Source organism: Leptinotarsa decemlineata, unplaced genomic scaffold (genome assembly GCF_025532065.1).
Source record: "Leptinotarsa decemlineata unplaced genomic scaffold, Ldec_3_MD MMD2_tig00026340_RagTag_RagTag, whole genome shotgun sequence".
Classification (NCBI taxonomy): Eukaryota; Metazoa; Arthropoda; class Insecta; order Coleoptera; family Chrysomelidae; genus Leptinotarsa; species Leptinotarsa decemlineata.
Window position 1 is genome coordinate 4,316,351 of NW_027412694.1, and position 57,320 is coordinate 4,373,670.

A 57,320-nucleotide genomic window follows, 5' to 3' on the forward strand; every position below is an offset into this window, starting at 1 on the left:
ATTAGGGTCTCGGGCACCTCGCGGCAGGCCCTGCACCTTGTGTCAGGAACCTCTATACCCATCACGCGACTGCGGTAGACCATCCTTACTTTCCGACTTCAGCCCACTCGACCTGAGGAAAGCGAAAGTCAGACGCTTTGATAAGTCAAGGTCTTCAATGTTATTGAAGAAGACCCCATGCATTGGCTTATCTTTGTGTTTCTGCAGAAGTGCGATTATATCTGTGGCTTTTATATTAGCTTTTCTTTGAACGAGTTCCAACTCGGTGACAGAGTTGTGATCACCTCGTTCAGTGTCGAAAACTAAACTGAGTTCATCAGCTGCTTGGGCAGCTGACCTAAAGAGAAATACTCCAATTCTTGATCTCTCAAGGTCGCGGACGGGCTATATCCAGTACCATTCTGTCATGTTGACATCCAAACTCAAAAAATTCACGGCCTTCCTGTTGTGGGGGGGAAGTACAACCGTAGAACGGACGATTTGGGATGCAAACTCCTATAAAGTTGTTATTATTATCATTATTATTTTTATTATTATGCGAGTCTCCTCTCCAGCCGTGCTAGCGTGTGGTAGAACTGTCACTTGCACCACTTCCTTAGCAGGCTGGGAAGCAACTATATAGCCCTGCCGTCGGAGATAGGATATGTAATCCTTCAGGTTTTGGGCGGAAAAGGTGGCATGCTCTGCTCCGGATGTGTTTCACACTATATTATTATTACTATTTATACATATATTTCAAGTTTATTATTCAAATATTGAAGGGTTGATAACATAAGTATACAAAAAAGTGTTGAATATGTAAACAAGTGTTGAGTATAAAAAAATATTGAGTAGGTATATATCGTTGGGGTTACAAAATAATAACTAATGTGGTGTAGGCAATTCCTACCTAAAAATCTGACTATATAGAGGAAAAATTTAATTTTTGTAGGAAAAAAAAATGAAATGATTATAATGTTTCCCATGATATTTAAAAAAAATGTCTGAAAATGAAAACACTCTATTGTGAGTCTCGTTTTTGTCCAGCAATATTTTTGGCGAATCTGAAATAGTGTAGTATTATTTTTTATTCTGACCTGCTCTATTCAGCATTAAGTTGAAGTATTTTGCTTGAATAACAAAATAGAAAAAAAGTTACAAATTATTTTAACATTTAACTTGAAGTGAAATATTAAAATGTTCATCAAAAATTACATCAACGTCCTACATCGTTCCCATAGAAGAAATGCTGAATCTATGAAAGTGTACACCGGGAGATAAGCAGCCTTGTGAAGATTCTCCTAAACCAGTCGGCATTCATATTCAAACTCTGTTACTGAGAAGACGTACTTTTGTCTACTATTAAAAATTCTATAAATTACGTTGATTAAAAAAAAAGACTGAGTGTTTGATAAGTTGTTTGGGGCAGTCGGTAGAATATCGGACTGATTCGTATTAACGATTGATCGTTTATTGAACAATTGATGCTTGATTGGGAAGGTATTTGACGCGGAGTGGCTCCTTGGATGTCAGGAAACCCAATCAATCAAAAAATCGTGGAGGACCACTATCAGCAACGAACCACCGAAATTTGGAACACTATTGTCCAGATTTGCGAGAAATACTATCTGGTGAAGATGAAAGTTGTGGATCCAGAAGTTGGCCTTGTAGGATGATGGTCAAAGCCGCAAGTCATTTAATGTAAGTACAACTTGATTTTTTGGGAAAAAAAGTTTTTGGCTATCTACTACTTCCGTTGATACAAAAAATGTGGGAATCTTCCAAAGAAAGAAGGGAAGTTTGTATTCCAAACTACTGAGTAGAGAATAGTGTCTTCTGTATAATTCAGTGTTCATATAAAAGTATTTGTTTCGAACGAATTTTTCTTTCGTGTAATTCAATGTTTATATGAAAGTAGCTGTTTCAGGAGGACTTTTTCTTCCAGTTTGGAAGTTCCACAATACTAATTATTGCGAAACTAAGCAATTTCAAAACTTCTAGTAGACGATTGAACTTAAATTCACCTATTATTCCATTCAATAACTCTAGACAAGGAGAGTTGCCGTATAATTTATTGCCTAATTACAACCTCGAATTGTTGATTGATTCTGTTTGTACAAAATCATTTTTTTATCCAGATGTAGCCTTTGAATTTTTTTCAAATAACGTTAGAGATGACCTTTTCATGGTATCTACTGTCTTTCAGGAAATAGCTCAGAAATATAGTGCAAGTGTACCGGCTTCTGAGTTATTGAGATCACCAAAACCTCAGAATTGAAAATTAATTTTGTTTAAATTTCATAATGTTTGTAACAGCTTGCTTGGGCTGGATAATATGAATAATTCAAATTTTTGGTAAGGGGCTGAAGTACCATCAAATGCAAACCGATTTGAACTCAATTACCGTTGCATCTTGATCAGAACAAGTTATTCAGGTAAAAACCTCAATTGCTAGGGTTGAAATAATCCCACATCAAAAAATCCACAATTGCGAAAGTCCAGAATTAGCATAAACAGCAACACGGCTTCTTTACGGTTACTTTGGATTTTTCCGAACCTTTTTCAGTCGAAAAATTCAACCAGAAACTTATAGAGGAAATACATTTTATTAATTTTGATAACTTCGAAAAACCCAATTGTGATTATACTAACTTTCGTACAGACCACATAGATGACAAAGGGAAAAATTACATTCACTAAAGAATTCTCCAATATCTTCTAATAGGAAAACATGCTTTTACCTTCACAAGTAAAATTAAACATCATATAAAAAACTAAAGATGAAATTCTTGTTCATTCTGAATCCTATAGATATTCACTCATACATAAACAAGAGGTAGAAAGTCAAATAAAGAAAATGTTAGATCAAAAAATCATAAGATCTAGTAATTCACCCTTGTCGTCTCCTGTTTGGGTTGTCCCAAAAGAGGCGGATGCGTTCGGAAAGCGAAAGTGGAAATTAGCGGTAAATTATTTAAAAAAAATGATGATAAAAACCCCCTTCCCTACATCACTGACCTCTTAGATAAACTAAGAAAGTATCAATATTGCATAACTTCACAAATGAGAATGGACACTAAGAGTATCTGAGGATGCATTTCGGCCAGTAAAATGCCTCAGCTACTTTCCAACGCGTAATGATAACATTCTTCTTGGTATTCAACACGAAAAATGTTTGGTATAATTCGATGATAATAATAGCATTCTAAACTTTTTTTTTAAGAACACAGAATGGTTACCATCTGTTATTCAAAGACTAAGAGAGTCTAACTTCAAAATGCAGTTAGATACATCCAAATTTTTACGAAAAGAAGTTGCCTACTCAGGCAACGGTCTTAAACCTAAACCCGATTAAATAATTGCTATAAAAAATTATCCATTGCCAAAAACTAACAAGCAGATCAAAGGTTTTTTTGGACTACTTGATTACTGTCGGAGATTTGATATTATCAACAACTTTTAACAAAATAACTAAAGAAAGGACCAAAAATCGTACTTTAGAGGCACTTTCTTTCATGTTTCGGGACATGTAAAAACCTTTTGATGGAGGAACCATTTCACAAAATCTTTCAACTTAACCCCTGATGTGAGAAATGCAGCATTAGGCGCCATGTTGTCGCAAGGACCTACGAGTATAAGTAATAATCTACCTGTAGCCTATGCTTCGCGAACACTGAATAACTCCGAACAGAATTATTAAATTTTGGACGAAAATTTGATATTTTATCAGACCATAAGCCATTACAATGGCTATTTTTTAAAAAAGAACAAAATTCAAAATTATTGCGATGGCGTATTGAACTTGACGAATATGACTATAACATGAATTTCACTAGTTCGGATTTCCATTGTTTACTATATAAATGACTCAAAATTCCTGAAACAACTAAAAAAGATGAATTGAAAATGAATAGCTAAAAATAACAATTATATTAACCAAAATAAACCTGAAATGAAATAATAGTGAAACAAAATACAAGTAAAAATAGAACAATTGAATAAATAAAAATAAAGAAATGAAAAAAGGAAATAAAAATAAAAAGTGGAGAGATTCCAAGTCACGTTAGTTCACGACGTTTCGATTGTTAGTATATACAATCGTCTTCGGGTGATGACTGGACTGATTCCTCCGAGAGATGACTATTTATAGGTCGTTCGAGTACTTTCACTTATCCCCGCTTTCCATTTTCCGCTTCACTGGTTCCGTGGGAGATGACCGTTTTGGCGGGAGTTGGCCATTTTTCGCTTGATGATGGGTTTCCGTATGTTGCGTATTTCTACGCTGGCTTGGCTGAATACGTTGTTGGACAACATGTATGCGGCTTTCTTGAATTTTCTCCTAAACCAATGTTCCTCTCTGTGCAAGATCTCAGCTTGGAACCACTCGATGTTGTGTTGATGGGTCCAAACATGGTCTGCTATTCCTGATTTGCTGGTTTCCCCTCGCTGTGTGTGTTTCTTGTGCTCGGCAATGCGAACATTCAATGGCCTCTTAGTTTCACCAATATAGGATTTTCCGCACTCACAGGGTATCTGGTAAATGTAATTCTTGGAATCGCAGTCCGCGTTTGGTGGCCTGGTTTTCGTGAGGCTGCTACGGATAGTGTTACCGGATCTGAAGCAGGTTCTGATGTTTTACTTGGAACCAATTCTTCTTATCCTCTCCGATAATCCTCTGATGTAGGGAAGTGCAAGCACTGGTTGTGACGGCTTCTCTTCCTTGCGAGACTCCTGCTGTCTTCTAGCCAAAGTCTTTTCTACCATCGCTTTGGAGTAGCCATTTCGTTGAAGATCATTTTTGATGATGTCTAGTTTCTTTCGAGACCGTCCTTCGTATTACAGAGCCCAAAAGCACGGTTCGGACGGAAGTCCGAACTAGTGAAATTCATCATGAAACATTGTCAATCACCTTCAAACAAATGACTATAACATAATCTACTAAAAGGGAAAACTCAACACTAATGCGGACGCTGTATCTTCTATCGAAATTCATACCAAAGAAACAAGATTTTTCTGGGACAAATTAAATGAAATACTTCTATCCAATCAGTTCTGGTAACTCCTGAATATCAACCCTCTCCCGATATTCAAACTATTGGGAAATCTTTACTGAATCTAGTATAGTAGTATAGTAAATGTTGATGATGATATCACTGATGATAACATTGACAAACAACATTTTGAAAATATCCCTAGCGTTTCCCAATTTATACACGAAAGTCGAAATATAAATGATCAGATCGAACAACAAAGGTTGGACATACACGTTCAACATGGCACGGAATCGCGAATTAAGATACATCCGGAACTTCCTGATCAATCAGAACCTCCTGACCAACCACAACCCTCTGATAGACTAGAACCTCCTGACCTGGCAAAATTTCCCGTACAACCAGAACGTCCCGCACACGACGGTAATACTATACATATGGATCAAGAACAAAATCCTGCTGTAGATATAGGTACCAATTTCTGAAGCAGCAGTTAATTATGACCAAAATCAAATAATTTTCAGGTCAACCATACATAGTCCTGCCAAACCAAAAATTACAATTTTATTTGAAAAAGGTAGAAAGTAAACTCAAAGAAATTATACAGAATTCTCAATGAATAAAAAGAGGTTTTATCAATGGCATAGGTTGAATATTCAAGTCTATCACTGGAAATCTCGACTCCACTAATGGAGAATGGTATGAAAGCCTGATTAAAGAATTTCAGGAAAACCAAAGTAAATTTGAGTGATGCTATCAAAAAATAGAACAATCAGAATTCTCAATGAATAAAAAGAGGTTTTATCAATGGCATAGGTTGAATATTCAAGTCTATCACTGGAAATCTCGACTCCACTAATGGAGAATGGTATGAAAGCCTGATTAAAGAATTTCAGGAAAACCAAAGTAAATTTGAGTGATGCTATCAAAAAATAGAACAATCTAACAGTTGATTTGATGAACAAACTTAGTGACATCTTTCAACAAATAGGTAAGTCATAGAGAAAAATTGTTGAAATAAAAAATTAGGCAGATTACCATCATAATAAATCAAATAACGTTCTGGGAGAATTCAACTTTCATTGAAGATATTCTGATTCAGATCATATACATTGCATTTCTTTAATGTCCCCCCCTCTTATTTTTTGAACGGGCCAACTCAAATAATAATTGACAAGTGATGTGTTTCTAACCTAAGATCACCATGTTTATTCTCAAATGAAAATTTTATGATTATTCCTTATTTAAGGCATATATATTGTAGCTTTCATTTTAATTCATATGTCTTGTATATGTATAGTTGTTATTTGTTTTAATCATAATTACAACGTTCACATTTTAATTTTAACTCTAACTCAATTGCGACCAATCTCACTAGCATTGTAAGTATTCAATTATTAACTTAAGTTCTGTATTAATTCAAAGTCTATTATCATAGCTCCCTCATGATGACAATAACCATTGTCGAAATATTGGAAATATAATGTTATAAGAGTACACTCGCGCTTCGCTGCTATCCCAAATAATTCCAAGGATCTGTTCGAAACTGGTCAGCAAAGACTACCTCTCTCTCTCTCTCTCTCTCTCTCTATATATATATATATATATATATATATATATATTTTGATGATGCAACTAATTTTCCTTTATTTTCAGTATTTTACTATTAATGTAAGTTAAGCTCCTCTAGGTCCTACTCTCTCTATCTATCTAGATAGAGTATCTATCTAGATAGAGTAGGGCCTAGAGGATGACAGCACGACCAGCTGTCGAAAGCGCTCGCAGATAATTAAATAGAAGTTATAGAGCTTCAAATCCTTTTTGTAACTTACATTATTAGTAATATACCGGGTGTCAACGAATCTATTAGACAAGTCATAATTTCTAGACTATTAGGAGAATTGAAATGAGATTTGGTATAGTTGAATGGTATGTGGAGAGGAATGTTTTCACATATTTTTCACTTTCCGGTCACTTCCGGTTTCAGCGGAAATGGCTCCGGTTCTGAATTTTTAAATGGAACACCCTGTATATTGTAACATTTTTGGATTTCTGAGACAATTCTGGATCAGAAACTGACATTCCCGGAAGTTTTTCAGCCTACTTGATTTTTTCAGAGTCACTTTTAAAATTGCATCTAGGTGGCCATGATCGGACGTAAACTAATCTATGGACCTCAGGTGATATCAGAAAATTGCAATAGCGGAGTTTTAGTGACTAGTGTGTTGAATATGAATGAGACAAGTTTACAAAATAACATTTTCGTGTCTAACTATTATTTTTCAAATGGCGACCATTTTTTGACAAGCAATTTCCGAAAAAAGGATTTTTTGATGAATCTAACGTTACTAATTTATTTGCGATGGGATCAACAAATTTAACAAATTTAACTAATAATTTCAGCGATGCACTTAGATTTTTTGCAATATCCTGAGTTCTTGAAAATTCCACTATAGTAAATTTTCAAAGTGCATCCCTCCTGGTTCAAGACACATTTCAGCTCGTTCAATTGTTTCTCTCAACACGTTTTGTAACATTTGAAGCGATATACTTCTAAATGCCTGTTGAATCCTTTCTTCTAAGATTTCGAGAGTGGCTGGGGCTGTTGCATAGTAGACCCTTTTTTTTACATATCCCCAAATGAAGAAATCTAACACAGTCAGATCCGGTGAGCGGGCAGGCCACCGTACTGGACCGTTGGTTGCAATAACTCTATTATTAAAATGCTCTATTAAAAAATCAAGTACGTCTCTGCTATTATGGGGTGGTGCTCCATCTTGCTGGAAGTAAATTTGCCGTAAAACTTCTAAAGGCATATCATTAAGATGATCCTCGATTTCATTTTGAAGAAAACCCAAGTATCTAACCCCTGTTAACTGACCTTGAAACAATATTGGACCAATTATTCTATTTCCAACGATACCAGCCCAGACATTGACGCCAAACCTTTCTTGAAAATTGCCCTCTCTCATTGCATGTTGATTTTGTTGGGCCCAGTACCGACAATTCTGCTTATTAAACATGCCATTATTTGTAAACCGTGATTCGTCGGAAAATAGAATGAAGTTGATAAAATTTGGGTTAACTCTATGATTTTGAAGCAACCAATCACAAAATACTACTCTTCTATTGCCGTCGTCAGCATACAAATGTTGATGTAACTGATATTTAAATGCTCGATATCCGTGCTTTTTCAGTATTTTTCTTGCTGATTCGTGATTTATCTGCATTTCTCTACTAATTTCTCTTAAAGAAACCGTTTTGTCAACTTCTACCATAGCAAGAACGTTAATCTCAGTCTCCTCATTTATGACAAACCTCTGTTCTGCGTCTCGATTTCCCTCTTGCCTAAAACGACTCTCAACATAGGGAAAATACTGATGAGATGGGTGTTGCCGATTGGGATATCTCTGAGCATACAACTCAGCAGCTTTCCTTGAATTTCTGTGGCATTCTCCAAACAATAACAACATATCCACTTTTTCACTTTGAGTATACATTATTTCGACGAAAAATTAAACTAAAATTAACGAAAATCAAGAGAAACTTCTACTTTCTGCTCATAAAGCTTATGTCACTGTCATAACCTAGGTGAGCGTTTTGTTCTCCAAAGTGGACTTGATGGAAATAACCGCAAAATATTATGCATCATTCCTATCCATGGCACCCTTGACAAAAGTAAATGAATTTGTATCGAGTATTTTCCTCAGTAATATTTAATTTATGTTCTTATTTGTAATCCAATCGCAAATAAATTAGTATCGTTAGATTTGTCAAAAACTCCTTTTTTCGGAAAGTGCTTGTCAAAAAATGGTCGCCATTTGAAAAATAATAGTTAGACACGAAAATGTTATTTTGTAAACTTGTCTCATTCATATTCAACACACTAGTCACTAAAACTCCGCTATTGCAATTTTCTGATATCACCTGAGGTCCATAGATTAGTTTACGTCCGATCATGGCCACCTAGATGCAATTTTAAAAGTGACTCTGAAAAAATCAAGTAGGCTGAAAAACTTCCGGAAGTGTCAGTTTCTGATCCAGAATTGTCTCAGAAATCCAAAAATGTTACAATATACAGGGTGTTCCATTTAAAAATTCAGAACCGGAGCCATTTCCGCTGAAACCGGAAGTGACCGGAAAGTGAAAAATATGTGAAAACTCTCCTCTCCACATACCATTTATCTGTACCTAATCTCGTATTGATACACCTAATAGTCTAGAAGTTATGACTTGTCTAATAGATTCGTTGACACCCGGTATATATATATATATATATATATATATATATATATATATATATATATATATATATATATATATAAATTTTCAGAACAGCAGTTATTGCTCGAAATTTCGAAAATCTGTAAAGAGAAAAGATGATTGTTTTTTCATGTTTTACCTATATACCAATTTTTAGCTCTCTAGTACAAATTTAGTTTTTTTACAGTTTTTCGAAAATTTGACATTTGCCGATTTCTCAAATTTAGCCAAACCTCAACAAAGTTAGTGCTTTATGCCTAACTTATCTTTCCAACGCATTTTTATTACCAATTGCAATTCTAAATACAACTTATTTCGCAAAAATTTAAAACACCAGAAAAAATTATGCCAAAAATGATGCAAAGTCCATACAGTTTTCAAAAACAGATAAATATTTCACTTTATTTCTACTTTTTGCGAAATAGCTTGATACATAAGCATAATTAAAAAACAATATCAATGAAAAGTCAATAATTTATTCTTTACTGCACTTTTCAAACAGTTAAACTTTGATTTACTAATTACGAAAAATTACAACGCAATTAAACTAAGGGAACGAATTATACGAAAGTAATTTCTCATTTACTAAATATCTTTTATGAGGTATGAATAAACAAAATTACTTCAGAAATCAATTTAGATTTTGTTGCCTAGAAAACTAAACAGTAAAAAATTCTAACAAACATCTGTTAAAATAAAGTTATAATTTAAATTAAGAACACTAAATCAAATCGAAACATGCCTAAACCATGTAAATACCAATAGAAATACAAAATAAAAAGTTACATTTCGGTGTGCCTTCCACCACGTTCAATGCAATCAATTGTCCTTTTTAAAACATCTTCAACTGCATTCTTTATATTACGGGGTTTCGTGCTTACAACACATTCTCGAATAACTGCCTCTGAATGGTTGATATCTCGAAAAGGTCTTTGCTTATACACCTTTTGTTTTAAGTAACCCTACAAGAAGAAATCTAGTGGGGTTATATCAGGAGATCCAGGCGGCCAAAAGTGTTCCATATTGCGACTGATTACTTTGCCCCTAAATATTTCCAAAAGACGCTCTTTAACCACCCTTGTAATATGAATAGGTGCACCATCACACTGATACCACACATTTCTTACTTGAAGGGGCATATTATCCAAAACTTCAGGTAGTTCGGTATTCACAAAGTGTAGGTAGTCCGCAGAATTTAAATTATGTCTAAAAAGTATGGTCCTATAATTTGATCGTTAAATACATTCGTCTTAAACGAATATTGATCTCGACATTCGATTACGAAATGTGGGTTTTCTTTTACCCACCACCTGCAGTTTTGCGAGCTCTCAACGCCATTTGAAGAGAAGGTCGCTTCATCTGTCCATAAAATTTGATAAGGAAAATGATAATTTTCTTCTTTTTCCCCTTGAAACCAAAAAGAAAAATACAAGCGCATATCGAAGTCCCTTTCTTTTAATATATTGATAAATTTCGGTTTATAAGGCGTAAATTTATTTTTGTGTAAAATACGTCGTACACTCTCTCGGTTAACATCTGTTCTATCTGCAATATCGAAACATATTTCAAATTCCACTTCTTCAGTATGTCTAGAAGGCTGATGTGCTTCTCTAAAATTACTCTCAACCGAGCCAGTAGATTTAAACTCAGCTATTATCCTACTAACTGTTGACTGATGAATATTTCTTGCAGGATGTCTGGCATTGAAAATATCAGCTACTTGTCGGTGACCGGTATTCTCGCCGCATATTAAAACGATTTCAATTTTCTCTTGAAGATTCAGCATTTTTAACAACACACTAGACAACGAATAAACTATTTTAAATCTAAAACTGATAAACACTATTTTGAGTTATTCAACAAATGTCATATGACAATAAAATATTTTGCTTACAAAATTAATCTCTCCTAAAAAAACACCCCTTTCAATTTATATACTTTTACTTGATCACTGAATTATATAAAAGACACTTTCCTCTATTCAGTTTGTATTCCAAATATTCGTTATGGAATTGAATCAGAAAGAGGTAAAATTTCACTTATGTGGGACACTGTCATCCTCACTGGTGGGCATGTAAAAAAGTATTTGTTTCGAAATTTTTTTTCGTGTAATTCAATGTTTATATGAAAGCAGCTGTTTCGAAAAGACTTTTCCTTCAGAATCAATTTAAAAAAGCTCAACGTCATAATAAGACTATGATAGCTATTACTTTGGAAAAAGTGTTCTATTCAAGACCGAAAAAAAAACTGGTCAGGGGTTGTTTTTGAATCATACCGTTTGAGAAGTAAACAGGAAGACAATCCCTGATGAGTTATTCCTCTTTCTATTTTTCTTATTCTTTTCGGGAATTATTTGTTCTGTAAACAGATTCGAAGAATGGAAATTTGAGATCCTTCGCATATTTTTATTACGTCAATATTATAGTAGATAACAAAAAATCGTCCTTTATTTAATATCTATAGGAAAAGGAATAATAAATCCCGATGAGAACTCATTGGAACTTATTGGATTGCCTACCGAAAAAATTGTCCTCATATAATTTATTTCGATAGTAATGGCATGGTATAAAGATTTCATACTATGGTAAAGGCAACCTCAGACCACCTCTGGAGACTTTAGTGTACTACAATTCTGACGGACCTTGTCTTATTAGTTATAATAATACTGTATATCAATCATACAACTCTGTTTGTTGTGGACAATCATGTTTAAAATTTCTCTCCTAATAAACATGAATTGCATCGGTGTTTTATTTTCATTCTACTGATAACCTTTAACACATGCTCATACGTTCATCTTATTAGGCCGAGATTGGATTTTTTCAACGAAAATTAATCCACCCATCATGCCAGATGATACAAAGAATCACGTTTTAGGATTAAATGCCTTTGTAACCTTTAATACAATACCAAATGTGGATGAGACTAATACTTAATATTTTATGTATTGGATCTTCGTATGAAATATAGATGATGAATATATGAGACAACTGATTAAATCCAATCGAAAAAAAAAGAAGAACAAAAACTCAATGCGAAATCCTCTGATATGCTAGTCAAAAAAGAGGAAACTTCTGAGAGTACACACATGAAACTGTAATGACAATGCTATACATTTGTTAGATATGTTCTCTCGCTGTACCAAGCGGATTTCGTATAATAGAAACCTGAAAGTCGCCATCAGTTCAGGATTCAGACAGATTTCACTATTTTTCTAGTGTTCTTGCGGTGGCAGAAAAACAGATATATTGAATAGTAGAGAGAAGAAGAAGAAGAAAATCAAACAATGAGCTTCAAAATATTTAATATTGGTGAACATGTATTGATAGATGATTCCATAAACGATTGCGAGATACACAGTCATCTACCAAATGCAAATACGACATTCAATTATGAATGAAGTTAGAATTCCTATCCATACTCAATATAACTATAAGTATAGGGTCATATAGGTTTATTTATTCCGTATCTATTAATATTATCCCCTGAGTTATAATGTTGAGGCAATAAGTAGTTATTAAGGCTTCATTTCACAGTTCATTAAGGATTATCATCACAGTGAACATTTCTGTTATTGCGTCAGAAGAAAAAGAAATTACCAAACAAGAACAAAGCAAATGAACAAAAGAACAAAGGGAATGAACTAAAGAAAACAGTTGTTATAAAGTCTTGCAGAGTGAATCAGAAGATGACAGTGAAAATATTCATGATGAAGACTCTGATTCGAAATACAATCGAAATACTAACTGATGAAAAGTTATTACTCAATGTCTTGCCTCGCTTTCCAAAGGAAGAAGATTATGTTCTTGTTCGTTTTTCAATTAAAAGGAAAAGTGTTTATTTCGTAGGAAACGTTTCACATGAGTAAGTTTCCTCCATCCAAATCGCAAATGTTAGTTTAACATGCCAAGTAATCCAGATTTATCATATGTTAAGGAGAGCGATATCAAACTTTTATTACCTAAACCTTGTCTAGGAGGAAGCCCCTTACGCCAACAGTCTTACTACCATTTTAATGTTGATTTTCCCAAATCGATATCCGCTAGTTGATATGTGGAACGCATTATAGTTGATTATATGTTTTGTCAAAATTCATCTCAATCTCAATTGTGATCTAGTCGATAAGCCATGAAAAAGTGTCATAGTGGATTGTTAAGAGATAAAGATATCTTATTTTAATTTATTTTGATTTTAATTTGTCATTTTGATTTTAATTTGAAGAAGTTAGGGCATAAAGTTTTAAAATATCTAAAGTTTAAAAGCAATGAGTGCTATTTTTTGTTGGTTTATTTTTAATTTTGCTAGTTTTTTTGTGAACACTACTTGAATATTTAACAAAGATCTTACATATTATCTATCATTCCAATTAAAGTTAACAACAATCAAAATGTCACTGAATGCGTGAAATGACTAAGAATATATTATATTGTTACATTAAAAAGCTAAGAAAGTGGCAATTTGTTATAATAATTTTTTTTGTTATAAAATTGAAGTAATTTTTTATTAAGTGTAACCTAAAAAATGAATTTAATAAAAAATATTAGAAGTTACCCATCTTTTCATATTCCGATAAACTCCTGATCCACATTGCCCTTACAGTTATTATCCAAAAACCAGCAGAGATATTTGAAACTTTTTTTGACCAAAATGCAGGCAAGAAACCTATTTTCCTTTCATTAAAATTTAACGTCCATAGCTCGTATAGTTAAAGAGATATGAGATTTAAAAAAAAGTGTGACCCACTGTTGCCACAATGACCCTACACATTACAATCTCAAAGTTACCTCTATATCGAAGGACGATTAACATACGAGTATGCTGGAAACAAATCCGGTTATATATTGAAATTTGGGAATTATGGTATGGTATATCTGTTTGATGAAATACGATATGAAATAGATTGTGTTAGAAATTAAACGTGTATATTCCTCTGAAACATCTTTTAGGATTATGTGAAGATAAAAAAAAATAATCGTTAATATTCGTCAAGAAGTGACACGAATTCTATAATATCTAAAAAGGACAATAAAAACCCACTTCCCCAACAAACAATTACTCATTCTTAAAATGTGAAGACATCCAATCAATTGCAAAAACCTCGATTCATTATTGTATCTTTTCAGACTCAAAAGAATCAGATTATAAAAAAATTAGTTATTTCGATCATTGTGATATCACGAATATACCTCAACTCAGATGTATACCATTACGATAAAAATAATTTTAACTTCAAGAAATATTAGTTTGCATGAATACGAGATTTTCGCTCAATTTCAAGAATTATATTATTTTGAAAATTCTGGATAGCCGTGTCGTACCTTTTCCAAGTTCCGTGATATTGTACCCCTTCCGTTATTGATTTCAGAAGACAAAATGAAAGCTTAAAGGTGCAAAATATAAGATTTGATTTCGAAGCCAGCAAAAATATTCTTGCATTTTGTTTGATTATACATGATCGTTTACTCGGATAGAATCCACTACCAAATTCTCTGTAACAATTCTAGAGTGATGATGAAAATAAAAATAAAATTCATTACATGGTTGCCTGGAGTTTTGTCTATAAATGTGCAAAACAATGTTACTGGTAATTATTTGCCGTCGTTCGAACACGCTTCCAACGACGTATTCGACTCAGTTCCGCTTTTATAGATCTCATTCTAGGCAGTTATCAAAGACAAAAAATGTTCAACCATAGATTTGAAGAGGATACAAGAGTATGAAGAATTTTAACCTTCTTCCATTCATTATATTTCAGAAAAAGCTAAAAACTATGTAGAATTGTTTTGATAACGGAAAGGTATGAATAGTTTCATCGAATTTGTTGTCACTCATAACGTTCCGAAGTATTCATGTGTTTTGTTAAAAATAAATACAGAACAAGATAATGAGTTTGACATTGAACAGTATATGAAGGATTCAATTAGTTAACTTTGTTATAATATGGAAGAACATAAAGGGTCTTCTGAGGCAAATCACCCCATCACCAAAACTTCCATAATTTTTGAGAAGGTGAGGGTCAAGCCAAACATACAGAAGCAAAATTCTGGCTTGTCTAGAGGTTAGACAATATTAACTCATTGATGTTATTATTGTTCTGTAATAAATATAGCAGAGTGTACATGTATTGATAAATTTCTACTATATTACTGATTTTTTTTGAACGTCCTACCATGAACTTTCAAACTAATGTTCCAAGGGATATTATTCATGAATTTAATAAACAAGCCAGACTTAATTCCAAAGAACGTAATCATAAAGGGTTTCGACGATCTCTTACAAGCAGGTTTGGTAGAGATTATCATTATCAAGTTTTAAATTTTGTTTGAGACTCAAACATAATTTTTCATTCATAGAACTTGTCAGAGAGATGACACAATCACGAAATTTTCGATAGATGGTTTATAAATCTCCATAGATTGTTTAGACGGTATGCAATGAGTCTAATGGTAGCCAATAAAATAAAGTTGTGTCTCTGAATATACGATGCGCAGTAGATCAGCCGGTGAAGTGGGCGAGAGTTCATTAACATCGGGAAACTCGTTTGGGAATATAATGTTAGTATAGTAAGTGGGTGAAATGAAAAACAAAGTTCTCAGTGGACATAGCAGAGAAATTGTGAACCACATTCACCATGGAGATGGAAAAAGACGACTCTATAATTTTTTTTTGACTTGACAATAACGAAAGTTAACAACAAACATATATAATCATTCATAATTCGTCCACCCACCCGTATAAGCACAAAGTATCAGCATTCAACAGTATGATCCACATACTGATATTGTTCCCTTGTCAGAGGCGAATTTCAATAAAGAACTGAACATAATAAAACAAATAGCCGTCAGCAATGATTACGATAGCAGTCTAATACATTCCTCATTATCAAAAATGTTATGCAGCCAAGCTTTGAAGGAAGTTTACCCAATTCGAAAAGATGACAATGACAGTTACAGAACCTTAACCTACGTAGGCCAACCCACTACAAATATTTCTGCTTTTCTTCACAACAAAGGTGTAAATATGGTTTTCAAAACCAACAACAACTTGAGCATGCACATCAAGAATAACAAAGATAACAGTTCAGTCTCAGAAAAATCGGGAGTGTATAAATTATCATGTGGGTCATATCGGATGTTTTATCTAGGTCAAACTGAAAGAACGTTCAAAGTCCGCATAAAAGAACACATAAATAGTTTCCAGAATGGAAAGATAAATTCCACAAATGCTACTCATTTAATCACAGAGGGACATGAGTTAAACCATGAATTCAAGCCCCTCCATTTAAAGAAACAATTTCAAAAACTCTCAATATATTATGAACGATCAAACTGAACTGAATATTCGCCATTATTTAATCTGTTTATTTCCAGGTAAAAAAGTTAAACATATTTACGGTATAGCTAATGAATTCATACCTACCTTTTCTGGTAGATTCATTCATCAGAAAGTAGGCATACAAGTAGGTAATATGTTAGAGTTAGAGTATAAAATAGTTGTAATTTAGAAGTAACTTTTGGTTTACGCTTCAGAAAGCGATTGTGTCGCGGTTTTTTAAAAACCTTTTATAGTGAAAATCATACAATAAACTGTATTAATTAGTTTTAATATGGATTTTCATCAAATATCGGCCAGTTCTATTCAAGTCTGTAATTTTAGCCAACATATCGTAATTTATTAAAAAAATGGATCACCACAAATTTATGGTATAATAGGTGTACCATTACACTTTACGATGGTATACCAAGTACTTGTACCATAAATATAGTACGGTTGGTAACATTGCGTTACTACGGCTTACGGTACAATGTTCCAACTGTTAACATTTTTTTAAAACTCACCTTCCCTTATTCCCACAACGAATTCTTATATTCTACTCCATTACTTGGGTTTCAACAACACTAACGCCATCTATGGATGCATCCCATCGCCATCTGATTACTTGGCCGAAAGGTTGACAAACTATCAACAGTTTGACCTTTGTATATAGGGTTAGTCTATATACATAGGTTAGACTTTTGTATATAGAAGGTTATATACGAAGGTTATAAAACAGTGGAATAACCAGAATCACTTATACCAAAAAAGCGTCAAGAATATTGCCATTACTAACAATTTTGACAAGCATATTAGGAAATAATCTTTGATTACGGGATCCTCCACCACTTCATTCTAAAGATTCCGTCAATGGAGAGAGAATGAAATGTAGTATTCAGAATAGGAATCAAAGATCATTAAAACGATATCCGAAACGTAGCAAAAAAGCTCAAAGAAGTTTAGAAGTGGCATTTTCGTGTCACTTAAAATTTTTAGTACTTAATCTGACCATCAGAGGGAGATGGCAATACGATGTCAATATTTAATGTGAGTATTAACAAAATTGGGAAGCTAGCAGTCGCTGACAACCAATCGGTCGGGTCATATCAAAGTTGGGATGTACGTCAAAATTAAATAAAAAAATTAACAGGTTTGTCAGCGACTCCTACCCAGTTCTGTTGGTAATCACTTTAAATACTGACATCGTACCATAGCATTGTCTAAGGTTTAAATATTTAGACAATAACCATAGTATACTATCTATGATCGTACTGCCATTGCCATCTGGTGGTCAGGCTAAGGTACTGAAAATTTCAGGTGACACGAAAATGCCACGTCTGAGCTTCTATCGGCTTTGTATTTATTGCTTCAGTCGATCGTATTCTGAATGAACCGCTCACCAGTAGATGCCACTACTATGTCCATAAAGTAAAGGCACTTATCCATTTATGAAATTATAAAATATACAAAATGAATAATGTACTCTCAAAACTCCAAAATCAATAGGAATACATTTTCTGATGGAATGTCAATCACTCAGTGTCTCATTTACGAAGTTTTGGTTTTGAGAAATCGTTCCTACGAAAAAACTTTTGACATTCACTGTTCGACGCCGTGGACGCTTAAAACTGGAGTAGTCGACGCCCTGAAAATAGACAAATTTTGTCATGCAGCTATCTAGGTGCAAATGCAATGTGTTATGACACAAGCATTAAAACGAGGTGAAATAGAATGAAAATGTGTACGTAGGCACTTAAAAAATGAAGGTACCTACTAAAGATTTCACTTCTGAATAAAATTTGAAGTGTGAAGGAGATTTGAGGTACCTAAATCTGAAATACAGAGGTAAGGAGATTTGGACGTATTCGTTATATTTGCCCATGTGTAGGTTTATAATTGCCAATTGTATAATGTTTCTTTTTCTGGTTGTATAAATTAGGAGTATTCACTAAGCTTGTTTTGAAAACCTCTATTATATAATACCTACCTATTTTTGGAGGAAATTCAGCCATCAGTAACGTGTAATATTCGAAAAATAATTTCACAAAGCTACATGATATTTCAAAGATTTTTTGCAATTTCTCGTTTATATTCATACCAGCTGCTTCATGCAAGAAAAAATGTGTGTGTTGAAATGAAATATGGAACATAAAATGAAAACAATATACTATTGGTCCTTTGTATACATATTGATGAACATTAAGTATCCCAAAATACGTGCATGCGGTTTTTTTGTTAAATGTTATGCTCGATAAAATTGTCTTTCTGATAAACAACAATACTTGGATTATTTATCGATTTCGATGGCTCTTGTAGAATAGTAAGTTTTTTCAATAAAATTCTTTGACATTGCGATTATTTCCTTCATTTATTTCGCTCTACATTTTGCATTATTCCATTCGAAGGTATCTTTCACAATTTTTGGAAAGACCGACTTTCCAAATTCTGTATTTATCTTTCGTAGGTCCATTTTAGATATCCAGGCATGCATTGGCAACAAAACAAATTATTGTGACTTGAAATTGGAAAGTAATCAATAGGTAAACGGGTTAAACAATAAGTGAAATTTTAATAACATAGGAACAATAAAAATTCATAGTTAACTGATGAAAAATGTAAAAATTGAGAAAATAAGAAGAAGAAATTCAAATCGAAATAGTTTCCGACGTTTCGATTGTTGGTATCCAAGATCTTTTTTGGGTGGTAACTCTCCTATTCCTGATACTTTGAACCTATAACATTTACCAAGAAACATTGTCAACCACTTATGAACAATGCAGGTCCGTTTGTATTCCATATTCTTTTACCATTTTCTGCAATGTTACTCTTAGTTCGTTGTATAAAATAATTTCATTTCTTATGTGTATAACACTTTCAAACACCACAATGTTCGGCATTTCACTGAAAACCTGAGTCGACACTTTCATGAACTGATAGCGTCTATTGAATCCCCTTATATATATATATTCCTCAATAAATTACGCGGATGCATAGCTTTAGGGTCTTTCGTTGTAAACGTGAGCTCGCAAAGAAAAAATCCAGCATTAGTTTCACAGCCAATGTAAAATTAATTCGACATTGTTAGACCATGGTTGTCCCTCTTTAACATTCATAGCGCTACCACTTTCGTCTATTATAATGAAAACAAACTTTAATATGATTTATGCCTTGAAATGTTGCAACGAATAATCTGGACTAGTACCATTGATGAGACCAAGCACCATTCACTTTTTTACTTGATGCAGAGATTGAGAGAGAGAGAGAGAGAGACAGAGAGAAAGCCAAAGAGAGAGCGAGAGGAAGAAAGAGAGCGAAAGAGAGAACGAGATAGAGAGGGAGAGAGCATGAGAGGGAGCGAGATAGAGAGCGAGAGAGAAGGAGAGAGATAGAGAGGAGATAAAGCGCGCGCGTTTCATTAGTCGGCTGTCCATATCGAAGCTTGGAGATGGGGTAGTCGCTACCGCCCTTGAATAATAATTTTTCTGTTACTTCACAATTCCAAATAAGGTTTTTGTTAGTTTAACCTTTTTCATAATGCAGTAAAATGTTTTTTTTCTTCAAACAATACATGGACTCCCTTATTTTCCAGGACTGAAAATGGCAATAATCTTCTTTGGTCAGAAACGACTGCAAATTTGGTGTTTTAGAAAAATGAAAAAATGAACTGAATGGAAAGCCTAATGATATTTGAACTATTTAACGACTACTGTTCCTATATAATACTCATCTACCTGACAAAAATTCATTTTAATTGAATAAGAAGGAAGGCATGGCCAAATGCTTTTCACCAGATTCAGATTTTGGGGTGTTATGCTGTTACTCTTTGCATATCTATTTGGTATACTGATATTGTCTATTATTTCATTGCACGACACGAAAAGTATTGGATACAGGGTGAGTACTGACTAAACTACGATATGATAACTTAAGTACCAACAATTCAATTTCCAATTGTTAAGTGTAGGGGAGAATGGGGAAATTGCCGCCACTTCATCAACTATTTGTAATAATAACATGTTTATGTAATTTTTGACATAGTCTGATTGATTAAGAATTTGAATAGTGAACGGAAAAACTAAAATCAAAATTAAACAAGAAATTATACTCATTTTTTGAAAAAGTAGTAGGTATTACCTCCCATTGCTTATTGGTACGGGGTAATAAGAACCAGTGTATGTGGAATGAAATTCACTGGAGCAATGGTAACCAGCATAGAAGACTATTTACCTATAAAATATTGAAACACGGATTTTATAAATATGCAGAATCAAAGTTGAATTTATTACTAAGGAACAATTATTTGCTCATACAAACATCGCATATATTTTGTTGCAAAATGATTAAAAATCTTTTCAATAGAAATTTAAATTTTCTCAGGCACCCTGTTTCCCTAATCTCTTGTGGAAGATTATTAAAGAGTTTTGGTCCCAGGTGACAAGCAGAGTTTTCTGTCACCTTGTACTTATAAAATGGAATATATATTATTATTATCATTATATCGTATTCTTGAATACACATGAGCATGATATAACATGAGTAATTGTTCACTTGTGAGTACTTCTCTAAACTGTCGAAACACATAATGAAGAGAATTTAACTTTCTAATCAGATTATTACAGTGAGATTACCAGTTGAAACAATCATCAATTGTGATGCCTAAAAATGTTGCTTTTCCCAACACAAGGTTCGGCTGCCTTATGCAGAGAATTGCCATCTTAATTAACACTCTTGATAGCATGATTTATAGTTCGTTCAGTATTGTCTGAGAGTAAAAGAATTTCAAGAATGCAAACATGTCGCTACATCAAAGGAAGCAACATAGTTGTCTCAAGCAAATAGCACTGCAATTCACCCACAAAATCATTGAGATATGTCTACCCTCTATATCCCTTGAGGACGCCGCTAACGAGCAATTAAAATAGGGATATTCGACAAAGAACGCGAAAACACCGCCTGCCTGAAGCACAGATAAGCTCTGAATAGCAAAGTTCTTGGAACCCACAAAGGCTCTTCGAACGTCATCCGTGGTTATCGGAAAGCGCAGTTCATTGAGCTCAGGCTGTCGAAGCTCTCTGCTGAAAGCTTCGAATTGCACTAGGGCAGAATTATCTGAGTTGAGTGGCTGCGGGTGTTCATAGATGTCCTTTCAGAAGTATTCCACCTGATCAGCGGCAGGCGGATCATCCACAACACGCGGAGGCTCTTGGAATGAGCGAGAAGGTTTCTTGCGGGATCTGAGAGGTTTTCCGCGATACTTCTCGCTCGCCTCACTAGTGACTTTTTAGCAGCCACTAGCATTCCTATCAAGGCAGTGCTGTTTGGTTTTCAGCAGCATGCCGTTTCTCAAACTGTGATGGATACGCCGTAGTTTGGTGGCTATTTGCCGTACTGCGGGCGTCAAAGGACCGTTGACCACCCTGTAAACCATCACAAATTGGATATGAGACGCTTGCTGTCTCGCCCACGTGACGTGACCTTTTCATCCAAACAAGCCAGTTCATGTGACTTCAGAGACTTAATTCTGTGAAGCGCCCTGCGTGTTCTGATTATCTCTGTTAGTGGCATGCTGCAAGCCTCTTCTCCAGCCCTGTCAATGGGTGGTAGAACTGTCACTTCCACCACATGGTTAGTAGGCTGGGAAGGAGCTATGTAGCCCTGCCACCGAAGATAAGATACGTAATCCCTGAGGATTCGGGCAGAAAAGGCAACATGCCTCGAGCGGTTCGATCGGCCCCTTTATCGATTACCAGGAATCAAGTTTTGAATCTACTGGATAGATAGCCCTGTAGACCACGGCCGGCACCGGAGGAAGAATAGTGTTGTCCCTCTCTGGTGCGTCTGGGCTGCCGGTCCGGTTTTGCACCACTTGCTCGGGTGAGTCGTGGTGCAACTCACCAAAGCCTCAGATGTTATTGCCATCCCTGCTTATTGATATTATTATTATCATTCTCATTTTTTATCATATAAGGGTCAACAATATGATTTCCCAATATTCCTGCCCAGACATTTATTTTCTCAGTAGTTAAGGTGTGACCTACACTTGAAATATGTGGGTTTATGTCTGACCAATATCGCACATTTTTGCGGTTGACATTTCCGTTCAAGAAAAAAGTGCATTTAGCAATGAAACGAATACTTTTTACTCAGTTTCGATTTGTAATCAAACATTCGGACATTAACTAACAGAACTGCATTCTTCTGTTAGAGTCATCTTCATTTAATTCTTGTTATATCGTCAGTTCATAAGGGCGAAACTTATGTCTTCTGAGATATTTCCTAGTGGTTGTTAATATATTATTCATACGAGCAACTGTTGTCTTGTACTGCAAAAGGTTTATCACTACAGACACAACGATTACTATATTTCTTGTCCGAGATAGATTTTTTCCTGCTCGTCTAGTTGTATGAAATTTTTCAACCAATTTTTTAAGATATTTTCGGCGGATCAGATTATAACTAAGTACATTAATCGTGATAGATTTTTTCGTAAGAAGGTACTGAAAAAAATATTGTTGTCTTTTCAGGATAGTTTGGATCTGAAACACAAACAACTATCAAAATCTAAAAGTTTTGAATACGGTCTTCCAGGATTTAGGCCACCCTTACGCAAATCTAAAATAATTTGGTGTTCAGACTTGAAACTTCTTGATCCACCGAAGGAAACGATTGCTCTCGCTTCTTTTCCTGGGAGCGGAAACACTTGGCTTAGATATTTACTACAGCAAGCTACAGGTAAGTTTATTATTCCAGTTTTTCAGCGAAGTATTTATGTATATTTTTTCACTTACTATTCATTTTTTACTTACTTACGAATTATATATAAAACAGCTCTGAATTTTAACCACTTTAGTTACAAATGAAGATTCAGTTAAGAAAGTGACAATTGTAGCAACTAAGACCCACTAAAAAAAAACGAAAACCTGATGATTTTACTTTTATCTATATTTTATAGTTTTGCGTTCACTTTTTTACAACTACAACTACCTACGACTATTAAGAGTATGTTCGAACAAGTAGATAGGAAACTTCCGTAGAAAAAATATCAGCCCGCAACGAAAGGGTTCCAATGACATATGGACTAAATAATAATCAAAAGATCAACATTTGATGAATCAATAATTCTAGGAGAATAGGTATTGAATAATCTGCCCCTAATTACCTCCAGCCACTATCACCAGGGACTCGATTCTTGACATTACTCCCATAGGACCTAAGCATCTTAGATTAGGTTCGGTTAGGTCCAAAGTGAGTGGGTATATTTGACCCTCCACCGCAACCCGCAAGGGCTTATTGTGGTTCACACCTATTCACACTCGACCAAATAAACCCAGCTTCTTAACGAAGCCGATTAGTTTGTATGGTGAGTGGTTTTTCAGGTCAGATGGTAAGAGTACGGCTCTACCGAACTCTAAAAACCTGATTCGGTCTTATGCGGGTCAGGCACAAAGTATGTGCTGTGCTGTTTCATCATTTTCCAAACAGAGGCGACACACACTGTCTTCTGATTCTTTGGCAAAGCCTAAAACGATGCCAATGACAGGTTCTGGTCTGATGAAGCATGTATGATAACTAAGCATGTACTTCTATGGGAAAAACGATTTGGTATTGTCCACAGATGTATGAGAACGTTTATCTTTGGAATCTTTGGGACGAATATGAATACTCGCTTATATCCATGCGATTTGAAATATTTCTAAAGGTTTTACCTCAGAACGCATTTTATTGTAGTTGTTACTGGCACCAAATATACTTTCCTGTGTCATTTTTGTAAACGTTTTGTTGACAATTTGTATACTATTCACATATTTATGATCATGAAATTATAGGTTTGAAGGTGATTGACAATGTTCCATGTCTTCCATTGTCTAATATGATATAAAATGATTTGAAATCTCTGAAAGAACCAATACAATTGAAAATTAAAATGAATAACTGAAAATAAAAATTATATTAAGTAAAAAAACCTTGGGATGAAATCACAATAAAATACAAGCAAAACATTAAATTAAAATATTTCAATGGACCATTCCTCCGAGATATGATTATTTGAAGATCATTCGAGTGCTCTCATCTATCCCCTCCTCTATCTCTCGGCTTCACCGGTTTAGCAGGAGTTGGCCGTTTTCAACTTGATTACGGATTTATATATGTTGCGGATCTCTATGCTAGCTCAGCTGAATACGTTGTTGGACAACATATATGCGGCTTCTTTGAATTTCCTCTTAAACCATTATTACTCCCTGTGGATGATCTCAGCTTATGACCACTTGATGTAATGTTGACGAGTCCAAACATGCTCTGCTGTTCCCGATTTGCTGGTTTCTCTTCGCTCTGGGTGTTTCTTGTGCTTGGCAATACGAACTTCCAATGGCCTCTTAGTTTCACCGATATTGGCTTTGTCGCCTTCACAAGGTAAATGCAATTCTTGGAGTCGCAGTCCACGTTTGGTGGCCTGGTTTTTGTGAGGCTACTACGGATAGTGTTTCCGGATCTGAAGCAGGTTCTGATGTTGTATTTGGACCAGGTTCTTCTTATCCTTTTTGACAATCCTCCGAGGTGCAAGCACTGGTTGTGACGGCTTCTCTTTCTTGCGAGGCTCTTGCTGTTTTTTAGCCAGAGCCTGTTCCACCATCACTTTGGAGTCTTGATGATTCCTCTTTTAGTCGATTGATGGTGGTTGGATTCGTGGTTTAGATACTGTCCTGTGTGAGTGGGTTTTCGGTATACATATGTTTCCCACTTAGTGTCGTTTCTCTTCACCAATACGTCTAATACTAGCAATTCATTGTGGACTTCTTTCTCCATTGTGGAAGTGCTGGAAGGTCTCACGCTGTTGATGTGCTTCAGGAAGGTGTCTAATATTATGAAGGTGTCGTCAACTGAATCGTCATTCAGTTGGAAACAGCAGTTTCGTACACAGCATCCTAGTAGTTCCATGATTACTTCTGTAGGTATGTTCGTTCTATATTTCAGGTCCTCGTTAATTTGAAGTGCTTCTTCGACAGGAACGTTGATGTAAAGGCTTTCCACATTGAGACTGATTAATTGATCTTGTTATTTTCAGCTGTTCATTTTAATTTTTAATTGTAATGATTCTTTCAGGAATTTCCAATCATTTTATATCATATTGAACAATGGAGGTCCCAACTGATTAAATTCATTAAAATATAGCTTCCATGTAGTTTTTTTCGTTTTTGTGTTTGAACAACAGTTGGGGAGATTATTTATTCATTATTAGAGCAGGAGAAAAAAAAAACAAAATCCGGACTGGTCGGCCGTGGTCGAATGGGAAGTACCAAACGTTTCGTCTATTAACGTGGCAGACATCATCAGTGGTATATGCGAGGACAAATGTCATATTTCGAAGTATCAGCAACAACTGACTTCCGCAGTAGCAGACGAAAAGTTTTGGTACTTCAGTTTCCATACAACCATAGCTTACCAGCTGGGATTTTGTTATCTTCAGTTTTTTCATTCATTTGTTTACGGATAATTTCTAGTTATATGACTCAATGAGTTACAAAATTTGAAAGCTGCAGATTATATCGCCAAGAATTCACCACGAGATTTTTGGTCTGAAAGCAAGCAATTAATCAGAATGCTCATTAGTGATTTCGGAAACTTTTAGAAGAGTTACCGCATATATTTCTCTTCCGACTAGAGTATTACTACTATTTCGACTAGAGTACCTACTCGCATTTCTAATGAGATAAAGGTTTGTGATTATTTCGCGGATTTTAAATCTATTATCACTTGTATTTCATATTATTATTGGGATATTTCATTTTCTATTGTGTAGAAATGTGTCGATACATTTTGAATATATGAGAAGAACAAAAACAATGATTAGAATATTGAAAATATTAGAAAACCAGAATCGAAATTAGGGAATAAGGGTATGATATAGAAAACTGAAGGAAGGAAGTGGTATGTCTTTACCTTCTTACAACTGCTTGCCATAATATTATTTTTGTTGTTCTCTACTAACCCAACCGCTGCGCTGGAAGTTGGTTACGCGTTCAGTTTTAAACTAAGCGCAATGTCGTCGCGCCGTGTGTATTTATCCCGTTCAAAGCAATCCAGATCTTTCTCGAACACTAACGCGCTGGTCCGGCTGGTCGGTTCTAGCCGATTCTAGCTTGATGGCGTCCGCGGCAGATCGCTCACCGCAACGTTGCCGCTGTTTATGTTTAATATTATGACAATTAGATTTTTTTGTGGAATTTTCGGAAGCTTCTCTGATTTTTGCAGTCTGTATTTTTCAAATTAAAATCGTTGTAAGAGCTATCAGAATTGCCTCCGCGAGCTACCGGTAGCTCGCGATCGACAGGTTGGCGACCACTGCTCTAGAGAATGGCTTATAGTTATTTTCATGGAATGAAAAAGGAACGAATGAATTTGGCTGTACTTGAAGTCATGCTCACTGAAGATTTACATCCTACTTCAAAGTTGATTATCAAATTCTGAGCAAAATTTGTGGTCCCAACGAAATACCCGTCATCGCATCTGAAAAATGCACTAATGAGTTCGCACTAGGGAATGCAATCCCAACTCGAGATCGTAAAGTCTTGATCTCTCGGGATTGAAAATGTCAATCCCGCGGAATCGGGAAATTTGCGGGATCTCGTCTAGTTAAAAAAAATAATCACATCACTGAATAGGATGAAAACTGCTTGTTTGTAATAGTGAGGTCAATTATAACAAAATATTATTTAAAAGAAAACAAAAGCCTTTCTTTAATATTACTTACTAAATAATTAACAGTTTTAGTAACATGAGTATAATCAAAACAAAAGTAGGTATAGTATAGATCAAGGAGATATAAAAGTAGTTACGAGTGATTTTTAAAGTAACTTCTTAAAAAACAAAGTGTATCAAGAGTACTATCTGCTGACCGGCATCTAATATCCGTTGCAATGTAGCCAGCTGCTGAGAATGCCCTCTCCCCCTTGTTCCTCCACACTCAAATAAATCCATTTTTTTATTCCTGACTCTAATTTATCAAATCTTGTGGATCTGGGTACACGTGTAAAAGGACTTTTAGACGCTCGCAGAGTTTCTTCTAATTCCTCTTGAAGTGAATTATTAGTTTGGGTAGCAGTAGCCAATCCCGTCAATCTTGAACGGGATCTCGTCATATTATGCTTCGGAATAGATCCCGAAAAATTACACGGGATCTCACGAGATCGTAATCCCGCGGAATCGGGATTGCATTCACTAGTTCGCAACAGTGTTTTATGGGCTTTTGAATTTCAAGTAAGATCGCCCTTGCCCAATTCACAAAATACATTCCGATGATTCAAATCGAATGTTTTGTTGAAAGAAAATTTTTCATTGATAAAAAGTTGAAAATAATCATATCGCTGGTTGACGGTGTTTTCTGACATTTTAGAAACTGAGGATTATGTTAAGGATGTTAACATATTTTAACTTAAGAGAAAATGAACAGATGAACTAAAAACATGAGAATAAGCAAAAAGATTTTGAACTGAGTTACTTCACGACGCCACGTTATCGTTATTGATATCCAAAATTGTGTTTCGCTTATGACTAACTTAATCATCTATCTTATAAAACTATGATTACTTTCACTTGCACTTCAGCCCGTTTCACATTTCTCTCATATATTGGATCTCAAGCTGTACAGGCTGAAAGCCTAGTTACTCAACATGTTTTTATATGGCTTCAACATTCCTTAAACTGAATTTGGTTGATACAGGGTGTCCCTGGACTTCCTCTTTTTCTTTCGGGAATGTATAGATGGGGTCAAAATATCACCAGTACTTTATATAACTTTTTTTCCTAAAAGTCTTCGTAACCAAGTTACGGGCCCTCGAAGTTACAAAATGAAAAATGTTTTTCTTTGATAACTTTTCAAGTGAATATTCAAAATCATCCAAATTTTGGTAATTAACTAAACAAATGAATTCCGTCGATGAGCTTTCATGCAGGAGTCAGTTGTTTTGCTACAAAGTCAGGAACGGACTACCCCCGATGGTCCACACCCCAAAACTTTGAAATGACAGATATTTTTCAATATTTTTCAACAAAATAAGGTTACTTGGACAATTTTATGAATAAAAGTACTCGTGTGGAAAGTCGATCGGAGCAACGAGTCTTGATAAAAATGTAGTTCTACTCGACGACATCAAACCCGCTCGTCCACCATTATTTGAAATGAATAATTATCAAAGCAGAAATAATAATGATAACGTTAATTCAACAACATTTATAACAGGAATAATACTAAGTATGCTAAAATGAAGTCGTAAACAAAAAGTACAGTACCTATATGGAAGTTTAAGTCACAATTGTGATAGCAGATATTTTTTCAAAAGAAATATCAAGTTCTGTAGATTCGTGGTGTTTTTGAACAACACCACGTAACAAGCTAGTAACAAGCTACTCTACTATGAAATATCGAATTCATTCCATATTTTGTATGTACATAATACATGTGGAATAATCACGTTTCGTGTTGATCAGTTATTTGAATCTCATGAAACTCAACATTCGAATGTTTCAAATTCTTCTTCATAGCTAAACTGTTGAGGAGTTTCACTGATAATTATAATTTTATGGGAGAAATTCTTTAACACGAATCTAAATTTAGCTGAAAAAACGCACATCGGAAAAAATATTTACTATACTAATAAAAAGCAAACGAATGAACTACAAAAACAGCTGCACATGATCAGGTGAAAAATATCCAGGGAATAATTATGTTCCATTTCTTTCACAGATGTTGACAAAAAACCTTTTAGAAAGTTTTGATAAAAAATGAGAAACTGGAATGCGATTTTGTTTTGTTGAGTGGTGCGTTGTCATATGACTATCATTGTATTGTCAATATTCTATAGGATATTTTGAATTTTTTTGATATGGCCGAACAGTTTACATTCAATGAATATACAGATATGCATGTATTTTATGGACGAGCATTTGGTAATGCTGCAGAAGCTCGTCGTCTGCATTTTCCCAATCGAACGGTACCGTCAAGAGAAACATTCGAGCGTGTCAATCGCAACTTGAGGGAGACAGGTATGTAATAATTGATAATTAATTTGAGCACGTTGTTTTATTTCGATATTATTGCAGGTACAGTTTTGCCAAAACGAGGTGGTGAGGGCGCTCCTAGGACTGTACGTACCGTTGTATTGGAGGAAAATATTTTGGAAACCGTTGCTGATGATCCTTCAATGAGCATCAGAAATCTATCAGAACAGTTCCATACATCCAAGTCCACTATTCATAGAATAATTAGGGAACAACTGCTCCACCCATTTCACATCCAGAAGGTACATGCCATGACACCTCAAGATTTTCCAGCACGACTGGAATATGCCAATTGGTTCATGGATAGGCAAAGAGAGGATATGACTTTTATTAATCGAGTTTTATTCACTGATGAAGCAGGTTTCAGTAGAGATGGAGTTATCAACTCTCATAATCTCCATATATGGGCCGAACAAAATCCCCATGGGATATTGCAAACCAAACACCAACGGAAATTCAACGTGAATGTTTGGGCTGGTATCATAGGAAACCATCTTATAGGACCATTCGTTCTACAGGACCGATTGAATGGAGAACGTTATTTGGAGTTCATTCAGAACGATTTGAATGGACTTTCGGAACATGTTCCATTGCAAACCCGAATAGATATGTGGTTTATGCATGATGGCGCTCCTCCTCATTTTAGTTTGATTGTGCGTGACCATCTGAACCATATTTTCCACAATAGATGGATTGGTAGGGGTGGGCCATATTCATGGCCATCGCGGTCTCCGGATTTAAATCCATTGGATTTCTTTCTGTGGGGGCATCTAAAAAGCCTTGTTTACGCTACAGCTATTCACACAAGAGATGCATTGTTGAATAGAATAACTTTACATTGTGAAGCCATACGAAACGACCCTGGAATGCCATTTCAAGTACAGAGAGGGTGTCTTCGCAAACTAAGAAAATGTATAGAGAGAGAAGGTGGTCATATCGAGCAGTTTCTGTAGCGGATTTTTCATTTCTGTTTGCTCTTGAGGCTCTTGAGTTTCGTTAGTTAAACGTGTTTGCATTATAAAAATTCGTTATGAACATTTTACCTATCATTTCCATTTTCCTTAAAAACTAATATTTTCGAATAATGGTAGACATCTTAGGATAAATATTGTTGAATTAACGTTATCATTATTATTTCTGCTTTGATAATTATTCATTTCAAATAATGGTGGACGAGCGGGTTTGATGTCGTCGAGTGAAACTACATTTTTATCAAGACTCGTTGCTCCGATCGACTTTCCACACGAGTACTTTTATTCATAAAATTGTCCAAGTAACCTTAATTTGTTGAAAAATATTGAAAAATATCTGTCATTTCAAAGTTTTGGGGTGTGGACCATCGGGGGTAGTCCGTTCATGACTTTGTAGCAAAACAACTGACTCGTGCATGAAAGCTCATCGAAGGAATTCATTTGTTTAGTCAATTACCAAAATTTGGATGATTTTGAATATTCACTTGAAAAGTTATTAAAGAAAAACATTTTTCATTTTGTAACTTCGAGGGCCCGTTACTTGGTAACGAAGGATTTTAGGAAAAAAAGTTATATGAAGTACTGGTGATATTTTGACCCCATCTATACATTCCCGAGAGGAAAAGAGGAAGTCCAGGGACACCCTGTATAAGTGTCGTATCACATATGTTGTTAGGTTCAGACATGTCCCGCTATTCGCGACTTGCTGGTTAATCGTTATTAGTTATTTTCAAGCTCATCTACGCGGACTCTTCTATGGTTTTGTGGTTTTCAAAAATGTAGGATCTACCGCATTCACGGTCTAGTTATTCTTATTGACTTCTATACACTTTTAAAGAATGTGAGTGGTTGTAGCATCTTCATAGACTTCTTGCAGATCTCTCGGCACAACCCAGTTCTATATTCAGATTTCCACCAGCTTTCTAGACTGAATGTATGATCTATTAGGGTTTCAACATTTTCCAATTCGTGGAACAGCAATTTATTTGGAGATCCCTTCTCCGTTGTGACTTTTATAGAAGGTATAGATTTTTGGCAGTCTTTATAGGTATGGTGGTTGTGTTATGATTTCATCATATTCTGCTCGAAAGGTCTGGGTCATAAAACCAATGATATTCCTCTTGTCTGCAGGTGGAATATTTATGATGTTATCTCTACTTACTTGGTGGTGGTGCCCACTCTATTTGTTCTCTCACCCTTTGCTTGAAGTATTTCTTCCTTGGTATAATCACTGAGTGAATAGCTGGATTCCAAAGTTTCAATACAGGTACAACCCTTTTCCTCCTTCTTGTTGTGTGTGTTATTTATTTGTTGGTGAACTTTTGAGCATCTTTGCCAAAATTGCCGAAAATTGGTCAGCAAACCTCTTTCAAAGTATGTCTTCTTATTTCCTCGAATCATTTGATCCTATTTTGTAAAAGTCTTGCTCGATTCCAACAGTTGTGGTTTGAAAGAAATGTATTGGGATCCTTGTGGTTTCCTATTTCGCACAAAAATATTAGCATGGTTAGCGTATTTTATTGCAAAATCATTGATTGTTTATGTTCTCGGCGCCTAAAAATTTTAACAGATTTGATTTCGATATTCAGACAGTTTTTAGACATGAAGGAAATCTGAGAACTAGGCATTTCTGGACACCTATAGTTGGGTGGACAACGGGATGCAGTTCAATAAATCGAAAAAAGAGGAACAGAAAACGGTGGCTTAATGGCGTATTCAAATCATCAAGAATGAGTCAGTCATCACTCAAAGATAATTTTGGATATCAACAATTGAAACAGAAACGTCTTGAAGGAATTTAAATCGAGTTATCAACTTATTGTGTTGTTGTCACTATTATTTTTTCCTTTTATATTATTTTACCTATTAATAGTTATTTTTTTTATTCACATTATTATTTTGTTTCATTTCATTCATTGTTTCACAATAATTTTTTTCTTTACTTATTCACTGTTTCATATCATATTTCCACGTTTCACTGGATAATCTGAATATTTAGATGTTAGTATTCTTGTGATTCATACTTTATGAATTAATCCTCTGATGATGATGTCATTATTTTTTTCTTGAAAATAATAAAAAGTTGTGTAATATAAAATTTTCTTTAGGATTCTTGACTGGTTCTGTGTACAAGGACTATGGATTATTGAAGAATGGTTTTCCTGCAGAAAGTTTTCTGAACGGCTCAGTATTGGTTGTGAAAACTCATGAATGGGGTTCTGCTGCGAGGAATAGGTTTTCTAAAGCCATATTACTTGTTAGGGCACCTTCTGCTTGTATTCAAGCGGAATTCAATAGACAAAGTGGTGGTCACATCGGATTTGCTTCTCCAGATCGATACAAAAGACTGAGGGGTCGATGTAAGTAATTAGGTTACAAAAAACATTAATTGACCAGGGATGAAGCCTTCAAAAGTGGTAAAAAGTACAAGTAATAATAATAGGATGAAACACACCAGAAAAGGAGGGGAATGTGATAAAAATAAAAGAAAAAATAAATTATGGGCTTTCTGAGTTCGGAAAGTGGTAGGGAGTGAGGTTTTAATGGTAAAAAATGATTTATCTCGATTTCCGGCAGAAATACAAGTCCTATGGAAAAAAGTTAAATAGCGAAGTTGTAGGTGATAAAAATATCAACAACTTTTGTATTTACAATCTTTTCACATATACTCAAAATTCATTTGAAAAATTCAACTAACCAAGTTTCTGTTTTTTTATTTTTATCTTTTTCAAAAAAAAATTCTACAAAATTTGGTGAAAACTTACCTTTTTGTGTCCCAAATACACTGTAATTTATTTGATTTGAAATATTTCTGTTTTCACCTCATTTTGACTTAATATAAAAAAACACCCTAATTTCAATCGAAAATTCTCGCGTCAAAATATCAGCTTTTTTCAAAAAGTCGGTATGCTTTTGAAATCTTTAATTTCTGATGGTGTGAAAAAATATACATTACAATTGTAAATGTTCTCAGAAAATGCAAAAAATCGAAAAAAACCCCAATTCGATTTTTTTTTAATCATTATGTACAATTTTGAGCTGTTTATTGAAATTTACACTTTAATTACTGAAAAAAACGTAAGATTTCATGTAACATTGATAAACGAAAAAATTGCAAATCGAAATATACTACTATAATTAACAAATAAATGAGTTGATAAAGTTATTGCCACGAAACGTATGAAGAAGGAAAAGCATCTTTGCAAGCTATTGTTGGAATGAATTTTGGTAATGTAAAATTCAAAAGGAAAAACAGAGTCTTGTCTCTGAAAACGGTTCAATCTTCCGTAAACGGAGATATCATAGCCATTGATTCATTATTGCTATTTCAAAGGATATCGAAAATGAAACGCTAGAAGAGATAATGAATAAATATTTGCGCTATGTAGAATAACATTACGCAGCAAGCAGCTATATTGTCCTTGATGGGTACCTCGAAATTAAAAAATCAGTTACTGTCACAAAATTATCAGCAGTTACTTCAATTAAAAGAGGAGAACGTAGTCGTAAAAAAACTCAGAAAATATTCCAGAGTTTGATTATAAAAACCATATAAAAATACTATTTCTGCAAGAAAATTTTTTATCTAACGAAAAAAACAAGGACAAAATAATAAAAACTTTAATGAAAAGATTACAGTCACAAGGGTTTTTTTTGTAAAGAAGTAGAAGAAGACGCTGATGCTGACTTAATTAAGACCTCGATAGAAATTGCCAGAGATACTACTAAAACTGTCATTGTTGTGGGTCAGGATATTGATCTTTCTAATTATCATGACATTTTTTTCCTCAAACCAGGTTCTGGAAATGTAAAGGAACTATTTTTCACGTCTAATAGTTTCAAACATGAATCCTTCAAAAATATTGTTGCATTTTTGCATTGTTTTTCCGGTTGCGATACATCTGGGTTTGCCGGAAAATTAAAGAAAAGAATCGTAAATTCATTATTAGACGATTAAAATTTGTAAAATTTGGCCAATGTTTCTTATAAGGAAGATGCAAGTAGAGAAGATATAAAAAATAAATTACAATTAATCAAATCTATTTATAAATGTGAAAATGAAAAAATAACACTGAATTAATTAGGATTTCAAAAATATCAATTGGCAATAATTAAATCACAGAAGCAGCAGCAGAACAACATTGTTACAGGGGATATTATCAGCTTCAAATTTGGTTGGGTAACGAACTGACAGCAACAGATAATTCCGGAAGTATTGCTTGAAACTATTTGCTGTAGCTGTGAAACTGGATGTAATAGTTTAAAATGTGGCTATCGAAAACATGGTTTAAAATGCACAAATTGCTCCAATATGGAAGAAAAAACCGAGTTTCCGTTCCGAGTTGAATACTCGGAACTTAGAGACGACTTTCTCTAGCAAGAGTTACAATTAGTATGAATCAAATATAAGTTGAAATGATGTGCATCGCTCCGAAAATCAAGATAAGTATTTCTTGGAAAAGCGCTCTCAGCAGATCATGTTTCTATGAGAACAGCCAATCATGGGAATGATTGTTCCATAACTCATGTGGTTTTGTGTAACTGTTTATAAGAAAATCAAGTGAGTATAACTCTAGTCCATCAAAATGATATTCGTCATTGAGTTTTTAGCTTCACACGAAACGAATATGATAGGAAAATGAAAAGAAGGGTGAAAATAAGTTGATTTATCCGGATACAATGAAAGAACAAAAATAATCAGGTGTGCATTTCACAGTTGTAGTTATTTCGTAGAAGAATCATTTGGGATATTTTGAATATCTAGACCGTGATTATCCAAAATTAACAAAAAATTATTTGGTTAGCTTTGAGGTCTTATCAAAAAACGCAGTTTGACAACACATTTTTCGAATAACACTTTAGAATCAGCGGTTGTCAATCAAAAGTATATATGCTAGTCCCCTTTTCTCCAACCTGGATCCGTTTCAGGTTACATTGATTGAGAGATTATCAATTTGTCACAATAGTGCTTTCGATGCTGTCATCATATAAGTTATTGGATGTTATTCATTATGTATTATGTTGATTTTATTGGTTGTTATATATCATAATGATTCATATTTCAGTAATAAAATACTATATTTCAATGATTTGAAAATCACTCAAATCTGACACATTACATTTCTTTTTCTCAATAAATATCAAATAGTATGTCCATGTAAGACAGCTCACTCAAATTATTTCAGAAATATTTGATTCTCATATTTTTTATATACAGGACTATTCAAATTCGAGTCTAGGCATGAGGATCTCGCTTTGTACCTGCTGGATACATGTTCTTATAAGTACTTGTTAACCAATTAGTAATCTCAATTAATTGAGATCGATATTTTATATAAGTATATTGCATGGTAAATTCGTGTTGTTTTCTATGGACTGATGAAGCAACATTCACAGAATTGTAGATGGTGTGCTACACAAAACCCTGATTTAACTATAGGATGCAAGGACCAGTAGTCGTTCAAACTGTTAAACTGTCAGCTGTTAGCTGACCTAAACCTGACAAAAACCTTCGTCACAAACTCTGATTGAAAATATATTTTCTACAGGGTAAACTAGTATCATATAGTGGTAGCACATGGTACCTTCATATGCTACAATACCGTGATTGATTTCTTCTTTATTGATGGAAACCTTACTGTCAACAGATCAGTTCTCGATAAAATGCCGTGTAAACAAATTGACAGAATTTGGAATCAGTTAATGAAAGACGGATAGAACGTTACACGAAGTATCCCATGCCAGTGCGCTCACCTGATTTAACCACAATACATTTTTATTATGGGTTTCAATTGAGATCAGAGTTCAAAAACATCGTATATTTGGGGATAGAAACCATTTGAAAACTGTGATTACTAATTGTGTGAGAGCCATACGAATATAGTCAAGAACCGAACCGTGCATGTTGCCGGATGGGCTCAGATGTGAAATACATTTTTTGGAAACATTATTTTTTATAAATAATGATGAATACAACTTTTTTTGTTTTTTAACCATTTTTATTTGTAACTAATGTTGTTAATGCATTTTCGTCCTATAAGAACATTTTCAAATAATTATAATAAACCTTATAGGACGAAACTGTAATAATAACATCAGTTGCAAATAAAAGTGGTAAAAAACATAGAAAGTTTCATTTCCATTTCTCTTGATGAACTTCTACCACGTGACGGATAAATCCACCAATTTAATGCTTTTTTTCCAAAGCAAATTATAAAATTCATTTTGGAAGCAAGAAACTCTTTACAAAATGAATGTAATGTCCAAATATTTATTTCATTTTGATGTTTAGTTATTTGATATTATCGAAGTTCTTGTTGAATACTATAGAATTTAGAGCAATTTTCGATAGTAACAAGAAATGAAAATAACTTTGCAACTCTTAAAAAAATTCCACAGACTAGTTGTGTAATTTGTTACTTACAGACTTTTCAAATAAACCGTTGAATTAATGTTTTTTCGTAGTGCCCATTTAAAAAAATGGGTTGAAAAAATTAAACTTCCCTTAGACGGCCATGACTTCCAAATTTAAATGTATTTCTTGATGCTGAACAACTTTCATAATTAACATTTCCCGAGATTTTTCAAACAAAATGTTTCAAGGTTCATCGATATTACGTATGTTTTACTGTATTTTGTTGGTGCATGTTTAGTTTTAGATGATGCGTACACTTCTACCAAGAATATGTGTGATAGATGACTTGTTTATTTTGTGGTGATTCAAATTCACTCTAATGAAATGAATGATGATACCTGTCATATTTTCGATATGAAAATCTTGATAGAATTTAACTTTCACTCAAAATCATTTACATTTATACATTGTGTGAATTATTCCCTTTCAAATTATGGCCCGTTTCGGATGTTATTATTGCTACCATTTTTTTCTGCTCATCAAAACACATATACTTAATATATTTTTGTTGTAGATGTGTTCCAGATCATCATAAAAGGTTTTCTTATTCCTAAAATAATTCCTAAAAATGAAATAAAAAACTTTCGGAAAACTCTACGGTACATAGGGAGACGTGAAAGTTGCTATTGTGTTTTTATTCAACTCAGTCAACCAATTTCCAGGGCCGTAATTTAAAAGGGAATTATTCATACAATTATAATCGAATATTACCGAAAAATCCCGAAATATAAAATTGAATTTATTTTCTCAGTATGAAGTGAACGTCTACGATCCAAAAACTACAACAGAAAATACAGGTCCGTATTCAAAAATTAAAAAATACGGGTGGCCAAAGTCAGATGATACCCTGTATGAAAGATTCATGAATATATTCTGAGAGCCCACATCAAGTGCCAATAACAAAATGTGGACAGATTTTCAATATGTCTGCGAATAAAGAAGATATAGGCAAAAAAATAATTTGGGATTTTTTTGTTTTTCCTGTATATCTCCAGAACCAAAAGAGCTATACTCGATTTCTTTACATCATTGAATAGGTCTCAAAAATACGCAACTTTGCCATAATTTAACCGACACTCTATCTCTTATCGTTTACGAGATCCCCATGTACAGAAATGAATTTGAATAGCCCTGTATATAGAAGTTTGTATAAATTTATAAGTTTTTCAGCACATGTCGGCAGTAGCATGGTTAAGTTGTTAGAAACGCAAGTTTCCAAATGCACAAAATGGAAGTTCTACGGCAACAAATTGCCGTAGAACTCTTGAATTTATAAGTTTAACAACCCCTATAATCTTCAGTGTCAAATTTTAAAGTGGGCACCTTGGTTCGTTCAACTAACTGTTCTTCCATCTTACCTAAAAACTCCCGTTATAACCAAGATTTAAAATTTCACATTTCAGTTTTACACTTGATAATGGGGTTAAACCCGAAACCGGTCGTATAAATAAAATCAACTAGTGGTAATCAGACAAAAGTGTTTTCATTTCATTGAAGTGTTCTACAATGAACATGGAAAAACCCTCATTGAATTAGTTTCCCATATGATGCATATTTTGAGGGAGACAGTGTATGTTACAATTTGTTGACGTGGAACTTCCATTATGTGCATTTGGAAACTTGCGTTTCTAACAACTTAACCATGCCACTGCCGATATGTGCTGGAAAAATTACAAATTTATACAAACTGCAAATACAAATGTAAATGATTTTGAGTGAAAGTTAAATTCTATCAATGCACTGTTTGGAACCTTTGGTGTAGTAATGAATATTATTGGAGCTTTATCCCAACACCAAACCGTTAATTTTAACACCTCGACACGTGTTTCAATCACCAAGTGATCATCTTCAAGAACGAGATTGAACTGTTTAACTCTAACTTGAACTCTGAAGTTTAAACTACTCTTGAAGATGATCACTTGGTGATTGAAACACGTGTCGTGGTGTTGAAAATAACGGTTTGGTGTTGGTAATATTCACGTATCATATTGGTCCACATATCCCAGGCTAAAAATGTAGAGAAATCAAAGTAATCGATGTATGATTGCATTGTTAATAACAATTGTTGATGAGTTTTCTCATTAATAGTTTTTGATGTTTAGATTGGCACCAATTCGTGAACGACAAACTACGAGGCTGGCAACAAATGAACCTAGATTGGCTCTACAATTTCACGGGGCCTACTCATGTGATATTTTATGAACAACTGGTTGATAAAGTTGAACACACTCTAAGGACTGTAATGGAATTCATCGACCTACCAGTAGATGAAGAACTGTTCAAATGTGCCATGAAGCGGAAAGAAGGAATATATAGACGAAAGAAACGAGCATTGAATTTTGACCCATATACAGCGAAGATGAAGGAAAAAATGCAAAAAGTGCAAGATAAGGTATATGAAGCCATATATAATTTCGCCGCTCCAGCAACTAGGTGATGATTTCAATACTGTCGTTATCAAATGATTGGAGAGATGTGACTCAATTTTTTAAGTGGATATAAGCTGCAAAGTGTTCATGGAAACTTTAAAATTTTCTGAAAAACTTTTCGAAAAAGTGTGAGATGAAAAGTTGAACATCACCATATATTTTTATTATTATTGAAGGTTTTCCGTCTCACAAACGACGTTACTTTTTCACAATATTCTTAGAGTCTATTTGTTTAATTGAAAACTATCAAATTCCTAAAATTTAAACAAATTGGTCTGACATTCAGAATTAGAATTCACAATTACAAATAGCAAGATCTTCAAAATATTTTTGAAATGTACAAGTATGAGTTGAGCGAAGACAATGGAACTTGTTTGGTTTGACAGCTAGAGTTGTTATTTTTACTGTACGTTTTCTCATTCTTCAACAGAGACAGTATATCGGATATGTTTTTGGTTTTTTGTTTTTTCCGGTTTCCTTCCAATTCCTTTTCCAATTTTTTTCACTTCATTTCCAAACACCATGCAATTATTTACATGTTCTTTTCTACGAAGCCACTTATCTCTAAAGAGGTTACCATAATATCACGTATTCCCGTTACATTTCTCAAACGAAACACATGAGCTACCTCTACGAGTTAGAACTAACTCACTTTTCTACATATCAAGAAAAATCTTTACAATTGTAACAAAAGGCGTTCGAAAATGTTTTGTTATGATGATGAACTAGTTCATTCGTTCACATGTTGACAATTTTAAAGTTGGATTTACGTCTACGATATCATCTATGTAGCACAATACTAGTTGAATCGAGGTTCTGATATTGCAAATATATAAAGTTCTATATTATTTCAAATCAGAAACATTTGAAGCAGGACAGAATTATTAATATTGTTTGAGCAATATGCATGACATTCATAAAATACATGCAGCTTTTTCATGATTCTTCATATATCAATTAAATATTGGGTTTTTACGTGATAACTATAGCATTAAATTTAAAGCTGTTTCTTTATAGATATAATAAGGATGGAACTGAAGCATCTGAAAGATATCCTAGGTATTCAAGTTATACTTTGATAGTAATAGGTTTCGGAAACAGCTGCAGGTTGCACAAATATGATTTGTTTAAAGTCGTTATCTATATGTTTACCCCATTATTCATGAGGTACGAGAACTTTATTTTAATATTGTTGAACTTGCAACTGAACTCTTTCAATGTTTCATTTTGCTGCATCCTGCTGCACGAACTGAGTTGTACCTATAGTGTATTCAGATACATATAAAATGACAAATTCAAACCTGAATGATAAAACCAGTAGAAAGGTACTCAACATGAATTTAAGTTAATTTTTGTGAATACCTGCTCTCTTTTTGCACGTGAAAAAAATACGCCTAGGCTTGCAAATGGTCTAACAATAATTCACTTCGATCCCTGTCGAATACCAGAATCCTGATTTCATCATTCAAGATCAAATTGTCAATTCAGTATATTTCTGAAAACATTTTTCGATCATGCTCTTTGAAAGTAATGTTATGAAATGTTTGTATTACAGTGTGGCAGTTGTGTATAGTACATTGTGAGCAAAGCAATTATTACTTTCAAATCATCCAAAGGAACAATTCGTTCAAGCCAGTATCAACTTCCTACACTGTAGGGCAATAGAATGACATCCATCAGAAAACAACTACTCTCCTGGCTAATACCACGAAAGGCGTTGGATTATACCCGACAGGTGTCAGTGCAGGATTCTTCACTGAAGTTACTCCTGCATACGCTGTTGGCGATACAAGTGTTGTTTTCAATTTTCAATTATTGGAACACACTTGCAGACCGATTTCGGGCTGTTTGGCCACTCGTCAGTGCAAGGTAGTGTCTATCATCAACATAAAGTCGATGATTTTCGATAATTGAAAATCAAATTCCTTCAGAGTATAATTCCTCGAACTAGGCACTGACACCTGTTGGATATAATCCAACACCCTTCGTGGAATCAGCCAGGGGAGTAGTTGTTTTCTGAAAGGTGTCAGTCCATTAACCTACAGTGTAGGGAGTTGAGACTGGCCTGAACGAATTGTTCTTTCAGATTTATAGCCAGTCTTCAAGTATGCCCACTGATTATATGTGAAAAATTATTACTTTCGTTGAAAATATGTCCTCACATATTTCTTCAACCATGAAAGTTTTAGCTGCTGCACGAAAATTATAAAAACCATCTTTATTTTTATTACAAAAAACAGCTGCCGTCACTTGCTGATTGCCTCCAATCAATATTACTTTTGAATAGTTTTTTGTAGAGGAAAATTATACAGCCATATGCATTTTTGCTCTTTCCTAAACATTTTTCATAACCTGCATTTAGTAGTATATTTTCATCAAATAAACGATCGATTGGAGTGTAACTTATATATCTACGATTTCTCTAAAGCTTCAGTTTCATATTATTAAATCCATCAAAAACAACTTTAAGGTTGGCACCATAGTTATTAAATAAATATATAATGTACGGTTGTTATATCAATTACTATCCGAATATTTTTTTTGAATAAAGAGTCACAAGAAATTGATTTGTTGAATATAAATATTGTATATATTATTGAAACAACATGAATAATTTGAAAAAATCAGAATGTGAGCTGTTTCTGTTGACTTTTGATTAAGAGAGTTTCTTGAATTATGAGGTATGAAGTATTTGACTATTTTAACGTCTGAGCTGGAAGCTCGTATTTTCTAACTCAAGTGAATGGATATACTTTGGAATTGATATATTTTTTCCGGAAAACTACCGTTCTTGGGGTTCCTGGAATACATTCTGAGGGAATCCCGTCAGATCAGTAGCTTTTTCATATCAAGTTGACAGCTAATGACAACAAAGACTAATACCTATTTTTAAATCAAACATGTCACTCGTATATGTATTGTTTCTTGGTTAATAGGCCCAACTCATGAAACTGCCCAAGTTGGTTCGATCCCAATTCGATCACTGCGTATTTTTTTACCCGTGCTAGAAATCGCACGTTTAAAGGTTAAACCTCTTCAATCCTTAGCTCGCCCAAGTTTCGATTCTAGAAAGTAGGCTTTTGTGAGAGACGACAAAAAAATTTATTTTGACCCAGTTTCTCTTTTATTGGTAGACTCTTTCCATGGTAGATTCAGTACTCACCCTTTTTAGCCTAATTTATATTCAGAAAAAATGACTTTTGAGCAATACTGCTTCCATAAATTCGACTATGTAGACCTACTATTCTTCATTAAACTTATGTTGATACACATTTCAATGAACTGATTATTTCTTGTCTATCTATAGCATATCAATATTCATCTTTCGCGTTATGATTGATGTCTCAGGGATTATAATCCTATATAATACAGATCACAAAGTATGATTATGTGATAAATGAATGTAGGAATAATAAATACATCGCTCAATGTGAATGAATATTTAACGATATTCAGTTTTTGTTTTATCATAGGTTTCATATCGGATTCAAAAATTAAGAACAGTCAAAACTGGTTCCTACTACTCGTATGTTCTGGAAGTACCCACCAATTTTTTTGTCAAAAATCTCAATAACTGACATTAATAGATTTTTCATTCATTTATTTCTTCAAAATATCTTTCGAAACTTTTTCGGAAACACAATATAGTTATATAACACAGTCCTCAAATAGAACTCTGTAGAATAAAATAAACAATTATAATTCTCACGAACAGTTAATTTCATTTGGTGGTGGTTTTTTAAAATTTGTGTTACATCGTTCATGCGTCATGTTTTAATATTTTTTGATATTATTCTGCATTATTGGGCAGATGAAGAGGGGATTGCCATTTTTATCACTTATAGAATTGATAGGGTTTAGATAAATGGTGGACATGTTTGGAAACTGATGATGATGCAGAACTAGTATTTTCATGTGACAGTTGCAGCTTATATCCGCATAAGAAGATGTTGTGGATAATTAGTAAAATTTCAGAAACTGGTTTAAATGATGTTTGACATGGAGCAGTTATCCAAAAGTAAGATTGTATTGTGGTGACGAGGGTGCAGAATATGCAGACATCATAGACATGATCGATAAAAATATTTTTAAATGTATAATTGTGTTACAGGAATTGCATTTCTAGGTTTGTTTGAAGGTTGTTGACAATGTTTCATGGTGAATAACAAATAAAATTGATATTTAAAATGAATAGCTGAAAATAACAATTATATTAAGCAAAAAACCCTGAAATGAAATTACAATGAATTGAAAATTAAGCAAGAAATTGAAAATTGAACAATTCAAGATTTTAAGCCAAGTTACTTCACGATGTTTTGATTGTTGGTATCTACGATCGTCTTTGAGTGATGTCATCTAGCCTGAATATCTGGCCAATTCTCGATACTAGAGAATATTTATAGGTTTGTTTTGGTTCTATATTTCGAAATATTAGAGAACTGTTTCGAATTGATGCAGAATCAAAACGCAGAACACAAAAGTCACAGAACAGTTGTAGTTCCCGAAAAAAAGGAAACAAAACAAAAAACCCATGATACCGTAGTTGGGGAGATGTCATTAATTTTTTTTTAGTTATTCAGTTTGTAACTGTGATTATGATTATTGAAATTATGGATGAAATAAGAATTGAGAATGTGATTATGTAAACAAAAGAGATTGTACATCTATACACAAAATAAATGAAAAATTTTATCAGTGCGCATGTGCGAATTGAAAGTTCTAAACAGTCCCTATTTGGTTTTAGCGAAAACTAAATTGATGGTATATAGGTACAGATATGTAAAAATGTATTTTATCTATTTGGTGTGATTCAAACAATAGTGGTTGCATTCAAAAAACACTTCATTGTAAGATTTTCAGTAGAAAGTCTTACAAAAACGCAACACGTGTTTGGGTTTGTTAATTGGCCATCACTCATAATAATCAGCATCTTCATTATTTCTACTTATCAGACACTTTTATGATATTTTGATCTGAATATAATTTTTTGTAGAGACGGGTCTCTAAAAAACTTCTCTTCCACTCAACCTTTATTGAGTCTCTGTAATGATTTTACATATAGGTAGTATGTGTCATTTTCAGAATCAAAAGTAAGGAGAAAAAAAAGTTTACTGAGATTGCTTGAAGAATAAAGAAAAACTGGAGACTAACTGCTTGATTATAGTGGATTTTGAAGTAAATATAACTTCAGGTGACTTTTGAAATGTGAAATGTTTTTGTGTTTCATCTTCTGGGATATTCGAAAAACGTTAAAAGAAATAATTGTTTTTCTATACTGCCAATGTGTATGGGTGTCTGAAATATTGTGCACTTACTACTTAGATATTAATTGTGAAAAATATACATTCAACGTGCTAATTGGAGTGCCATATGTTATATATGTATTGAGTCATTTTTAGACCACTAGTTTAAGTAAATGAAACTGTTTTACATGTATTAATGTCTGTAAATAAGTGACCATGTGATATTTTATAGATTTTTATGGTTTTTCGAAAGATCTAGAGTACAATGTGACGAGTAGTTTTACAGGGTGAGTGAAATATTGCATCTTTGGCTTTCTCAAGGTATGTCGGTAGATGATGCAAAATTATGAAGAAACAGTGATGATAATGAAAATCACTGCAGTTTCATCTCAACACCAAACCGTTATTTCTGATACCTCGACATGTGTTTCAGTCACCAAGTGATCATCTTCAAGAGGAAGTTTAATTTTCCGCTTGAAGAAAAAGAAATCTGTTTTTCCGTTAATCAGCTGTCACCCCATACGAACGACAACTCTCAGAAGTTGAGAAACTTGTGCGAGTTAAGGACTAACAAGGTCTTACCTTTTAACGTGTGATGACTTAATGATTGAAACACGTGTCGAGACGTTAAAAATAACGGTTTGGTATTGGGATAGAACTCCAGTAATATTCATTAGTACACAAAAGGTTTCAAACAGTGCATCACAAAATGATAAAAATAATTGAAAACATTATTTGAATGATTTTTTAGAAGCAGCGACACATTAATGTTGGGCGGGATATGCCCAATATATAATGTTGATTCCTTATTCTGTTTTTGAAAAAATACTTCAGGTAGACGTAAAATGAAATTTGTTTTTCTATTTTCGTAATTTTTCAATGGAACGTGAAAAAAAATGAATGTGTGAAACAAATGTTTTCAATTATTGAAACAAAAATTTTCATTGAAGTTTTCTCAGTTTTCAGGAACTGTCAACTTTTGTCAATTTGAAAAATTGAAGAATAACAGGAGTTCATATAAGAATGGAAGAACTACCGAAATTTACTAAGAAAAACTGTTTAATTTTTTGTTTTTCAAGAGTATAAATTCCTTAAACTCTTGAAGGTAACAATTGTTTAATAAAATATTCAACTTTTTGAATAAAGTAAACATGAAAGATTAATTTTTGTTTGAAGGTAATTTTTTACATGAAAAATGAGAATTGAAACTTCCTGTGTTCATACCTGTGTTTTATACCACTTGTATTTATAACTAACGTCCTACGAGGGCATTTTTAAGCGAATACAATAAACTTCATCGTATTCGTTTGGAAATATAGGATGAAACTGCAGTAACGTTAGTTTCAAATACAGATACAAAAACAGGAAGTTTCAATTCCCATTTTTATGGTGATCACCTACCACGTACCTAGTTACGGCTACATCCATCAATTTAGTATATTTTTCCATTTAACTTTCTGTAGAAAACAAAGCTTTTGTGCTTTCATTTGTTTCAGTCATCCAGAAAGCTATTAGGATAGTTGTTCATGTACACGAATGATACAAATATGATATGGAAGATTAAAATATGAAGTGTTATAGGTTCTGAACAATTGATCTTTCATTTTCTATAATTTGAGTTAGAGGAAAGTTTAACAAGTTTTTTTGAAATGTTCAAATGCATGTAATCTTATGAATCAGAGTGAACATAAAAATCGAACTCAACGGGTCAAATCACTAAGAAGACTGTGTACAAAATGCCAATGGATGAGCTGATTTAAAAAAATGAGTGTTGTGAAATAGTAGAAGAGAAATATATTGCTCAAAAATGCTTTATAATTTTAGATGAAAGATGAGAAAAATAACTGAATGTTACTTATGTATATGGTACATTTATGCAACTGTTATAATTATATACCTACTTGTTTCAGGTAATAAATGAATAAAGGGCGATCGTAAGAAATATATGTGATTTTTTTGCTAGTATAATGAAAATCAATGGAACTACTTGAATTTCTAGATGTAAAATGTTTCTCGTTGCAACTGAAATTTGAAATACACAATCTTGTCTTTTGCCGATTACTTCCGCACTATATTTGAAATTCTTTCATATAAAAGGTTGTTGCAACTTTATCATATCAAAAATATTGTTACATTTTATATTTTCAGATTGACACGTCTATTTGATTTTATCTTTATTTACAAAACGCTTTGTATGAAAATTATAGTTTTCAAGACACGATCCTTATTTAAAAACAAATATGCAAGCAAATTTTGTTTTAGTATCTACTCACATCATTGACATGATACAAATATAGCAAGAAATCGTCTCGTTATATCTATATCACTAAAACTACATGCATGCATGTTAGGACTGCATGCATGTTAGGAATCACACGTTGAAAGGTAAGACCTCGTTAGTCCTTAGGTCGCACAAGTTTCTCAACTTCTGAGAGTTGTCGTTCGTATGGGGGCGACAGCTGATTAACGGAAAAACAGACAGAACAGAAAGATTTTCAACACGTTTTTATTAGCTTCACTTGTATGTATGTAACCGACAGATGTATTTCAAACTTCATACACTTATCAAGAATCGGTTCAATACAATAATTTCATGAGTTTATCTCATTATTCTGATCAGGATCACCAGGAATAAATAATCTCCTCTCAGCCTGCGTGAGAGCCAGCCAGGCAACCACAGTGTCTGTGCATGCGTATATATATTTCATATGAAAACAAATGAGCTTGAAATAGCACGCCAAACTGAAAAGTGGAAAATAAATAATAGTTTGAAAAAACACGCTTTGATAGCAACACAAACTAAAATATAAAAAATAATTCGAAACCAATTTAAGATTGTGCCATATTATTGGAGAATGTAATATGGTTTGAAAAGTCCCAGGTCTAAGAAAAAAAACGCGTTTTTTTGTTCGAAATTGACTTCGTTCAAAATTGGTTTATTCGATTTATTCATCAACGTAATCTTCATCAAGAGCCACACAATCATTCTAGCGTCGCTCTAACACTTCAATACAACTTTTGTAGAACGATCTACCTTTTGTCTCGAAATAGGCCTCAGTTTCAGCAAAAATATCATACGAGCGAAATTTCTTACCTGTAACCATTTTTTTGACGTCTGCGAAGAGCCAGTTGTCGCTGGGAGCAAAATCTGGCGAATACGGTGGATGTGGAAGCAATTCGAAGTTCATTTCAGTAGTTTTACGATAGTTCTGATTGACTTGTAAAAAGGGGCGTAGACTTAAAATTTTGCCATATGCCGCAATTTCGGCATCCAGACACTCCAATATCGCTATATAATATTCATTGTTTATGGTAAGTCCTTTTTCAAGATAGTCGATGAATATTACACCACGCACATTCCAAAATATAAAGACCATAACCTTTCCAACCGATTACTGTCCTTTCGGGCGCTTTGGACGAGGTTCACCAGTTGCTCTCCACTCAGATGACGATAGTTTAGATTCCCCAGTATGGATCCATGTTTCATCCATTGTCATGTATTGACGCAAAAATTCTGGTTTGTTATGTTCAAACATGGCCAAACACTGGTCAGATTTTATAGTTCGTTCTGGAACCTCTGGCGTGAAATGAATCTATTGGGAACACTTTCCTAACATCAGAACAAAAATTACGGTCTCTCGAAGCGCGTTTCGCGTCCTTAGGAGATCATTATGACTAAACTTTACTACTATGTTACAAATTTAAATGCTAGTGGCCTAGTTACTACCTGTCACCGACACCGATTAGTACTACCTAACTACTACCTGTTATTGATTCTATGCTGAACTAGCTGTTTCTAATACCTCTAATTTCTCATGTATTTATTCTGTGTTACTGATTTTCTATCTAATATTTATCTGATTTTCATTTAGAATTATTATGAATGAGAGAAATAAAGGGCGAAATAGAACCTTTGTCGCTATTCACAGACTATTGTTGAGGATTTTGTATTTTGCCTCAACAACAGACTTGCAAGCATAAAATTCACTTATTAAATTGAAAATAACGAAGTAATACCAGTCTTGGATGTACCAGTTATTAAAAATATCGATAAGGGTCTAGAGTTTGATGTATTTGATGATCATTACACATAACAAAAATGGGGTACTACAATTTCTTGTCCATAGACTGCTCATATTTCCCTTGAGCAAAGAAAGGTATGAGATTGAGAAAAAAGTTGTTAGGGAGGTGGCTGAAAGCAACTGGTATCCATCAAACATTGTTGATACATTGATTAGAAAATAAAAATTCAGGGAGTATCTTCGTAATGCCTCGACTTTTCGAAAAGAGAAACAGAATTCATAGTACTTCCATATGAACCTAAATACACCAATGGGTGGGCCCGAACATTCAAAAAATTGAATATGATTGTCTTTGTTCGATTGTCTGGTGTTGGAAAAGTGTTTTCAATAGACTGCTCAGATTCATCAAGAAGTTCTTATTTTTGGCCAACAGTGATCTGGGGCGGCACCCAGAACAGAACTTTCTCATAGTTGAATCATCGGTGTTTCTACGACCACGTTTGAAGTCAACAACCCAACGTTTAATTATTGTTTCTAATGGAGCGGAGTCCTTATAACAATTTTCAAGCCATTGCTTCGCTTGAACGGCATTTTTCCCATCAAGAAGCAGTGTGAAATTCAAAGACAAAATTGTTTTTGATCCATTGTTTTGGAAATAACAAAAGTATTGTCACTCTTAGCACAATAACTCACAAACTTATCAGTAGAATATCATGAAATTTCAACAGCTTTCATTTGAAGGTTAGTACCAACAAAACAACATCTACGACTCTTCAAGATGAGACCATTAGGTTCAAGATCTCCTGTTACTACTGATAACAAATTTTCTTGATGTTCTTGAAAAAAGAAGGTAGGGGACCGTGTCATCTCGGCAAGGACCACGTCGGGGATGTTACTTTATAATAATAATATAATCAAAGAACGTTGGACAATGTTCATAGTTGAATAGTAGAAGGAGGATATGTTTGTGAACCCTAGTGAAACTGTGATAGCCCAATCATCAGAAGAAGGATGTGAAAGATTCTACTCCACTTTTCTTCAATGATGAATTCATTTCATTTGCAGTGGAAGTGAAATATATGTATTTTCTCGATGAAAAACTCACCTGGTACGCTCATAAGGAATATTTTTTACAGAATGCCTCATTAGCTTTATAGACATGCCGAAGGCTCATATGTGATGATTGGCAGATCAATAATCACGTACGTAGGAATTGCTTGGATAACTTGGTGGCCACAAGCTTCACAGTGAACGGTTGACAGGGCCAGGTAGATTTGGAATGTAGTTTCGAACGAATATGATTTGAAATCAGGGTTTCTGTAGATCGAAAGTTGGTAGCAGGCTGTTTTTGGAAGCTATCATATTTGGTCAACCAGAGATCAAAATACTTATGATGCACTGTTTGGAACCTTTGGTGTAGTAATGAAAATTACTGGAGTTTTTTCCCAACACCAAAGAGGAAGATTAATCTTCCTCTTTGAAGATGATCACTTGGTGATCGAAACACGTGTCGAGGTGTTAAAAATAACGATTGGGTGTTGGGAGAAAACTCCAGTAATATTCAGAGATCAAAATGATGAATTCGACCGATATCAAAAAGGAGCCCCCAACTAATTGGAATCTATGACAGACACAAGTATGTTATAGACTCTGTAAGATACCCTCGAAGTGACCTCAGATCTAAATAAATTGAATAAAGTTGCAAACAAATACCCCGAAGAGACTATAAGAATTACCCGAAATATCTGAAACTTGAGTCTTGAAAAACAATCAGATCTGAAGTGACCTAAACGGAAATTGAGGTAAAATTGGCAATTGGCAAAGAACGTGGTGAATTTGAAAAATATCAAGTAGTCCGTAACTCATCGCAACGTTATAAGTCATCGGTACGAGATGGCACTTATCCAGTGATGGTGTTTGGCTCTGACATACATACTCAAATATGGAGACTTATCAGATTCACTTTTTTCGAAACCTGCAGAAGTCGGCATCCTCGATTTCCCTCACAATAATTCTGTTTTTTTCTAGCAGTGGTTGACAATAGAGCTGGTACACCAAGGAAAACGATTTTATTCAGGGTCACAGAAAAAACTGAATAGGTTTATGAAAACAAGGAAGTGAGGGACCGCCAAGGCAAGCTACAAGTGGATATACTGTATTCTCATAGAAAGAATGATATACACAGTCCATAGGGAGAATAAGAAGCACGAGTAGCTAAGGGCTGTCTACAGGGGTGGTCTCCACTGTTTTAGGATTGAACATGAATCATTATAATGTATATAATATATAAACTGGAAATTATTCAGTTATAGGTTCATGATATTTATGATCGAGAAATGGATTATTTTCGAAACTTCCACTACAGGTTTGAGGAAGTGGAGTTTGAGACACGAATATTATATTGTCGTGTTGCTCCGAGATACATTAACTTTTCTTGGGGTTTGTTATTCTGGAATGAAAAGACCTGTATTTAGAATATTTATATAAATGAGGTGAACCTTGTTATGAATCGATAGATATTTTTTTCAGTCATCAACTATTATTTTCAAACGTTTCCATGTTCCTTCTGAGTGCCGTTTGCCCAAGGATTGCAAAACCCACTTTTTAACTCAGAGGTTTCCCGAAATTCGTGATCCTGTAGGTAGACCTGCCCGGATAAGCATTACCGAGAGCATTCGACTTCCGTGAAAGTTTATGTTCGAAATGTTCGACTTTATTCATCTTTGTAAAGTACAGCAAAAGTTACAATATTTACAGGAGTGATGAATAAATCACAATACCACTGAGGAGTATACCCCTGTATGTGGTTGAAATAAAAAATACATAGGTTAAAAATACAAAATACAATTAAACAAAAAATTTAAATTTACATACACAATAACATTAGTTTCACGAACACATAATATTAAATAATGTTATGGTAATAAAATTTTCAGCTAATCAGTTAGATAAAAAATAATGTATAAATAATGTCATTGTATAAAACATTGCATAAAGCATTTCTAAAATTAGGTATATACAGCAAGAAAATAACATATTGATTTGTAGAAAGAATCAGATGTGTTTTCTACAATGGCAATTTGATTTTCAATTACGAACATAGTTATATTTTGCAGTATCTGTAAACACAGACGGTCTTCCACGGCTCCTCTTTGCAGAGTTTTTTTTTCAGAAAAGAAGTGAAGCAAATACCATTATAAAACTTACCATGGTCAGTATTATTGAGTCTCAATGAGTTTATGGATTTGTTTTCTATCAATTGTTCTTAGGAAATTTATAAGTTCTATTTTAAATTGTTTTAACACCGTTATTGTTTTCAAGATTCCCGGAATGAAATTGTAAATTTTGGGAGCTAAGTAATGATAACCTTTTTGTCCTATTGCTTTATTCATTCGTGGAACAATGTACTTATTTTTTTGTCTTGTAGAATGGGAGTGAGTCGTCACATTCGTTTCGATTCCATTAATGTGATGTCTAATACATACTTGTTTGAGATAAAGCTGTCTAATATCTAGTATTTTTGTTTTTGAGTAGAGAGAGTCACTTGAGTATCTTGGTCCTTTATCACAAATCATTCGGAGAAATTTTCTTTGAGACACTTCAAGTATATTAAGGTAAGTTCGCGATACACCCCCCCACCCGATTATTCCATAATTCAAGTGCGTTTCCACCAAACTTTGGTAGACAATTATTTTTTGTTTGTAATCAAGATACGATTTTATTTGTTTGAATCGAAATAGAATACAACGCAACTTTTTAGCAAGATATGAGATATGTTCGTCCCATCTTAGGTGTGGGTCAAGGATTATTCCCAGATATTTCAGTTTGTGTTCAGGTCGAATCGAAAGATCTTGCTGTATTTTCAAGATATAATTGGGCAGAGATGCTTCTCGACTACTGAATGGTAAGTAAAACGTTTTTTCAAAATTTATGGACAAAAGTCTACTATCGAGCCAATCTTTTAAATTATTCAAGTCATTTTCAATTTTTGTTTTCAGGTCATGCCAGTTGTCAGCAGTATATATAATGACTGTGTCATCTGCAAAGCTGGGTATTTTCCCTTCTTTTTCTTGCAAAAATAGATTATTTAAATATACCTAGAATAATAAGGGCCCCATTACTGTTCCTTGAGGAACTCCACAGGTAATTATTCTTTCTGAGCTTATATCGCTTTCAATTCTAACTTTTTGTTTTCTATTAGTTAGGTAGCTTTCGAGTAAATTATAAGCCATTCCCCTTACACCGATTTCATGTAATGTTTCAAGTAGTATATGATGGTCAACTGTATCGAAAGCTTTCCTCAGATCGAGAAAAACTCCTATTACTGGTAAGTCATTATCTACACATTCATAAATGATGTTTGTCAGCTTCAGGATGGCATCTTGTGTGGATTTTTTCTCTCTGAAGCCAAATTGGGATGATGATAGAAGATTATATTTGTTTAAAAAACTATTGAGTCGCATTTTCATTATTTTTTCTATTATTTTGGTCAAAGATGTAATGAGAGATATTGGTCTGTAGTTCGTGATTTTTTGTTTGTCTCCACTTTTGTGTATTGGAGTAACAATTGATATTTTGAAAGCTTCAGGAAAATAGCCTAATTCGAATGATTGATTTATGATGCTTGTTAGTGGTTTGCTTATGTATTTTGAGAGTAACTTTAATGTTTCCCCTTTTATCCCATCATATCCAGGTGCTTTGTTATTTTTCCATTGATGAATGATATTTTCGACTTCTCTTTCACTTGTTGGCTCAAAAAATATGGAATTTACTGTTATGTTTTTTTTACTCCTATAGTTTTGCTTTTTAATAATTTTTTTTGATAAATTCTCTCCTACGCCTACAAAAAAATCGTTGAATAATTCAGCTTTGAATTCAGTTTCCGTAATCAAATCGCCGTCTTCATTTTCAATTTCACCTATTTATCTGCAATTTGGTATTTTTAGAATTTCGTTAACTGTATTCCAAAGTCTAGTAGAGGCATTATTCTTTTGACTTTTCAATACATTCCCACAAAATATTGATGAATTCATTTGTTACAGAGTCAAGATCAGGATGCTGTGAAAATATTTTCTCCCAATCGACATTCTGGATTGACTCGATCAACTTATCCTCGTCAAGTTTTTCAAAGTATTTTTTGTTGTTGTGATTTGTATTATTAATTTTACTCGAAATTATAATTTGTAAAAAAGTTGTGTGATGATCTGTTATGGCTGAATCTATTGTAATAGGCAGTATTGTTTCATAGTTGTTATTTTTACAATAAATGAAAATATGATCCAGACACGATTCTGAGTTATTTTTACTTCTTGTTGGAGTGTTGATTGTTGACTGGTAACCATACTCACTTAACATATACAAATAATTTTTTGAGGCTTCATTTTCAGTTAATAAGTCTATGTTGATGTCCCCCAAAAATAGATTATAATCGGAAGGATCATTATCACCACTCAGTATATCATTCATCTGTTTTAAAAAACTGTCAATGTCATTTGTAGGGGATCTATAAAAAGCATATAAACATATAGTACTATTTTCATATTTTATTTTTACTTTTATGAGACTGCTACCGCAAAGTTCAATGAGGGTATGAGACAAGTATATTTCATTCTTTATAAAAACAATGACACCGTCATTCTGATTGTAACAACCATTACTGTAGACAGTGGTATAACCCGTAATATCGAATAATGAGGGGTCTGGAATATGCCAAGTTTCTGTGAAAACAATACAGTCCATTTGAGTGGATAAATCATCAATGAAAACCATGAACTCGTCGTAGTGTTTACCCATACTGCATATATTGTTATGTATTATTTTAAAATTTTCCAAATTTCGATTTATATGGATAATTTCTTTCAATTCGTGCGAGTTATTCAAAGGGTAGGTTGTTAGTTTTTCAATACAAAAATTTTTAATGTAGGGGTCCATAAGTAATGTTTATAGTGAAGTTTCTGATGAATATGTTCTAGAAGGTTGATGAGGAATTAAAACAAGTTCAAAGTTATGCTGGATCACTTACATAAAATTTCTTCTTGAACGTGTAGCCGTCGTTTTCTTCGGCGTTTCTGAGTTTTGTGACTGTTTTCTGACTTTTTGTTTTGACTTGTCGCTTTCTTGATTTCTTCTTTCTCGTATCAGTGATTCGATGTCTTTAATATTTTCTTCTTCACTTTTTTTCTCCGTTTCTTCCACTCTGAGTTCTATGAATTCTTCACCTCTTGGTAGTGGAGTTGAAGGGTCGCTTTTATTTCTTCTCTGGGGTTGAGGGTTATATTCGTCGAGATCTTCAAAGGTATTGTCCGACTGAATGTCTTTTATGGTGTAAGGAATTCCTTCAATTATAAGCTTATTGCCTTTGAGAGTTGCTCGTTTATTACTCTCCTTGGCCTCTTTCAAGTACGCCAACAGGATTTTTCTATCTGCTTGTTCCTTTTTGGTTAGATCCTCGGAGATTGCTATGTTCGAATTTTGATTTTCTTCAGCTTCGACAGTAGCGTTACTAAGATTGGTCTTTTTGTTGAATCACTTCTTCCCAATCTATATATATTTGTGAGGTCTTTACTTTCAAATTCAATATGAAGTTTGTTTCTGAATATATCAATAGCAGTTGTAACCAAATTGGATGTTGTTTCCCCTTCTTCTTGTTGTACACCGTAAATTATGATGTTGTTACCTCTCAGTTTTTTCTCGGTTTGTTCGAGATTTTCTCTTAACTCTGGTATACTCTCAACGCTGGTATACTTCGATTCTATATTCATGGATAGTGTTTTCAATTCTTTATCCGTGAAATTCTTGTTCATTATCTGGAGCAATTTATAAGTATTTTCACTTACATCATTTTTCGTGGTTTCTTCCAGGTCCGAGTGTTTGGTCATTTTGTCGATATTTCAAACAACTTATTTTATCGTTGAGGTGCAGTGTTCCGTCCTGGTTGAAGATCTCCAAACATACGTATCTAGATAAGGAAGTAGGTTTTTCGAACTGTTTTGTTGGTTACTTTTTATATTCAGTAGCTAGTGTAGTTAACCGATTTTCCTTGGATAACTCCGCTGGTTTGGATGATTAGTTGAAACTATGTTTCTAACTGCATGCGTTGCCTTTTAACGTTCCCGTCAGTATGCCTTATAGAACTAACAATCATGTATGACACATAAGAAGGCTGAATGTGCTTATTTTGAATGTATTTTGAATATATTTTGAAAATTTTTTTCGTCTACGTATTCGATAAAAACTCAAATCCGGCCAATACTTGATGAAAATCCATAATATACTCAAGAATCTCACTAAACGGTTCACAAAATTGCAACACGTGTTTTGGTAAACAATATTTTCTCAGGCGTGTTTATACTAACTGAGTCATACCCAATCAGTGCCTTGTATATCAAGTCGAATCATATAGCCTTCCGTCAAAACTATCCATATAATAATAGTAACTTTTATAAACCATATGTTTATGAAATCTAACAACAAGGTAATAGTATGGTTGAAAGGAGCTCGATTAGTAAAGACTGGTCTTCCTCGGGAACCTGGGATATAAAATAAACAAAACAAAAACACTCAGATTAAAGAATAAAGATTTGAAAAGTCACAAAGATAAGTAGTTATATAATTATCATTAAAAATATAGAGGGGATTTAGGAAAGACATTAACTAAAATTTACGGTGATTACATGAACTTATATAATTAATCATTGCTCCTCAAAAAGATTTTTCTGTAGGTTTTTACGAAACCTGACCACTGACATTGTTTTAAGATTTTCAGGGAGTAGGTTGTATGCTTTGATTAGACTGTAAGAGAAGGATTTTTCGATTTGCTTAGTGTGGTGATGGGAAATTGTGATTATTTTTCATGCCCTAAATTCAAATTGTGAACGTCTGTCCTGTATCTGATTTTTTCAGTGAGATAAGAAGGAGTTTTATTTATTATCACTTTATGTAATAGAGATAGGCCATGAAGTTTCCACCGATTACTCATAGACAACCATTCCGTAGTAACTAAGGTATGAGATATTCTTTCTAACTTCCTGATGCCAAAAATAAGTCTTAGGCAGGAATTTTGCAGTTTTCGGAATCTAGATGTATCTCTTGCAGTCAGACAGGGCCCATAAACGAGATCGCAATAGCTGGTTTGGGATAGTACCAGAGAGTTGCATAAAAGAGTTTTGAGTGACCTACTAATAATATGTCTATGACCATATAAAATTTTAAGTTTTGCGTAAGATTTATGAAGTATAAAATATACATGATCGGTGAATTTTAACTTACTATCGATAAATAACCCAAGGATTTTAGATTTATCTTTCACGGTTAGTTGATTACCTTCTAATTGAATGTTTATATCAGGTGGATAAACAGGTCCAAATTTCGATGGGTTTATTATCAAGTCATATTTCTCAGAAGTCTCTACAATTTGAAGCAGGTTTTCATTGATTTTCTGTTGAGACTCTGCTAATGTGTTTGAATCGAAAAAGTAGTAAATTTGAGTGTCATCTACGTTCATATGGATTCGTGAGTATTTTAAAGAATTGGAAAAATAACGTGTAGATAGTAAAGATCAGAGGACCGAGAATCGGACCTTGTGCTACTCCACGTGATATAGATCCATTGTCAGATGAAACTCCCTGTAATACCACT

The 57,320-nt window shown here is 33.9% G+C and overlaps 1 protein-coding gene across 2 annotated transcripts; it reads left to right on the forward strand.

Moving 5' to 3' along the window:
• The first annotated feature begins 1,150 nt into the window (after positions 1 to 1,150).
• LOC111517471 (WSCD family member AAEL009094) lies at positions 1,151 to 46,603 on the forward strand. 2 transcript variants are annotated; one of them, XM_023173642.2, is made up of 5 exons: positions 1,151 to 1,680; positions 20,137 to 20,441; positions 23,072 to 23,279; positions 32,683 to 32,934; positions 39,092 to 46,603. In XM_023173642.2, the coding sequence occupies exons 2-5, from the start codon at positions 20,325 to 20,327 to the stop codon at positions 39,424 to 39,426; spliced, it is 912 nt and encodes a 303-aa protein (XP_023029410.2). In that variant the 5' UTR covers positions 1,151 to 1,680; positions 20,137 to 20,324; the 3' UTR covers positions 39,427 to 46,603. The 2 variants fall into 2 exon arrangements, with proteins under 2 accessions (XP_023029410.2, XP_023029409.2); XM_023173641.2 differs by lacking the exon at positions 1,151 to 1,680 and adding an exon at positions 18,103 to 18,392.
• The last annotated feature ends 10,717 nt before the right edge of the window (positions 46,604 to 57,320 follow it).

What these genes read in the sequence shown, in the direction of transcription:
- LOC111517471 (XM_023173642.2), top strand. Translation starts at nt 20,325, where the DNA reads ATGCTTTTCACCAGATTCAGATTTTGGGGTGTTATGCTGTTACTCTTT. An exon ending in CGAAAAGTATTGGATACAGG is followed by an intron (nt 20,442 to 23,071) that starts GTGAGTACTGAC and finishes TTGTCTTTTCAG; the next exon opens with GATAGTTTGGATCTGAAACA. An exon ending in TTTACTACAGCAAGCTACAG is followed by an intron (nt 23,280 to 32,682) that starts GTAAGTTTATTA and finishes AATTTTCTTTAG; the next exon opens with GATTCTTGACTGGTTCTGTG.